Source organism: Ipomoea nil, unplaced genomic scaffold, assembly GCF_001879475.1.
Source record: "Ipomoea nil cultivar Tokyo-kokei standard unplaced genomic scaffold, Asagao_1.1 scaffold1407, whole genome shotgun sequence".
Classification (NCBI taxonomy): domain Eukaryota; kingdom Viridiplantae; phylum Streptophyta; class Magnoliopsida; order Solanales; family Convolvulaceae; genus Ipomoea; species Ipomoea nil.
Genome location: NW_017617835.1, coordinates 2155731 through 2226294, shown reverse-complemented (window position 1 = coordinate 2226294; position 70564 = coordinate 2155731). Strand labels below are relative to the sequence as shown.

The following is a 70564-nucleotide window of genomic DNA, read 5'->3' as shown; positions in this document are numbered from 1 at the left end:
GCTGTCCAAAGGCGAGGCGGCTCGGATTGCTGAAATACTCCGGGGTCGGGCAGAATTCGACACGAGCCGGCAACTGGGAAACGTGATTGAGAGGCATCGGGGCAAGTGGATCGGGATGCACTACGACTCCCTGATGGCCCCGATCGCCATTCCCTTCACCCCCCTCCTGAACGCCTTCTTGGCCTATTACCGGGTCGTCCCGGCCCAGATCTGCCCGAACGCACATCGGATCCTGGCCTGCTTCCCACAGATATGCGCTCGGCACGAGGCCGAGTGCACGATGGAGTTGTTTAACTTCATCTACCAGATCAAGGTTCTTCCGGGCCGCTACGGGGGTGGGTTCCTGATGCTGCAATCCCGGGCCGACATGTGTGCAATCAAGGGGCTGCCCGGGAACAACAAGGGGTGGAAAAACAGGATTTTCTCCCTTAAGTACGAGCCCTGGATCTTCTCGGTCGATCGCGTCTGGAGCACACATTTTCGGAAACAAGTGGTGCCGGACGAGACTCAGGCGCTCAAGGAAACGGTTGCTCGGATCTCGAGCGAGATTCATGAGTACACCATCTTCCGGACGGCTGACAGTCTGGAAGCAGCCCAGCTCCCGCCCCCGACCTATGAGCTAAGGGAGAAGTACCTGCCCGTGCCGATGGGCGTAACGGTCGCCAAGCCCTCGAGTCAAAGGAAGAAAGGTTTAACCCGAGCCGTTTATCCCGACCTGAACTCTATATTACGCTCGCACTAACTGGGGTTTTCTTCTTTGTTTGTTTGCAGCAATGGCCGAGTTCGGTGATGAGGATGCCCCCCTTCCCCCGCCCGCCAAGATCTCTCTTGGCGGCAAGAAGAAGGCGAAGACCAAACCATCCGGGGAGAAGGAGATCCCCTCCGGCCGACCACTGAGCGCCTCGACCGTGACGACGGGCGAGGGCTTCATCGTCGAGCCCTCCGACGTTCTGATCACTCGGGTGGAGGTCGCCCGGGGAAAGGAGAAGGTCCCCGAGCGGGGAGTGACCGAGGTAGGCGGCATGAAGCGCCGCCGTGATCAGCACAGCTCGAGCCCTTCGGTCGGGCGAGAAAGGGACTCCTCGTCCATACTGGCCCGGATCGGCAACGCCGCGCCGGTCAAGGAGGATCTGGGGACGATGACCCCGACCCAAGTGGTTGAACGGATCGGCCACGACCTGGCCGAGGTAAGCTCTTCTTAACCAACAGCTTTTTTGTTGAAGCGTTGCTGATCGGGCTAACCCCGAGTGTCTTTTATCTTCGCAGATTTCCCGGGCCGCTCAGCTCCTGCAAGGTCGGGCTATATTGGCCGAGGAAGCTGATCACCACAAGAAGACGGCCGCCCGTCGCTTGAAGGAGATCAAGGAGCTCCATGCCGAACTGGAGAAAACCCAGAAGGCTTTGAAGAAGAGCGACGAGGACCGGGTTCTCGCCGAGAAGGTCGCCAGCCGGGCGGTAGGAGAGGCCAAGGAGCTAAAGGCCCAGCTCGAGAGCCCGAGCGAGCTGGTGCGGGCAGCCTTCAAGGACAAGGAGCTGGGCACGGCCTTCCTAACAGCAGCCCGAGGAGACGAGGTCGGGAACGAGTTGATCGTATCGTTCGGGAAATGGGCCTTTACGGCCGGGAAGCAGAAAATGCTTGAACGCACCCGCAAGCGGTTGGAGGAGGCCCTCGACGCCGATGATCTCCAACTGGTCTTGTCGGCCTTACCCCCGGACGTGGCAGATCCCGGTCCCTCACCCTTTACCCCGACCCCGAAAGCCAAGGCAACCGAGCCCGGGGCATCGTCGGCGGCCCCTTCGAGCGGGAAGGAAGCAGCTGCTGGGGCTCGGGAGGCGAAGAAGTAGGCTAGGCTTGTCTCCCCCTTTTTTGTAATGACGATTGATCGGGAGCCCGGTCCCGAATTGTACCGGGCGCCTTTTGTGGATTAATAATATCTATTTTTGCTCAAACTTGCGTCGTTCGTCTTTTATCTTCTTGCTTTTCATTCTTTACACACTGATCATAATCACTCGACCACGCAGCCTTGTGGCCCGATCTTGCACTGGTTCGACTCACTCGACGCCCAATCTTACGACCTTATGGCCTGGTCGGGCGTTCGATGTTTCGACTTCAAAACTGGCCAACCGATCAGGTTTACCCGATCTCCGGGCCGTTGTCGAGAAATTTTCAAGCCTCTACGGTCGGAATGTAACCGAGTGACGGGCCTTGTACCATACTTCCTTATCCCAGCCCCCACACTATTGTGCGCTCGAGGCACGAGTGGGTGCGATAGTGGACAGAAGTTGGACGGATCGGGGAATAATGCCGAGAGCTCCTGGCTTCCCCGATCGGTGGCGTGACTTGAGCGTCCGCCTATGTGGAGCGCGTTTTGACCGGTCGACAGACTTCGCCCGATCGATTGAATGTTGAACTGATCTGGTTGTGATAAGGGTGGGAGAAAATAACCGATCGTGCCGCCGCATACAAACGGTCGAGCAATCATTGATCGTATATACATTAAACTTTCCCGCTCGCAGGCGGTTGAACTAATTTTACAACCATAAATTTACATAGAAATGACGACTGGGACTAACTCGCAGGTCAAGCCCCCACTTCGTCTAAAAATACAAAAAAATAGGCTAATGCCTAAAGAGAACGAGGTGCTCGGAATTCCAAGTCCCCTCGATTAGCCGACCAGTCGTTGTCTCTAGTCGGTATGTACCCGGCCGTATGACAGCGTTGATGATGTACGGCCCTTCCCAGTTCTGAGCTAGCTTTCCCCCTTCTAAAGGTTGACTGGCCTCCCTTCGTCGTAAGACATAATCTCCAACTTGAAAATAGCGAGGGTTGACCCGAACGTCCTTCGTGCTCTTGACGCGCTTCTGGTACTCGGCCATACGCCGAGCGGCTAGCTCTCTTTTTTCTTCGACCGCATCGAGATCTACAGCCATGGCGTGTTCATTGTCCTCCGCGTTGTAGGTTCTCTCTCGATCGGTCGGGATCCAAGCCTCGATCGGGAGTCGGGCTTCAGCTCCATAAACCAGGGCGAAAGGGGTCTCCAAAGTAGCCTCCCTCGGGGTCGTCCGATAAGTCCATAAGACATATGGCAACTCATCGGCCCAACTACGACCGGCCGAGTGTAACTTCTTTTTCAGCCCCTCCAAGATCGTCCGGTTAGCGTTCTCCACTTGTCCATTTCCCTGCGGGTAAGCGACCGACGACCGGACGTGAGTCGTCCCGATCGTGGCCAAGAAATTCTGAAAGTACTGGCTTACGAATTGGCGACCGTTATCGCTGATGAGATGTACGGGTACACCAAAACGGGAAACGACATTGCGCCAAAGGAACCGAGCACACTGCTGAGATGTGATCGTGGCTAAGGGCTCGGCTTCTATCCACTTAGAGAAGTAATCAACGGCGACGATCACGAACCTTCTCCGACCGGACAGCTGAGGAAAGGGGCCCAAGATATCTACCCCCCACCTAGCGAAAGGAACTGCGGTCGTGACTGGCTGGTAGAAGGTTGCCGGTCGCCCAGGCATCCGGGCGTACAGTTGGCACGTCTCACATTCCCGAGCTAACTTTTCACAGTCTAGCTGGAGGGACGGCCAATAGTACCCGATCAGCATGATACGACGGGCCAGGGATCGACCTCCCTGGTGTGAGGAGCAGATTCCCGAGTGCAGCTCCTTCATTACTAACTCGGCCTCGAATGCGGTCAAGCAACGCATAAGGGGGCCTCCATACGATCGCCGATAGAGACGACCGTTCACGACTTGGAACCTCGGGGCTCTTAGCTTGGCTTTTCGAGCACGTTGCGGGTCGTCTGGGAGTCGACCGTGCTCGAGGTATTCCTTCAGATCGGTGATCCAGCTATCTTCCACCGGTTGGATTGGATTGACCGGCAGGCGATGGATACTGTGTTTGGGGATCACCAAGATCCGAGCTATCTTCGACATGTGTTCCGGGGCATCTTGGGCCAATTTGGACAAGATATCCGCATCGGCGTTATCCAATCGGGGTATATGTCGGACGGTGTACCCCCGGAACTGTGCAAGCTTCTCCATGGCGAGGTCTCTGTATAGTTGTAGACGTTCTCCGTTAACCTCATAATCTCCGAGAACTTGCCCGACCACGAGCGCAGAATCTGTTTGGGCTCGGATGTATTCAGCCCCCAAGTCCCGAGCGCACTGCAAGCCATTAACGAATGCTTCGTACTCGGCTTCGTTGTTGGTCGGGTGGAACTGGTACATAAGAGCAAAATAGACTTTGAATCCTTCTGGGCTCGTGACTACCACTCCTCCTCCTGCTCCTTTTTTGCTACTTGACCCGTCAGTAGCTAGCGACCACCACTCGGCCTCGGGATCCTCAACCTCGGGGGTCGGGTATCCCGGGCGGTACACTCGACCAAGAAATCTGCCAGAGCCTGACCTTTGATTGCTGGTCTCGGTCGGTATTCGATCGCGTACTGGGTCAGCATTAACGCCCACTTAACTAGGCGGCCTGATGATGAAGCGGTTCGGAGGACTGGTCCGATCGGTCAAAACGCGGATCGCTCGACCTTGGAAATAGGGAGCTAACTTCTTCGCGGCTATATACAAGGCATAGACGACCTTCTCTAACCGGGAGTACCGGAGCTCGGGACCATGTAGCGCGTGGCTTACATAGTACACCGGTCGCTGGACCCCTTCCGGATCGGTTCGGCACAATACTGCGCTTACTGCACGATCGGAGACGGCGAGGTACACGTCTAGCTCTTCTCCGAGCTCGGGCTTTGAGAGCACAATAGGTGACATGAGGTACTCCTTCAACTCGTCAAAAGCTGCTCGGCATTCTTCGTCCCAGACGAACCCATTAACTTTTCGCAATACCTTGAAGAAGGGTAGAGCGCGCTCGGCTAACTTGGAGAGGAACCGGCTAAGGGCTGCCAACCGACCGGTCAATTGCTGGACCTCCCGAACGGTAGAAGGTGGTTGCATGTCCAGAATCGCTTTAACTTTGGCCGGGTTGGGCTCAATTCCTCTCTTGGTCATCATGTAGCCGAGGAACTTGCCGGTCTGAACCGCGAATGTGCACTTGGTCGGATTCAGCCGCAACTGGTACTTCCTCATGATCTGGAAGCACTCCCGGAGGTCTCGAGTGTGGTCGGATCGGTCCCGACTCTTGACCAGCATATCATCAATATAAGCCTCCATCGTCCGGCCCAATAGATCGGCGAAGAGCATATTGACCATCCTTTGGTAGGTCGCTCCTGCATTCCGGAGGCCGAACGGCATCACTCGGTAGCAATACAGCCCGTCCGGGGTTACGAAGGCTGTCTTGCTCTCGTCTTCATGGTGCATCATTATTTGGTGATATCCCTTGAAGGCATCCATGAAGCTCATCAACTCGGCCCCGGCCGTCTCGTCGACCATCTGGTGAATGCTTGGTAGAGGATAAGGGTCGAGCGGACAGGCCTTGTTGAGGTCGGTGAAATCAATGCACATCCTCCAAGCTGGGGGCTTCGGAACAAGAACAATGTTTGCCACCCACTCGGGGTAAATAACCGGGCGGATGTGCTCGATCGCCGCCATTTTCTTGACCTCCTCTCTGACAAACTCGCGGCGATCGGAAGATAGGTGTCGTGTCTTCTGCACGACCGGCTTCGCTGCGGGATCGACGGCTAGCTTATGGCAAATGACCGATCGATCGATCCCGGGCATGTCCTCGGGTCCCCACGCAAAAATATCAGCATACTCCCTGAGTATGCTCAGAACCTCTGCTCGGAGCTCGGGGGTGAGGGCCCGGCCAATTTTAATCTTCCTATCCGGGCGGTCCTCGGACAGGGGAACTTCTTCTATCTCCTCGGAAGGTTCGGGTTGCTCCTTCCGTTCTTTAGCCTCTTCCTTGGCTATAGTATTCACCCGGGAAGACGGACCGGAATCGCGTCTGTTGACCGCTCGGGTGTAGCACTTCCGGGCGGACTGGACATCGCCACGGACCACGCCGACCCCATTGGGGGTGGGGAATTTCATGCAGAGATGGGGCATGGAAATTATCCCACCGATCTTCATGATGGCGGGTCGGCCTAGGATGATGTTGTGGACGCAATGGAGGTTGACCACAACGAATTCAAGCTCTGTCTTGATCGACTTCGGGGGGGTGCCGATCTCGACCGGGAGAGTGATTTTGCCTTCGGGGTAAATGAGGGCCCCGGTAAATCCCGACAGTGGTACACCGACCGGAGTCAGCTCCTTCCTGTCGAGGCCAAGCTTCTCGAACACGTCCAAGTATAGGACGTTCACACTGCTGCCCGTGTCCACCATAACCCTTTGGACATCCGTCCCCTTGACATCGATCGTGACCACCAGCGCCTCCATGCCGTGGTCGCTGCTGCCAGGTTGGTCCTCAAGGGTGAAGGTTATGGGCTCCATCTTCTGCCTCTTCCCGGTCTCTCGGGAATCCACGATCGCAACCGGGCAATTCGTCCTCGGCTGGGAAGCGTCTTCTAGGCCACCAAATATGACATGGATGGTGGGCTTGCCGACCGGGCGACTGCTGGTCGGGGGATCAGGGTCCCGTCGGTCCTCATGACGATCGTCCATTCGATCGTCTCTTCGGTCCTGACCCGACCGATCGGAGCGGTGACGAGATCGCCTGTGATCCCTCCGATCGGTATTCCTCTTGCTTTCCTCTCTCTTCCCCACGCACTTGTCCAATTTTCCCAAATTGAGCAAATCTTCCAACAATTGGCGCAAGTGGGTACACTCCTCGGTATCATGCCCGGCGCATCGATGGTAAGCACAGTGCTTACTCTTATCAGGGCCGTCTCGATCGGGATGGGGGAGTTTGATGAGGTTGCAGGACTGGGCATATTGCATGGCCTCCGCTGCGGATCGGTTCAAGGCCGTAAACTCGCCATGCCTGGTGCGGGGTCGGGGATTGTCATCTCCCGATCGATGTTCCGCCCGGCCGGCCGGTTTACGGGAGGAAGAGCCGACCTCCTGCGAGCGCTTGACGGCATTCGCCTCACCTGCGTTAGCATAATCAGTGACCCTTCGGAGGGCCTCCTCATATGTGGTCGGGGGGTGGAGGATAAAATCCTGGTACAGATACCCCGCCCGGAGGGAGATGTGAAGCATGTGAGTGGCGGTCGCATCATCCATGGGCTTGACCTCCCCGACCGCTGCTTTCCACTTGACGAGGAAGTCGGTCAAGCTTTCCCCTTCCAACTGCTTGGCCTTCTCGAGGTACATGTAAGACTTCCTCACCACCTTGGAAGTGATGAACTTCCGCACGAAGTTAACGGCCAGGGTTTCGAACTTGTCGATCGACCCGGGTGGTAGGGTTCGAAACCACTCCGTTGCCCGACCGGTCAGGGTCGAATAAAAAGCCCTGCACATCACGGCGTCCGAAACGCCCTTCAGCATCATGTTGCTGAAAAAATCGTTGACGTGAGCCTCAGGATCTGTCCGACCGTCGTAGCTCTTTTCTCCCGAGACCTTTAAGTCGAGCGGGTAAGGCTGAGCCATTACCGCTGCTGTGAAAGGCGTCTGGTGGAGGGTCGATCGGTCGGTCGGGGGTGCTGCAGGATATGCACTCCTTAGCTGCGCAACTTCCGCCTGGAGGTTGTAAAGCAATCCTCGGGTTTCGTTGAGCTCGGCAGTCTGAGCGGCTTGGGCTGTATCCCGAGCGCGTCGCCGACGATGTGACCTCGACCCGCTGTGCCCGGATGAAGCCTCCTGGCTGACGTCTTGCATGTGCACATCCTCCGGTTGAGGCGGTTGAGGATTTGGATCTTGGGGTCCCAATCTTTGCCTCAATTCCGGCCGGAGGCGGTCGAAAGCTACTGCTCGGGTAACTTCCTCGGGGTCCTCCGCTCGGGCGGGGACTGCTCCTGCTTGCTGGGCCTGCCGTGGCGCTTCCATCGCATCAGCACCCCCTGACCCCAACCGCGAACGAGCCGAGCGTCGAGCCCGGGAAGTGGGCTGATGCTGCGGCTCTTCTTGAGCGGCCGGGTGTACTGGAGGGGCGGCGGCTGGAGCCGTGTACGCAGGCGTATAGGGGGGATAGCCGACCGGTGGTGTGTAGTACATCGGCTGGCCTGGCCAATACCCGTACGGTTGAGGAGGGACCGGGTATGGATATTGGCCCGGGTACATCGTCTGCTGGGGGTATTGCTGAACAGGCGGTTGGTACCCCGGTTGGATGTAGCTGACCGACTGTTGGGCGGCCGGGTAAGTGTTTGAGAGATGAGGCGGTGAGAGGTTGAGATTGAGCGTCTGACCTTGCTGCTGATAGGTGACTTGGTGGTCGGATGAGCTCGCCGCATCCGCCTGGTCGTCAGCGTAGTTGTTTTGTGCCCACGGATACATGGTGGAGAAGAAGGACCGGGTGCTCGTCAAGACGTAGCTTTCTTGCACGGGTCCCCACAGACGGCGCCAAAATGATACTGCTAATTAGGTGTAAGCAATATAAATAACACAAGACCAAGTAAAGCAAGTAAGTCTTTATTGATCAAGGTAGAGGCCCTAAGTACAATCTACTTGGTTGCTCTGAGTACCGACTGAGTGCGGTCGGGATTCTCTAGTAACAACCTATCGATCGTCCAAAAGTCCCCTACACTGTAGCTACTGTGGGTATTTATAGCCGCGACGCCGGAGACAAGGTTCCAGCCGTTCGGCATGCTCTCCACGTAGCCTCCACGTGTCCTCCTCCCGGGTGCCCTGTCTGTCGTCGTAAAGAACCGCCACGTGTCTTTAGTCAGCTCTCTCGCCGAAGGACTACCGCTCGGGGTTGACACCATCGCTCGGGCAACTCCCGGTCGGTTCCCGACCGGGTTCTTCTCAAGGAGCCCGACCTGTTACCTGCAAAGACAGAGAGACAAGGACAAAAGGCTCCTCGGTTGTGGTGAAGCTATGTCGGTCGGGATATTCCCTACCAAGGGTGATGTTAGTGGCACCGTTTCTTCAGCATAACTCAACTAGTGGATATTCAATTTTGTAATTGTGAATTTAGAAAATGACAAAAATAAAAATCAAATACTTGTAATTTTATCATTTTTTTTTCTAATAAAATTAGTTCTTTAGATTAATCTTATCATTTTCATTATTGAATTTTACTGTTATCCATTTCACATGGGCAAGTAGGCAACTTGCTCTATTTTTGACTTTTTTCAACCTATTTTGTTGCCACATCAAACAAGGAATCAACTTATTGAGAAAATTATATTATTATTTAAAAAAAAAAATTAGTGTGATTAGGTGACATTAAAAGATAATCCTTATAATGTGATCCTTTGAGATGAAGCGTCAGCGGCATCAAGGAGGAGATTCTTCAAATTATCCAAAGGAGTTCCTCAAAACATTAAAAAAAAATAAAAAATTGATGTTTACCCCATTTAGAATACAATATCATTATAATATGTTAAAGACGTAGAGACTCCCTTGTCGGAGTCGATATTACTTTTAGTGGCATTTACCACCGCTTATGAACCTCTATCTCGATATTTCTAAAACTTTTAAGTTTAATTTTACTACTAATATTATAATACTTTTAAAAAAAAATGTTACTTTTTTTTTTTTGAAAACGAAAATGCTACTTTTTAAAACAATTAAATGTTGTATATTCCAAATGAGTGTAATACTTTAAAAAAAAATGTTACCTTTTTTTTTTTGTTTTTTTGAAAACGAAAATGCTACTCTTTTGAACAATTAAATGTTGTATATTCCAAATGAGTGATGGTATGTTATATGATTATTTAGTACCATATTTTGAATATGTGTCAAATAAGAAAATTATCATAAATTTCAAAATATTAAAAAAAAAATGCATAAGAGTTATCATCTTGTAATTTGTTATAAATATTAAATATCGTATTTGATTAATAAAAATACACATACTTTTCAATCCCTCCACTACTTTTAGAAATAAAGATTAGAGTAATAAATGAGGGGTCAAATGGATGGAGTGGGAATATTGTATATAAAGGTAGGATTATGAGTTTGATTCTTGTTAATATTCTCTGAATTGAACTTATCACATATAGTCTTCTATTACAGTTCACTTCTCATGTGTTGTTTGCATGTAATTACATAAGACTATAGGATTGTAGGAACGGGTTTACGCAAAGCACATACCAAATAATGTCTTATTTGAAGGCTTCCACTTTTTCAGTGGACCTCCTTATTCCTAGATAATGTCTTCTTTGATTTTACTTGAGGGATCTTGGTATTTTACAAAAACTAAGCCAATCTGATTTCGATTGCCTTCATAATTAGCTTGAGTTGCATTATGAAATTGTGTCATGTTATACGTTGGTTGGGTATTAGACTCCCAACAAATACCAATTCGATAACCTGTGGTGCTTGAGAAGATAAATGATTAAAATCAAATTCAATTATATCACCTAAAGGTTTCTGTATTGCAACAAATTACGAAGATTTTTTTAAAATTTAATTGTTGTGCTTGATAATACTCTAAATGTATTTTTTAAAAATATATAAATTTTATATACTAATACTAAATTTAACAGTATAAAAAAATTAAATTATGAATAACTTCAGTTAAATCTCATTAACTATATTAAAAATATAGAATGGGACAAAAGAATAGTAACTTCCTAGTTTATTTGTTAGTTTGCACCACATGTACTCGTATTTTTTAAAAAAATTCACAAATAGTATTTTTTTTTTTTTTAAAAAAAACTTTATATTCTTGATTCGCACATGTTTTGGATAGAATTTTGTGCGTGCGATCTTTAATTTTTGTGATTCATAGTTTCATACACTGCAAAGATCTCACAACGGACTTCTGCTCCAATTATGATTTCGTGCTGTCAGCTGACAGTGACAATATGACAATAATCGCCCCAATTTTCTTCTCTCAACTTCATGTTCATTGACATTTTCTCTCTCTGTCTCTTTATATAGGAAAAATCATTATTTTGGCAATAATATACAATTTAGCTTTTACGTAAGAAGATTTATACTTATAATTACGAATTTCTTATTCAAAAAAAGTAATTAAGAATCTTTTATTTAAAGATTCTTGCCACTAAACCTTTTATTTTTTCCATTAATTAAATGTTTCTAATAAACGTTACCATGTATACCAAACTTTTTGGACATTTTGATAATAAGTATGGACATTTTGAACTTTATACTTATAATTACGAATAATATAATAATAAGTATGGATATTTTGAACTTTATACTACTTAGTCCATTTCAATTTCCATGTATACCAAACATCAGAATTAAAATTTTCGTTAATTCTATTATTGTAAACCGAACACGTGAATTTAAATTACCACTCTATTCCACATTATTCATCTCTCATGAAATTGCAATTTCTTTCCCACCTAATTAGTAAATGACCACAATAAGTTAAATCAACTTAGGTTACTCATAATTAATCGACTCAAATCAATAAAGTCAATATGTAACTCCCGAAAAAATCAAATTTAGAACTTGTCGACCAAACTAAATGTTTGACCCGGGAAGTCCAAATTACTGAACATTCTTTAAATTAAAGTCGGTGATTAACTAGTATGGTTTATAGTATATTATAGTAATTTTTTTTTCTTAATATTTCATCTATGACTGGGCACACCTAGTTGGATTGAATGATCAAAACAAACAGCCTGGATTCTCAATTTTCTGTTTGTCTCTATATAATTTGTACCAACGTAACCAACCAATTACCAACCCTTGATGTAATACCATAATTAATTAAGATATTTTAAGATCAATGGAGAATTCATAGTACCTGTCAGCCTCAAATATCAGCCATCCTAACATGAATATTAACAAGAAAATAATATTATTTTGCATTAATTTGTTGTATTAAATTTTATATTAATTTATAGAATTTTTTACGAGTGCTATCATTTTTCAAGCCTATTGAGAGCATTACCAACAAAGTTTTTTGATTTTTTTTTCTATCTCAACTTGGAGTCTTGATAGTTGGGATGAGGTTTTTGATATATATATATATATATATATATATATATATATAGAGAGGGGCTAATGTTACAAGTGAGACAACATCTTTTTGTGAGACTATGAGACACAACATAAATGCACACAGTCTATTACATGAATGCACAAAGTTTATCACATACACGCTTTTATGGTCACTGCAAGTAAGTTTCTATCATCATCTAACAAATATATGAACGTGTATTATCTGTCAACTACCCTGTAGTGTAATAGCATCTCGGTTACTATTTCAAATGGGTAGTAATAGGTTCGAATTTTGGTGGTGAGACTTAAATTTTTTAGGCAAAAATTATTTGAGAAAGTATAGAACATATACTACATTGTAAAGAATCACGAGTGTATATATATATATATATATATTAGTGCTCAAATGCGACATTAGCTTTAGGTGTGGCGGTGCAGCCATATCAGCATCGTCCATTTTGCTTAATCTAACGGCAGTGGCTAATTTCTGAAGATTTAAAGATTTAAGCGTGTCATGATAAGTGGAGGGTGTTATGGTAATTGTAGTGGTCATTTATATCGGTCGCTTGTCAGAATACACCAACATTGTTAACAAAAGACACCAATAGTGTTAGAAAAAAGCACCACAATGAAATGCACAAATACACCAAAAAACACACAACGCACCCAAATAATACACCATATAACTCACCACCCCAAATGATGTATTTTTGAACACTGTTTGATGCTTTTATTCATACCTAATTGTGCGTTCTGGTGATGCGTATCTAATTTGTGCATATTTTTTTGGTGTGCATTTTCTAACATGAATGGTGTATATTTGTATAACTATTAGTGCGCCCGCACTGACCGGCGCACCTGAATTTGACACCAACATGAATCCTCAAATACACCAAAAGTTAATAATGCACCAATAACGAACATAAAACACATAACACTATGATTTGATCTATTCTGGTGCCCAATGACGACTTTAACCTTGCCGTTCGCGTAGTGTGAGAACGTGCGCAAAAATATCGAAAAAGCCTTGATGAATGTGATTCGTTAAATTTATCTAATTTAATGACCTACAATTAACCGCACCGCCGCACTTGAACCTTTCTCTCTCTTTCTCTCTCTCTCTATATATATATAATCCTGTAAAAAATAGTCAAAGAAATGTGTATCATTACGTTAGCCGGCATTGAAAATAAGGAGTAGTTATCCAAAACATGTGAGCCAGCTACTCACGGCGTTGACTTTTTATAATCTTTGCAGCCAGAAAGAGAGAAAACACTACGTAGTACATGTGATAATGAGATAATCTATCAAACTCAAAAACCGATAATGAAAATTAAAAAAAAAAAAAAAAACTTAAAAAAAAAGAGAAAAAATTTTAAAAATGATAATTTTAAAAATATAAAAGATAAAATGTTTAATTAAAATATAACAGTATATTTATAAATATTTTAAATAAATATTAACAACTAGTTTCGTGATTAAAAATAAATTAATAAATAGAACAGTACACCAATTTATTAATAAATATTAAATATCAATTAGAAACACCTCAAAACATGTATGTAAACGTTTAATGATTCAATTATACATATTTTAAGTTTATTGATCTAATTGCATAACTCTTATAAGTTTAATGATATATTTGACAATGTACTATTCCCTTACAGCTGTTACAGGGCGTTTGGTTGAAGTGAGTTTAAATTCCTTTCCCACATAATTTCCACCTAATTCCAAATACCACAAAAATTCCTTGTTTGGTTGAAAGGAACTGTAATTCCATGGAATTGCAATTTCCCCATTTTCGTGGAATTAAAATCTCATGTCCCTCCTTGAGATTTTAATTCCTGGAATTTTATGAAGAAAAAAAGATAGTGATGAGTCAAAATTATCCCTTCCCTTTTTAACATAAAATTAATGCCTGACAATAACAATGGACATTTTGGACTTTATACTACTTATTCACTTTCAATTCCCATGTATACCAAACATTGGAATTGAAATTCTCAGTAATTCTATTCCTGTAAACCAAACACTAAAATTTAAATTCTCACTTTATTCCCAATAATTCATCTCACATGGAATTGCAATTCCTTTCCCACGTAATTCCCCTTCCCTAACCAAACGCCCTGTTATATTATTTCTGTAAATACGTACTCATTAATAGTTTAAACAAATTGTTTAATTTGATATAAAAACATGCAAAATTATTTTTAGTTCTAATCTTTGCATCAATGTTAAGAATATTTTCACATATTTGGTTAATTAATAACAAATTCAATTAATGCACCTAAAGGGTGTATTGCTAATAAATATAAATACTACATGTATAGTCCATGCTTATAACATAAACACTAATACAATTAGTTATTTGTCGAAAATGAATGTCGTAAAAAAGGGTGTCTATACACAGAGGCTAAGTTGAAGCTACATAAATTTCTTTACTAAACTTACAGGGCGTTTGGTTGGAGGAATTTTAAATTTCCTTCCCACTTAATTCCTACCTAATTCTAAAGGCCATTAAATTCCGTAGTTTGATTTGAGGGAATTGCAATTCCATGGAATTGCAATTCCCCCATTTTCATGGAATTAAAATCCCATGTCCCCCTGGTATTTTAATTCCTGGGAAGAAAAGATAGTGATGAGTCAAAATTACCCCTTCCTTTTTTAACCTAAAATTAATGTCTAACAACAATAATGGACATTTTTGACTTTAGACTACTTATTCCCTTTCAATTCCCATGTATACCAAACATTGGAATTGAAATTCTCAATAATTCTATTCCTGTCAACCAAACACTGGAATTTAAATTCCCACTTTATTCCTAGTAATTCAACTCCCATGGAATTACAATTCCTTTCCCATATAATTCCCCCTCTCCAACCAAACGCCCTGTTAGTGGTTTAAACTTTTAGTTAAATTATAGCATATTTTTCAATTATTATAATTGACAAATTAAACCAATTAACTTTGCTAAATAAAGATGTAAAATAGGACAAAAAGTAATTATCATAGTTGCGTGTCATCAAGTACCACACTAGTACAATTACATGCAATATCGTCAAATAAATGAAAGGGAGAGATTTATTATTATTATTATTTTTTTTTTTGGGGGGGGGGGGGGGATTAGTTTTTAGTCGTTTGTAAAGATTATTTATTACTTTCTTTTAAAAGTCATTATTGATTACTCTTTTTCTTTCTTTTTTTTTTTTAATTAGTTGATCTTGAACAATGACACCAAAACTAGTTATTCATACATTAATTTTGATGTTATCACGAGTGAGTTGTAGTGTTCCAGACGAATTCATTATATACTTGACTTAGTAATTACAAGATTCAATGTACACTCAGTTACCAATGTGAATTATCTATTATTCTATTAACCTATTTTATTTGAGATAGTCAACTATGAAAAATTTAGATTGGTTTATCTCTTTGTGTTCCTTTTGTCGGATAGGGTCACAATACGGACTTCACCCAGTGACCCAGAGCGCATTTTCAAATAGTCGTTGCGATTTTTTATGTAAATCAAAATATACATACTTTTAATTTATTTAAGGAATAAGGTTCAAATTGGCCACTGAACGTAACCTGAAAGTGCAATTAGGCCACTGAACGAAAAAATGTGTAATTAGGCCACTGAACACTCAAAAAATGTGCAATTTCACCTGATAGCAGGTTAACCTCAATTTTAGCAGGTTATCTGCTTACGTGGCAGCTGAGTTGGCATTTTTAATAAATTTTAATTAATTTTTAATAAATTTTAATAATAACTTTTTATTTAAAATTTTTTTAAAAAAATAAAAATGACTTTATTTTATTTTTTATTTAATTTTTTCCAATTTTTTTTAGTTGTTTGTAAAGATTATTTATTACTTTCTTTTAAAAGTCATTATTGATTACTCTTTTTTTTTTTTTTTTTTTTTTTTTAATTAGTTGATCTTGAACAATGACACCAAAACAAGTTATTCATACATTAATTTTGATGTTATCACGAGTGAGTTGTAGTGTTCCAGACGAATTCATTATATACTTGACTTAGTAATTACAAGATTCAATGTACACTTGGTTACCAATGTGAATTATCTATTATTCTATTAACCTATTTTATTTGAGATAGTCAACTATGAAAAACTTAGATTGGTTTATCTCTTTGTGTTCCTTTTGTCGGATAGGGTCACAATACGGACTTCACCCAGTGACCCAGAGCGCATTTTCAAATAGTCGTTGCGATTTTTTATGTAAATCAAAATATACATACTTTTAATTTATTTAAGGAATAAGGTTCAAATTGGCCACTGAACGTAACCTGAAAGTGCAATTAGGTCACTGAACGAAAAAAATGTGTAATTAGGCCACTGAACACTCAAAAAATGTGCAATTTCACTTGATAGCAGGTTACCCTCATTTTTAGCAGGTTATCTGCTTACGTGGCAGCTGAGTTGGCATTTTTAATAAATTTTAATTAATTTTTAATAAATTTTAATAATAACTTTTTATTTAATTTTTTTTTAAAAAAAAAAATAAAAACGACTTTATTTTATTTTTTATTTAATTTTTTCCAATTTTTTTTTATAAAATTTATTATTAAAAATGTCAACTAAGCTGCCACGTAAGCAGGTAACCTGCTAAAATTGATGGTAACCTGCTATCCGGTAAAATTGCATACGTTTGGAAAGTTCAGTGGCCTAATTGCACATTTTTTTAGTGTTCAATGGCCTAATTGCACTTTTTTTTCGTTCAGTGGCCTAATTGCATTTTCAGGTTACGTTCAGTGGCCAATTTGAACCTTATTCCTTTATTTAATGATTAATTTTAAAAGTAATTTATTTTCACAATTTTAAATTAAATTAATACAAGGCATGTATGGAGCGTAATACTTCTCAAAAGTTTAATTTATATTTTCGTGAAGACACATAATAATGCATTGGTTTGGTTTGAAGTCGAATATTGAATTTGCGATCGATTTGAACGGTTTAGAATTATTTAGCTTAAAATGACGTCATTTTGAGTGAAATAAATATTTAAAAAAACAGAACAATAGTTAATAGTCAATCACCTAGACGACCGCTTAGGTTGCTGGCCGTGTAAATCACTTATTTTTGTGATTTTCTAGGCGGTCGGTTGTCGCTTAGTGTCTAGGCATTTTTATAACATTAACTTTAATTAAGTCTTATTAAATGAATTAATACATAAAATTTGACGGAAATAGTAATTCTTGTAAGATGATGTCCCTTGTCACGAATCATTTAGAAAGTTGTTTAAAAAATAAATAAAATTAACACACCCATCAAGCAATTTTGATAAGGTGGTTACCGGGTCCCCGAGTGGTGAGTCATGAGTGTTGGAGACCCGGACCCGGCTTTTCCAATCAATTCGGGAAATTAAAGTAAAAAACCCTAGTCTTATATCTCAGATTCCAAGCGAGTAAAAACCCTAGCCGCAGCAGGGAGGGAGAAGAATTCAATCAAAACCTTCGAAGATGACTCAAAAAGGCAATCTTTTCAAAGGGCAACAGAAGAAGAAGTCTATCCCTCCTAATCGCCATGGCAAAGTCCCTAAAACTCGCAAAGGTATGCGTTTCTTTACATACATATACCCTCTATGTAAATTCATATGGTCCTAACGAGATGTTATTTTCGAACTTGAATTGAAGGTAAGAGAGTTGTGAAATCATCAAAAAACACAGACGTGGATCATGTAAGTTTTTATTCTCTTGGTTTCCTTTTCAGTTACCCGGCTTTCTTTATGTGAACAATATGGGGCAAATTCACAAGTATTGATTTCTGTTATTTTCTTGGCTTTTTGTATATGCATTTGATCGGTTTTGGGGGAATTGCAGTTTAATGTGGTTTATATTTACTGAAAAATGTGGTTAATTTGCTGATATTTGTTAATTTTCAGTGCATATAACTTTCATAATCTTTCTTGAGCTAGATTGTTAGAATGAATTTACATCCCCTAAAGTGGAAGTTTATGGCAACAAATTAACTAAATTTCTAGCTAATAAAATTTTCAAAAGATGGTTTTTCAAGCAAAAAGAAGATGGGGGTGTCTTGTAAATGGCGGTTAGCTGTTTGGATTAGTGGGTTTGACTAGTTGATAGCATTAGCTTATTGTAGAAAAGTGTTTGGTAAATTAGCTGTTAGCTCATTACATACAAAATGACTTTCTCAAAAAGCTGATCAAAAAAGCTACTTTGAGCAACTTTTTGAATTTTAGCATTTTGGAGCAATAAGTTACAAAAAGCTCATTAATCAAACATTTCATATTGATTGTTTAACCAAGTCAAACAACTAATAGTGATCAAATAAGCCAAAATTGGCTGATACTATTTTACCAAACATGGCCGATATGAGAGAATTGGCAGGATCTGTATGGAACAGTGAAGAAAGAAAAAGAAAAGGATTCCCTAATGTTATCCCATCCTTTTTTGTATGAAATCACCCTCACTTGTGATCTAATTTCGAGGGATCTGCTGGTCTGAAATGCTGTTTACTTGACCTACTTACTGATTAGGGAAAAAAGGATCAAACTTAAAAGAATGTTCCATAGAATATATTTTTATACTTTTGGATTTGCTTCAATTAACTGTATGATGCCTTTTTTTGTTGTTCAGGAGCTAACGAAGTTCATAAATAACTGCAATGAAGTAAAAGCTGCTACAAGTGCTACCAAGGATGGTGGCTATTTAAGTATAGTTAAGCCACAGCCCGAGTCCTCTAATGCAACAAAGTAATTCTCGTTGGCCAGTGGTTTAAAAGGAGCGAATAGGTGCTATTTATTGTTTGCATGTAAAAGCCAAAATTTTGACCATTTTCTTAGTGTAAAAGCTTTGTTGTAGAAGCATGTTTTGTTTCCATTTCTATGAAAATCTTCAGTTGTGTTTATCCTTCCTGGTCTGCTCTTCATTCAAGTGATGAAATTCCTGTCTGCTCTGCTGAATATTCAACATCTTTTGCCTATTCACTATGCATATATACACTGTAGCATTTGGAATCTTGTACATATTTCTAGAGATCAATCTTGATCCCTCAATTTTGATACTTTTCTTGACCCGCACCCAATAGGCATAGGCACCCCTCACAAGGAGTTGAACTTGAACTTGAACTTTCTGGTTATCAAGTCAATTATTTGACTAACTCGGCAGCTGAGATTGTCCTAATAAAATAATTCTTACGTTCCTAGTAATATTGTAAGAGGATGTCACTTGTGACTTGTCACTAATCATATAAGATGATGCAAAATTGTTTTCATACAAATTCTCCCTTAATATTGTAAGAGAATGTCACTTGTCAAGAATCATTTAACATGGGACTACTTAATTGTGTATTTTGAAAAGAGTTTCTAAATACACGGTCAATTATTTATAAATGCACTGTCTAGTGTAAGGCAGAGTAATAAAGTAGATAAGTGCCTGGCAATTTGACATGTAGAACTGAATTATAACATGCTAGTAGATACTATAAATAATAATGCATGTGATACATTTTATAATTTGACAAATATTAAAAGTTTTGTTAATTTGCAAAGTGTATCCAATATCTTACCATTTTTAGTATTTGGTATTATTATAAATTGGTATGGTGTTATACTTGACTTAACTTTAACCTTTTGTTAAAGTTGAGAGTCTAATATAAAATTGATTCATTACAATACTTTAATTAAAGTGGAGACTATTATTACTATCTTAACTTTTATAAAATGGATGGTACGAAAATTAAAATAGCACAAGCATACTTAAACAAAAATGCTAAACAGTCTTCACAATTGTCACTCTTTGATGTAACAAATTAAAAAGCCATATCACAAACAAGCAATAATTATCCAAACACGCAATTGCCACATCACAAACATACAATTGTCATATCAGGGGTGGTTATTTGTGAGTAATAAATATATACGTATGTACTATGGTCCTTTGAGATTATATATTTATTTGTTTTATCATCATTATTTTTATTGTAAGTAATACAATACAATATCACATTATTAAAGTAAAATAATTTTTCTATTTTGTATATATTAAAATTAAAATTCAATGGAAGACATTTAAATATAATCTCTCACACACACACACATACATTATAATGTTAGACACACCTTTTAAAATGTTTTTCCAATATCTTCTCTTGATTCTTTAATATTTAATTGGAGATATGTGAGACCAACCAATTCATGACACCAAATGAATATTGAGCATCTCTAATAGTTGTAGATTTTGAGGAGTCTTTGCAAGTGTGACTAGCAAATAGAAGATAATAGGGAAGGGAAAAAGGAAAAAAAAAAAAAAAAAAAAGCAAAACAAAATCTGGAAAAAAAATCTTCACCGCCCGGCGCCCAGCAGGCACGTGGAGTACACGCACCTGGCTGAGCGTTAGTTTTGCGTCTCATGTGACGTGGTCTTTGCTTTTTTTTTTTTTTTTTTTTTTTTTGGTGGGTCCTACCACGGGACAAAAAAAAAAGTCTTTAACTAATGAAAAACCACCAAAAAATTCTCCCCTCATTTGTTGAAAAATCATGTTCAAATTTTTAGACATGCAAAAATCTCTCAAAAAGACAAAAACCAGTATTATGATTGCCCTAAATCACATCATAAAAAGAAAATATTATGAAAAAAAAATGAAAATTGTGACGCATTATTAGAAGCAAACGGTGATGACAAAGTGTTGGGTTGAACGTCAAGCATTGCTGAAATTGAAGTTGGCGCATACCCACAAGTCATAAATACTTACGTCTGAAAGTGCATGCAAACCGCGTGCTACAGAGAGACGACACACAAAATTCCAAACGCCTTTCAACTCCATTACTCTTCCTTTCTCACCTCACCCCATCACACCATTCTTAACACTTAGCTTCTTCTTCTTCGTCTTCTTCACTATCGCCATCATATCAGGTCTCCCTCTATCCTCTCTTTTTTACCTTTCCGACCGCTTCAAGACTTCAAGTCTTTAACTTTAGCTTAAATTCTGTTCTGATTTCAGTGATTGCCTTGAATTGCTCTTGGGTTTTGTTATTTGAAGGTATGCTCATCGCGTAGATCTGCGCCTGATGATAAATTCTCCTTCTTTTTCCTTTTTTCTGTTTGTTTTTGTAGTCAAGAATGGAATGTTTTCTGGTTTTATGATCTGGGTTTCTCGGGGTTTGTCAATCTGCAAATCTGGTTAATTATGTTTTGCGGATTCATAAGTAATTAATGTCGGCGAAAACAAGGAAGGTAAGGTTACTTTTGTTGTCTCTTTTGGGTTTTTTGTTCTTACTATATTTGGTATTTCTATAATTGATGTGCCTACTTGTTCTTTAAACAAAACCCTCATCCTCTATACTTCTTCTTTAGCTGAAAATGGAGTCTATCTATATATATATATATATACACACACACAGTAATGATACAGTTGCATTTCTGATTTTCTAGCTGTGAAGGTTGATTGAGCTGAGGAGATATATACATTATTGTTTCTATTAGTTTATTATGGAGGATGAAAATGGTCTTGATCTGAGCTTGGCCTTACCTTGTGGTGGATGTTCATGGAAATCTAAGACTGGGAGGCCATCAAATGTTAAGGCAGAAGAAGGTGATCAAAGAGATTGGATGAAAGATGATGGGAGCTTCTTTAGCAACCTTTCCAGTAAATCTGAAAAGGCAGGCCATAAACGTAAAAGCTGCTTATTTGGGAAGTCAGAAAGGGATGCTCTTTATGCTGCAGATTTGCTTGAGAATACAAGAACATCAAACGTTTCGATTAATGAAGCTGAGGAGGGTTCAACGTCGTATCATGATGATAGCTCCAAACAATGTGATTCGGGTTATGAAGATTTAACTGGGAAAAGGAGGTTTATTGTTTCTTCAGATAAGGAAGCTAATAACACTCAGTTTTCTGTTCCATTCTTAGGCCAACCAGTAAACATCTTAAACATGCCTTACTTTGCACCTTTAAAAGATTCTTCTAATCCTAGTATAGTGCCAATGATGGCTGCTGGATATTCTCCTGTGATGTTGCCCTCATTGGACAACAATAATTCTTTCGCTCCGATTCCTCATTTTCACCAATCTTATACCAGAGCCAGAGCTCCTCTGAGCATAAATAAGGACAATGAGAGCCTGAAGATATCCCAAGGTTTTGTTCCACTCTTTGTCTCATATAGGGATTAAGAATATGAGTCTGTCTCATACCAGGAATTAACAATTAAAGCGAGTTTCTTTTTCTGTTGTGCAGATGTAGCTTCTCAATCTTCCCAATACAATGGGAAGGCAATAGAGCAAGTGAAAAGCAATCATGTCACGAAAGAAGGTTGTTCGTTTAATGGGGAAGAAAACTCGAAAGGAAGCAACATAATCTTCCCTGGAAAACGCCCGTCTCAGGAGGCTCAAACAGATGGATCATCGGCTTCTGAATTCCCACCAATAAGGCTGGGGGTTGCTGCAGATCTGAAATTTGGAGGGTGTGGTTCCTCTCCAGACCTGCCCTGGGTTTCCACAACTGCTCCCAATGGTAAAACAATATCAGGTGTCACATACTGGTTTAGTCCTACTCAAATCAAGATTGTCTGTGCTTGCCATGGCTTACACTTGTCCCCTGATGACTTTGTGCTTCATGCCAGTGCCCAGAAAACCTCCCAAGAGGCTTCGGCTTCGTTCCCGGGCAGCAATTCTGCAGCCTCAGACCAGAACTGAGGGAAATCAACACATTTTTCTTCATATTACTATGTAAAACTCTGCATTTCTGTGCCCAGATTCTTTATCTCCTATAATCTAGCTAGTGCCAGTATCTGCAATTGTATATGTAACTTGTTTTTTTTTAATCATATCTATTTGCAAAATAAACCCTGATGCATTGAATTGTGTAGCAAAAAGAAAATAATTGTGCAATATATTTGGTCTCTTAGAAGCATGTTGTGTATTGGACTTTGCTTTTATTAATATACATATGTCATTGCTGTTGTCTCATGAGAAGAAGCATGACAACTTGAACTCTAGCATAATATCATGTATAATCATATTTTAATAATTTAATTAACACTACCTAATTTACCCATACTTCAACACAAAATTAAAAGTTGGCAGTTGGTAAATTAACTAAGAAATAATATGTTTTCACATTCCTAAGGCAATATGGATTTGATCTTGAAGTTAGATTTGCAAGGATAGGGAGAAAATAACCATTAATTGTAATTGTGATGTTATAGAAGTGAAAGAATATTTGAGGGTATTTCATTGTTTTTATCTGAACAATAGCTACAATGACCAGTAAAGAGGTTGATGGGCCATGGGATCCCGGGGCTCGTTTTATTGGGAAAGTCTTGGACCAAAGGGGTGGCAGATCCAGAAGAATGATGGCCCAAGAAGTTGAAGGGGGTGTGAAAGGAAGCAAAATATTAACAAAGGTCAAGCATGTGACCTCCCGTATAACAACATAAGCACCAACCACCCAAGATATAAGGTAGGATATTTTATTTACTCGTGTGGAGATCGTTAACATTCCGGTAGTGGGGGACACATGTGTGACTAAGAATGAAGACTAGACAATGATATACACATGTCAACCATTAGAAAGGTCATCAACACTATATAAGGCGCCATTGTCTCCCCTTAAAAGTATCCCTTGGTCCTTACAATCGTTCCTAATCAAGTGGTATGGGTTCCTAACTTCCAACATGAAGACTACTCTCTCTAGCTACAATGTCACTCATTCATATTCAATTCCTCCACTAGATCTATAATATTCATTATTTATTCTTTGGGTCATCATTTTGGACCAGTATCTCCGGTTTTATACGTACTCTTTTTGTACAAAACCATCAAAGGCCATAATAGAGTAATATCAGGGTCCCTTTGAAATAGTTATTCCCCTTGTAAGGAGAATATATCATTTCTTGGAATACTATTTTCGGGAATAAAAATGACTTATTCAACAATGAAATACTCTGTAAGCTTATTTGTACGAATACTATTCCATTCCTAGCCTATTTTGTGAACCAAACATGTTATACTCGTAAGAAAGCTAATAAATAGAGTTACTAATTACGCAAGATTTTTCTAATAGATTTATCTCTCTTATATGGTTTACGAGTTTTTCTTGTCCAAAAAAAAAAAAAAAAAAAAAGTTACTGATGAGTTAATACTCAAAACGGTCTTCTATTATTTCATAATTTTTAAATTAGTCCTCAACTATCGATTATTCTTAAATGATTCCTCAATTATGTAAAATTTTATTTATTTTAGTCATCCGTTACTTATATTGAGGACTAAAAATTTTAACATAGTCAAAGAATCATAATAAGTACGTAAATTGGTAATCAAAAATAAATTTGAGAATTATAACATAATCAAGAGACTATTAAAGGTATTATGTTGTTGTTGTTGTTTTTTTTTTTTTGTTTTTTTTTTTTTTTTGAAAATGGGTATTATGTTGTTACTAATTTAATTTGTCAACTATGGGTGGGGAGTGATTGAATAGAAACTTTAGAAATTAAAGGATGTGCCGTAAAGATATAGCAAAAGTATGATCTGTGATGGCATCTTGGCGGGCTGGCGGCTTTCTTCCATTGACTAACCTAAAATCTTGACATGTGCTTCCCCCGGTAAACACTGCCGGACCGGATTTTATTCCGTCCGGCGTTACTTGTCCTCAACCCTTTGCATTTATTCTTTTATTTAATTTTGTTTTAGGGATAATTTCACTTTCATCCCTTAATAAAATATTTCTATTTGTCTCAAAGTATCTGTTTACTTGAATTAATGAGCTTTAATTCGATCGATTATTTCAATTTATGAGTGTTTGATTAAATAACTTTTTGTAACAGTTTATTGCTCCAAAATACTAAAATTCAAAAATCAATTCAAAGCAGTTTTTCGATCATCTTTTTTAGAAAGTCATTTTGTATACATGTAATCAACTATATATCAGCTAAAAATTAATTTGCCAAACATCTTTTTACAATCAGCTAATCCTATAAACTAGTCAAACTCACTAATTCAAACAGCTAAAAACAATAAGTTAACAGCTATTTATCAAACACCACAATGATAGATATAATTGTATGGTAAAAGTGATATATAATAACAGGGTGATAATAATGTAGGAATAGTTTTGTCTAATAATAATGCCATAAAATATTTGTCGAATTTTAATCCAAATCCTCCTTCAAGGATTTAATACTATATATATATATATATATAAACATGGATGTAAAAATTGATTGTCCCACGCCCAACTAGAAATTTTACATTTGTTTTCACGTGAACAACATATGAGGCATTTATCAAATTCAAATCTATTTAATCACTAGGCACTTTAAATTTAACAGTTGATCGAGTATACTTTTATTGTGACTAATATATTTATTATTAGTCTGTAGTAAATGGGCCAATGGTGACTTTTACATAGAGTTGAATTTAAAATTTTTGTGATTATTATCAAGCTAATAATGTTCGACCAATTCGATTATGTTACCCCTAATTAATATTTTAGTTCTCTTTGACAACTAGTTGGCACCAAAAATTAGTACAAAAAAGTAAACCACTATATCCGAAAGGGTTGGTTGATAAGTTGGTAGAGCATAATTCTCGTACAAAAAGAATTATGAGTTTAATTTTTATTAATATCTTTCTTATGTGTGATTTGTGGCCTATTACACATAAACATGAGTGAGATTATATTTATTCAATACACGACTTTATGTAGTAGTTGTGAGTTACCTTCATCATTAAAAAAAAAAAAAAAAGAGTAAAGAAGAAAGTAAATATGCGTATTTACATACGCATTAGAATCCAAGTCCACCACGTATGTGTGTCATTTGAGTTTTCGACCTAATTGTTAATTTAATACTAATTTATTATATTAATCGACGTACTATGTTTATGTATAATGTGTTATTGGTCCCCATTAGATCATGCATTAACAAAATGAATCACGCGTTGGCTATATTCGAAGTTAGTAGACAAAACCATAATCAAGTTAACTAATTGCTCCTTGTATATTCTTCAATATAAACATTTCAAATTTCAATGATAGCTACATTATTGATAAGAATATTATGCAATGTGCTCGTCTAAACCGTCCACATTCTAATCAGTCCAAATTATTAATTTTGTTTATTATATGTCAACCTACACCACTAAAAAACTCATATTCTATTAAAAAGTGATTAAAAATTAGAGTTTGTGATTAGAAATGACCTTTAGATCACTTTTGGTATTAAAAACATCTTTTGATAATATCAACTGGTTACATAAGTGGCCAATAATATCGACTACCTAGTAAGATTATTGAAAAATATGGACAACTAACACAACAATAATAATTAGTGATTCATGTGTTTCTAACTATCGGGTTAATGAACTTTTCTAATTAATGTTTAATGGTCAGAAAATATATGTATATCCTACAAAAACTACATTGAGCATAATTCCTGTATAATAACTCACAATTTACACAGGAAAGTTAAAAATTTAATTCTCGTATAATAACTCACAATTTACACAGGAAAGTTAAAATTTTAGTTTGACCTGTTAGAAATAACCTATTCCTAACATTGATTCTTATAATAAATGTTGTAATTCCATAAGGTACTAATGATTAGTGACGTGTAAATGCGGAATTACTGGGTGAAATTCCCCTCCTCTCATTCTGTTACGGAGTATAATTTAAGTTTATAATGGTTAAAAGAAAGATGTATGTTGGAAAAGGTGATGGATTTCCTCAAAAGAGGTTTTACATACCTAAACGAATTTAAAAGAGGTTTCACATTGTTTTCTATTCTTAAAAGGAGGTTTCCATTCCTCTTGAAAGAGAGTTTATCATCACATCTATAAATACTAAAGAAAACTCTATGATCATCAAGTTTTCCAGTCTCCAATGGAGGTGATTAAAACATACATGTCAGAGATGTGAAGCATTCTTGATTTATTTGATTTAGAGATTACATCTTCAATGGAATAAGTAAGTTTTATCAATAATCATGAATATTATTTAGTTAATTGATTTGATTTACCTGCAATTTATTGTTAATTGTGCTTTCGCATTCAAATTATAGCGGATAGAGGTTTAATTAACATCACCTATACCAAAAATTGGTTATTTTCCATATGCAATGAAAATCCATATGCATTTCATGTAGGCTGGGACTTCTCCCTACTCCTTGACTCTGTATAGTTGTTAATTTCAAATTGATGTTGCAACAACATTTGACTTTTCATAAACCGCCCTATGCTACAAAGAAAAATTATTTTCTTTTAGTGGTGATGTGTTAATGGATAATTATCAATTGAAGCAATTCATATATTCTTTTTTTTTTAAAGGAAATTGTAAGGAACTTTGAGAAATTTCCACTTCAAACTTTAGAAGTAGTTATTACCTGTCCAAATAAATTCTGTAATTCCCATAGCAATCACATGTCAAACTTTGACACTCTTTTTAAATTCATATAATAAATAAAAAAAAATTAAAATGTCAAAAAATATCAAAATTGTGACACTCTTTTCTTATAATAGTAGGTTATATGTCTTTTTTACGGGGTAAAATTGTCTATAGTATAACATTACTTTTTATTAAAACTTGATGTAGTTTTGTCCGACTAGCTCATGATACAATGAATCAATTCACACATATTATGTAATGCATAAATCAAATTTTAAATTTTTTTTTTATTTTTATTGTGTCAACCGGAGACATGCATATATATGGATTGGTTCAAGTAAAAATATGTATTTCCGAGTTTCTATAAAAAGTACGACAATACACTGATGAACAAAATTACAAAGTGCATTTGGTATTACGTAAAAAACACTTAATAGGCTGCACTTATACATATCATCAGATGCACTTTGTAGTTTTGTGTGGTACACTTTTAGCGTTTAAAACACTTATCATGTATCATATCATCATTCGGTACAAAAATTTAATATAAATTCTAGTTTTCTTGTGTAGAATAATGATATAGTTGGAAAGATAAGTTGATGAACTAAGATCCCAACCCACAGTTACTATTATTGGCAAGTTGTTAGTATCATATGTATGCACACAATTATTTGATCAGCCTTCCCACCTTTGCATCACTACATACATAAATCCAAATTTATAATTCGGAATACCTAAAAACAACTTACACTATTAAATATACAGAGATTCTGGCACAGAAGAGATCAGCAGAGAGAGAAAAAAGCCCATAAAGACACCAAGAAAACAGACAAACCAGAAAGAGCATAACAGAAAAAGTCAGAAACCAAACCACTGTCAAACCTGAGATTAAAAATCTTGTGGGTTTCTTGAAACTCTCCAAAATTTCACTGTTTCCTAGGAGAAAGATGAACATGAAGATGATTATTCTGGTACAGTTGATGGTGTTCTTGAGTGTTAAAGCCCAGGAGAAGGCATCTGCAGAAGAAGAAGATACAGTGAACAATTTTGAGCCCAGTTTGGCTGTTGTGATTGGCATACTGTCTGTTATATTTTCTTTAACTTTCTCTCTTCTTCTCTATGCAAAATTCTGCCACAGGCCAGCATCTTCATCTGTTCATCACAGCAGCAACCTGAGGATTCAAGATGGGCTTGTGAGATCAAGGTCTAGGTTCTCAGGGATTGATAAAACAGTGGTGGAATCTCTGCCCTTTTTCAGATTCTCCTCGCTCAAGGGGTCGAGGGAAGGGCTTGAATGCTCGGTCTGCCTTGCTAGATTCGAAGACGTGGAGATTCTGAGGCTGTTGCCAAAGTGCAAACATGCTTTTCACATTGCCTGCATTGATCAGTGGCTTGATAATCACTCAACCTGCCCTCTCTGCAGGCATAAGATTCGCCCCGAAGATCTTTCGACTCTGCAATACTCAAACAGTCTGAGGTTTCTGGGGAGTTTGAGTTTGAATTCCCAGTCTGAATTGAGGAGAGAGGACTCCAATCTTGAGCTTTATATTCACAGAGAAGAGAATATTAATAATTCCCAGTCCGGGTCTTCAAGATTTAGCATTCTCAGCAGCTTCAGGAAACCTGGTTCTCTGCATAGTTTGAATCATAGGATTAACATTGTATCCGAGGTTGTCCTCAAGAACAGGTGGAGCAATGTCAGCTCCTCAGACCTCATGTTCTTGAGCTCTGAAATGATCCATGATTTAGCCACCACCAGATTCTCATCCCTGGACAGAAACTCTGATCCTTCCATGGCTGCCAGGGTGATTGAGGAACAAGAAAATCCCAACAAGGGGGCAATGAACATCAAGGAAGAAATCGAACGAAAAAGACAGTTCGAAATTAAGATCAAGCAGAACTATGATTCTTCATTCCTTCCATCATCTTCAGAACCAAGAATCCATCCAAACGCTTCCCAGAACCAGAAGAGATCCATGTCAGAGATAGTAACCCATCCAAGATTCAGAGACTTTAACTTCAAGAACAATGGGAGCACAGAGTTCCCAGATTCTGCAGAGAATCATAAAAATGTTAAGGAGGAAAGGAGGAGAAAGGCTTGGCTTCCAATTGCAAGAAGAACAGTTGAATGGTTTGCCAACAGAGAAACAAGATCCTCAAACACAAGACAGTCTTTAAATGTATAAACAATAATCTTACTATATTATACTATAATGTTTGCACCCAGATCTTGTAGTTTAGTTTAGCAGTTTAAACATGTAGCAGATCAGAATGTTTCATGTTCAATTCTCATTCTGTATATTGTATTGTTCCAATTTTGTTTTTCCCTTTTTAGGATTATATATTTCAATCTTGAAGTATATATTGGTATTGCTCCAAGATTGTTTTTAGTATCCATTTGCTAAGTATAGTAAATAATATCCAGTTACTAGCTATATATAGTAAATAAGAATTAGAGTATTCTGGTAAGTTAAAGAAAGTCAGGCAAAGTGCTGCATTCTAGCCTGGTTTTGTGGAAAGTTTGATTCTTAGAAGAATCAAGTTGTGTATAAATAATTCTGGGTAAGGAGAATCTTTTTGGACTTACAATGATATAATAATTACATAGAAAAAAATTGTTCTTTTAGTGAAATTTTTATATCAATAATAATTATGGGGTTATATAACTATACCACAGAGTCTAATACGTTAGTGTCGTCCCAATCGACTAGCTAGATAGAGGCAATGCTTGACACGATGTCTTGTGGCTGTCTGCCCCTCTCTACGTATAAAGACGTGTCACGTCAAGCCCACTTGCCATTAGTCATCATATTATTGGTTAGAATCTTTATTCACAACTATACATTATACTTAGCATTTGTATCTTGTCTTTCCTGAATGATTTAACTTACTCTAGATCAATTTATCGACTCAATATAGGAATATAAATACACTTATATATTAAGATGATGATAAGTGATAATTTTCTTCATTTTTGTGAATTAATAGCATTAAATAATTCAAAAAGTTAGTTCATGTAGCATTATATTATTCAATGACATGATAAATCTACTGCTACATCAAATAACGTAACGTGTAGGCACTTAAATTGGATCAAAATTTTCTATTTTTTCTCTATAAATTTTCCGTGGAAAACTTGTCTTCCAACTAGAAAATTGGTCAAATTTGAAGGGTGCTGGACTGCAACTTTATCTGACTTCAATGTTTGGTAACAAATGGAAGTATTTCAAAGCTAAAAGAAAAAAATTACATAATTTGTTCCATTTTATTTCTATATATATTTAATAAAGGTGTATATTTTTAGGTAATAATGAAAATTTCACTTAAGTGTACCTAGTGCGATGAGTTTGGCTAAGAGAAATAATGTTCCACTTACTCAGTCAATTATTTTGGAGCAATTTTTTTTATATTTTATTATGTTTAAGTAAGAGGTATAGTTTCATTAAGTATTGAACCGAGATGGTGCATGCAAGCACGGTAGGAGTCTCCATAGAATAGAATAAGGTCGTGCCCAAGGTAAAAATTAAAAAAAAAATAACAATTTATATCAATTTTAAATAAGGGATTATTTTTACCATGTTTAAATATATATTTAACAAAGAAAGTATAAAATAAATACTACATTGTACAAGAGTTAATAGTACTAAAAAAAAAATTAAGAGTATTTGAAAAATTTGTTCAACATGAAAGAGATCGTTGTCATCATTCATAGAATCCACAAAATCGTCATTATATTGCCTGTTTTTCTACGCAACTATTTTGCACAAGGAATACGTCTTTCATTGCATTACTTAATATATACATGTCTTATTTGGCATAGCAATGTGGGATTATAGTGGATTACAAAGCCCATCTAGTAATAACATTTGAGTTAATTCCATTTTTTGTCCTAGATTTATAGCTGACAGTCAAAAGAGCACACAATTGGAACCACATCAACCAAACATCATTAATAAAGATGTTGGATTTAAGATTACACAAAGTATTAATAGCTTTTACAAAGTCTCTTTACATAGCAAATGAATTCTGATAAAAGAATATACCCTTCCCTTCACTCTCAGTTGCTGCAAATTTTATCATTCTTCAATAACCAATGCCTAAACACTAAGAGGCCAGAATCACACTAAACTGGATTCTATTCACCAATTACATTCTAAACACTTATCCATATACATCTTCATGTATTTACACAGCTGCAGTAATTTTTTTTATTTTTTTTTTAAAAAAGAAAGATATGTGTGTTTTTATGGCTCATTTGGTAGAATTGACGAGAGTTGAGATGATCTGGGAACCGATAGCGTTTTATGTGGTGCTGGGGAAATCAACTTCCCGATATAGTGGAAAAAAGAAAAAAAGAAAGCAAAACCTCAATTTAAGTGCTACCATTCTTCAAGCCATTCTGGAGTGTTAAGATCTTTCGAGTCGTGGGAAGGGGATTGCAGAGAAGCGATGCTGTCATCAGTACGGTTTACCAGGTATTGGTTTATCCTAGAGACGATCTCCGGGGGAGCAGGAGCCGTTCTGTCTGTTACCCCTTTCCAATCGAAACCTTCAAACCATGGATGGGTTTTGATAGAGTCGACACCGCCTTGAGTTCCAAGTCTCGAGTTCTCATCAACTTCAAGTAACTGCATGGCGTTTTTAGTTAAAATCTGTGTCACACTTCTTTTATTGCAAAAACAAACAAACAAGTACATACTACCTTGGAAATGAGATCAACAACTTCATGGCTAAAAGTTTCTGGAAGCGTTAACTGCCCTTTTGCGATTCGAGCGAAAGTAAGCTCACTCTCTCTCCACGATCCAAATGGCATTTCGCCTTGTAGCATGAAGTATATCAGCGTTCCCAAAGCCCACCTGCAAGGATTAAACCAACAAATTTTAGGCTCTGAAACCACTTCAAATGGGTCACAATAAGGTAAAGTGAAGTAACAAAGAAATAAAAGCAGCATTGCACCAGTCAGCCGCAAAACCATGGCCTTTCCCTTGGACTATTTCCGGAGCTAAAGAGTCGGCCATCCCACATATTGTAAACGCTCTCTGACTCTCGTCAGATAATTTCTTTGCAAATCTGAAGTCCACAAGCTGTTTAGAAATCGAAAGAGAATTACTATTAATTACAATAACTGATGGATCTCAGTGCTGCATTATGCTTATTTCCCAGGAGTCACCCTTGTGATTATTGTAAGTCAAGCACGCTTAACCACCACAGAGTTCTTTGGCTATCTGGTTGTCATATCCTACTTAAAACCAATTGGTGATAAGTAGGTGAACATTAACCATTTAACCACATCCCTCCATGGTAAGCCACAGTGTCACGTCTCGAATCGAGCAGGGGCTGAACTCGGCCGACGCCCGACACTTTCAAGTATTGCCTTTTTTTTTTTTTGGTTCCCGTCCATAGTTAACGACCAAGATTCTAATGTATCCAAAGTTCAATGAAGCTATACAAGAATACGATATAACTTACCCGTATGTGTCCAGTCTGGTCTAACATTAGTACCTCAGGCGACACGCCTCTATACAGAATCCCATGCTGAAATGGATTAGAAAAGGGCGTGAAATCTCGAAACCATCTTGGCCTAACAGGCGTGAACTTAAAGACAAAGTACCTTATGCAAGTCCTCTAAGGCGGTAACAACTGACGCAGCGCAAAACCGTGCAGATGCCTCATCGAGGGGAATGTGAAGGATCGAAACCAAAGAGCAAGCGAGACGTGTATCTAAAAGTATGCCGGCATGAGTTTGATCTGCGCAAGTGCAAATAACTCGAGGCACACAAGATGTTGAGGCCAGACGCTTCAGTAACTCCTTTTCTTTTAAAACTTGTTCTTCTTTCCCGAGCTTTTTAACCATCAGCTTTGAAAATCTCTTCAGGCTAAGCAACTTATCTGCAGAAATGAGGAAAAAACAAAAAACAGTTCTAGGTTTCTGTAAAATGCTGAGAATCCTGTCTTACATTTGATTTCCACTAAATTTTCCTATGATGTTATTGTTTGGTTCATCAAGAAAGACTACCAAGGTAAAAGTGTCAAGGACTGCAAATTATATCGTGACCCTTGATCCAAAACGACGTCTTTTTGTCAAAATTTCTGTTTTTTTTTTTTTTTTTTTTTTTTTTTTTTTTTCCATTTATATGTTCAAAACCAACCTGAGTCTTTCAAACGAACAAGGCCAATCTCACTGCAGTCTGTGGAATAAAGGCATGTCTTCCACTCCTAGGTAAAATAATCGGTAAATGCAGTCATATCGGAGTCGCCTACACAAGATTTTTGGAATTCTAAATTGAAAAGGGGAATGGCAACCCTACCAAATCAACGAGTTCCAAATTTGCAAGAACTGAAGCGTCGAAGCTTTTGTTAGATTCTTCAGAGATATTTGACGGGTAGTTGTTGGCCCTATAATTAATTAAATCAAAGGGAGAACTTCTCGTTAGTGATGTCGAATGAAATTATAGTGACAGAAAATATAAAAGATATTCAATTGTTGCTCCCGTTGATTTTTTTTTTTTGTCAGACCACGAGGTGTCCTAAGCATGCCCTTAACTGTAGGAGACACCTTTAAGCCCGTACCATACTCAGACTAATCCCCGTTCGCACCGGTCCAGCCTAATTAAGGACAAAGTGCTGGCCAGATTGGTTTTTCCACACAAGAGGGGGTTTGAACTCCCGACCTCTCTTGAGGGACGAGAGTGCACGGCCACTCACGCCAACCAAGCTGGTTCCGTTGAATATTATTTCACACAGAAGATATAACATACTTGAGATCGTCCTGTGAGAGCTTTGTCAAAGGGCCCATGACGGAATCGAACTTTTCCTTTGTTAAGATAGAGCACACAACATCGCCCACAGCAATGGCACTCAAGGAGCCAACACGTTCACCGAGAAGTGTCCACTCTCCAAAATAGCTTCCTTCGGTCTTTTGCAACGAAACGCCCTTGCTGTTTCCCGCCAAATCCTGCCTCTGGTTTTCGCAAATGAGACTCGATGCGTTTTCGCTTTTTACCGTGTTAATGTCAAATGTAATCTTCACTTCCCCTTTCTGGATGATGTACAGGCCAAGGAGATCTTCACCCTGAAATATATGCGAAAAAACAAAATTAAGAGAAATATACGAAGGAGCTTTTGCATTTAGAACTTAGAAGAAGAGGGAAATAACGAATACCTTATTTACTATAGTTTGCCCATCTGAGAAAGTAATTTCTGAAAGAGAATCTGCCATATGATTTAGCTGTAAAATCGTCAATCTTGAAAGGAAATCTACAGAACGAAGCAGTTTCAATGACGACAAATTAGAAAACTCTGACGTAAGAATCCCTCTAAAATCTTCTCTTTTAAGTGCCCAAAGAGTTCCACTTGTCACAGCACGAACAGAAGCCTGGAGAGGTTTGTTGTACCTGTGGTTGAATATATCATACGTAAAAGATAGTTAAAGAAGAATGAAAATCAACCATTCTAACCTGACCAAATGAAACCTTTACTTATACAAATTGACACAGTAAATAGAACCACTAGAGGAGATAAGACATTAAACTTAACCCGGTAGAGGGATACCAATATGAAAAGCATTAAAAGATCGATACGCTTACATCAGTGCCAACTCTCCAAAGGACGATAGCTTCTCAGCTGTGTATCGCTGTAGAACCCTTGGAACTTCAGTTTTCTCGTCCTAAAATTAATATTACCAGGTTAGCAGTAAAATTTACCCAGGATTAAAACCTATATATGTCCTGTAATGTCGCTTTTAACTAGATTGTTGTTATCAGTACTAGAAATGTCAAAAACAAATAATCACCTGTGTAGCCAAGACGTCAAATTCTCCACTTCCAACAACGTAAAAAGAATCACATTCTCCACCCTGCAACATATGGGTTTATAAGGCCATGGGTTAGACCAGCTAATTGATAGGATCAATCTTTTAGTGAGGTTTGGCCCATGTGCATTACAACACAATTGAGCGACCTCAACCCATCTTAGATTCTAAAATAGTATCAGAGCATGTTCGGTCCACTTTACCTGCTTCACTACAATGTCTCCGGCTTGAACTTCCACTCTTTTCATACAATCGAGTAAGACATGACGCTGAGAATCTGTAAGTTTTCTAAACAGAAAATGGTCGTGCAAAACCTGCTCAATTTGTGCCTGTCATATAGAACTTACAAATTTAATGACTGTTGGAGGAGAGAAAAAAAAAAAAAAAAAAAAATCAAGAGCAACGGTTTTAGAAAGAATTGTTTACTTCTTCTTCCCAAGTCTTCCTGTGGCCTGGAGAAGGAGGCATCCAGATCCGCCCATTCTCGAGGGAATTTTCAAGGGCACGGAGCCGTGCCCGTGATATATCTTGCCTAGCTCGTTGGTTCCTTGAGTTCCAGCTCATGACTGCTGGAGATTCTGATCCCGATGCCTCTACAACCTGAGGCAAAGGGTGTCTTAAAACTGCTTCATAACTTTTGGACTGAACACCAGCAGCCTGACATATTATTAAGTCAGTATTTTTTGAGTCATTAAAAAGGACCGATAAAATCAAAGACTAAGAACTCACTTACATCAGTTAATCCATTAATATGCACAACTATCACAGTAATGTCATCTGTACGAGTTTCATACTGTAACCAGAGGCGATATGATTCAGCAACTATGGCAGCACAAGCATCCCGTGGATCCTTATACATTGAAACCTAACATTTCATTCCATGCATTCCAGGTCAAAAGAAAGTATCTCAAAAAGTATGGATGGTTTTGTGTATCGGGAGACCATAGATATGAAGAGAACTTTTAATTATTATGAAAATTACAAGGACAAGAAGACAAATCATTACCATATCAACAACAGTTTGGCTGGAGAGAAACTCGAATACACCATCACTGGCAATCACAAAGAAAGGATGACTTTGAGTGAGCTCGAGGACCATAATTTCAGGGTTTGCGACAACACCAATAGTTTCAGCAATAGAATCGCCTATACTTCTTGTAAAAGCCGTACCAGGATACATCCCATTTTGTACCCATAGTCTAGGAGGATCACCATCATCGCCTTCTTCCGTGTCCCAACATTGCTCATCCGGGTTCTTCAGTCCTTCAATCTGATCCAACGTGAGAACCCTCGCTCCACAAAGCTTAACCCTTTCGAGTTCATCGGGCCGATATGGTGTCTGATCAACTGATAGATCAACTGCCACAATGCTATTTTCCCTTTCCTCAGCTATGACAGCTCTCGAATCGCCACAATTGGCAACATAAATCGTTTTTCCTCGCACCAGTATAGTAACCGCGGTGGTCCCACTCATGCTATCATCCAAACTATCACTGTGCATTTGCGAGTTTGTCATCAAGAACGCATCATGGCATGCCTCAACAGCGTCTACATGAAACTTATTATTCCGTAGCAAATTCTCACACAATCTCTTCTTCACAAACTGTGAGCATTGAGCTCCAAATTCTCCATGGCCATCAAAAACCCCGAATAAATGGTCATCCGGGCTCGTCCCAAACGGAGTGTGGATGCAAAAACTATCTTGATTAGCCTTATCAAGAGCATCAGGATAGTATCCTCTTTGAGACAAAAACGAGTATCTTAGTTCATAGTTCCCCGATGGAACTCTCACGCTTCGAGTGCCATCAGCTGGTAAAAATTGAGCAGAGACCCGAGACAACCTAGCTATACCAATCTCAGGATCCCTGCCCACACTAAACTGGTTTAACCGCTCCCTAATCTCTGCATCCTCCCCATCTGAGGAACCAGGTGAGAACACTGTGTTCTCAACTACTACTTTAACATTTTCAGGGTGTTTTACTTCCAAATCTCTTGGAGCACATATCTGCCCAATGCATGCCTTGGAATAAGCACAACCCATCACAAAAAACACCAAATTGACCCAATCCCAGACCGTGAAGCAATCAAATTATACATCAGCATTCAACTCCTAATGCCAGCAACCAACGATTTCTTATGAAAACCCAAAATTCTCCTTCAGAAACATCTATAAATTCAAGAAATCAAGTGCATAACAATTAAAATTCTAACCCAGAGAAAAAAAAAAGCAAGTATACAATTCGCATAATTGCATCTGTATGACTGAAAAACAGTTGCGTATGTGTAAAAGCAGCAAAAAATGGGAACTTTAATCGTATATATCTATAATGAATACATGAATCTTTGTAAAATGGAAATGGAGTTGAAAGAAGCAGACCCAGTTCGCAGAGGCTTTTGAGTAGGCTGTAGAGAGTGAATGCAGGAAGGTAGCAAGTGTTTGATGATTGGAAAAGAGGGGCAGAGTGAGCTAAGCAGAAAGACAGACAGAGAGAGAGAGAGAGAGAGAGTTTAAGGTGGAAACTTACGGCATGTGCGGGAGGACTCTCGTACTCCGTAGCTCCTAGCTGCTTCTTGATGGGTGGATATGAACTGCGCACGCGCCTCTTTTCATCACGCGCTGTTTCTGTGGACTGTAGAGGATGATGACAATGGTGACCCAACTAGCCAAAATGCCGTTTATATATGTTTATTTTTAATATTCTAAAGGTTTGTTTTTAATATATTATAAATTCATTATTAAAAATAATTTTTAGTATACAAAAAATAATATTTAGATTAATAGTCTATCTTATGTGAATCATATGCATAATATAATATTTGTCTAGGGTAAGTATTGTTTTCTTTTTCATTTAAACTATAAAATTTAAATTTAAGATAAATGGTTGAAGAAAAAATGATGAGTATTATTAATTTTGTCAAAATTTAGAGGGATAAATCGCAGTGACTCAGAGATCAGTTCAATAGATAGGAAGATTATGTGTTCACATTGAATATAACTCTTTTATTTACAATCTCTCACCCTATAACTAACCGAGTTGCATGTATGATTACTTCATAATTTATTTTGTTGGATATAAATATAGGCTTTAAATAATTGAGCTAATTTTATGGTATTGCTTGTTGTCATTTGATGGAATAAACACCAGCCTGGGATTAAAATCCCCAAATTATACCATGAATAAGGAGTCCACATTGCATTGTAGATAATAGTTTAAAATGGAATTAATTTCACTTTTGGTCCCACGACTTTTGATGTTCTATCACTTTTGGTGCACAACTTTAAAATTTTTTAATTTTGGTGCCTAACTTTGTTATTTTTATCAATTTTGGTCCTTTCGGCCAAATTGACTGTGAAATGTTGTTGGATTTTATATTGTTAGGGGTAAAATCTTCATCCCAAGGAAACATCTTCAATATCTAAACAAGATCACCGTAAAATCATATCTATAGGTGTTTGATGATGAGAATAATGGGGAAGATGGGCAGAAACCAGACAGATATATGGGATTTATAGTTTCGACCATTGGCAAACTCTTCTTTTCCTCTTAATATGATTTTTCTTTTGTTTAAATATTGAAGATCTTTCCATGGGATGACGATTTTGCCCCTAAAATATAAAATTTGGAAATATTTTACCGTCAATTTGGCTAGAAGGACCTAAACTGATAAAAATAACAAAGTTAGGCACCAAAATTGAAAAAATTCAAAGTTGTGCACCAAAAGTGATAAGAACTCAAAAGTCGTGGGACCAAAAGTGAAATTAATTCGTTTAAAATGATATTAATTAAAATTATATGTCTACATTTAACATATTATGTACATACAATTAACATATTATATGTCTGTATTTAATATATTATATGCATTCAAATTAGTTACAAGTACATAATTTATTAATTGAATGCACATAAAATATTAATGGTGGCACTTACTTCGTAATTGTTAGATCATAATAATACATGTTAGACATTGATTCATGGTATGATAATTGATCAAAATCATCACCTCACGGTCCTCACGCAAAAAGAAAATAGTCATGTCCAAAATATATATGTGAAATGGCTATGTTGTCAAAATACATGAAATAACCCGTAGAAAAAAATGTTGGGAAATTCACTTTTTATTTTATCTTTCAATTATTTTTCAGTATTGTAAATTTAGTCTGTTTATTTCGATTTTTACAATTTTGGTCCTTTAATTATTAAATAAGTTATAAATTCAATTATTTAACTATTTGTCGTAATGTCAAACTCTTTATATTTAGGGTTTTATATATGATGACATATTTGTAATTTCTAATATATACTTTATTTTCTCATAATATCATTCAAACAAAAATAATGTGATGTCTCAACTCTCAAATAGTCGAGATGTTGAATTTACAACTTATTTAACAATTAAAGTTTTAAGTTTATAAAAATTATAGGAGAGACAATAACGAAACAAAAAATTACAATTTTAACACATAATATATATTAAATGAATGATGTATGGCAATATGGCATGTCTCTTTTTCTTTAATTCTATATATCTATTATATTTAATTACTTTGTTCTTATAATAATAACAATAACAACAACAACAACAACAACAACAACAACAACAACAATAATAATAATAATAATATTATTATTATTATTATTATTATTATTATTATTATTATTATTATTATTATTATTATTATTGCTTAAAATTTATGAAGCTAGGGAAGCCAAAATTTGGGCAACCCATAACACACACGTACACCTTTTGGAAAGAATGAAATAACATCATTTTAATTTTGTCTTAATCATCATTAAGTACAAAAAAATGGAAAAAATGAATTGGGAATGTGTAATTTCTCAATACAATGAAGTGGATCCAAGATTCCAAGGAACCAAACATGTGTCGGTGTTGGGAGAATAGGATGAAGGAGAATCATGATGAGATCGATTGATGCATCATATCATATCCCATCATGCATCACATAATTAAAAAGATGAAGATGATGTACTTCAAAATATCACATGGGCATGCTTTTGCAGACTTTACCCTCTGCAGAATATATATATATATATATATATATATATATATATATATATATATATATATATGTTTAATTTTAAATGTAAACCAATGCTATAATATGAACTTGTGTGTACTATTTATGCACCGTTGATTTTGTTCGATCTTGTGACTTATAATGATTTTGATCTAATAAATATACATGTACCAATGCACCACATGCATCACTGCACAATTGTACAACTGCAATACTCCCTCAATCTTGATCGTCTATTCTCACATTTCAAGGGTGCGTGGCGGTTCACAGGTTCACATGATAGCAATGGTTCACACCTGAAACAAACCATTGTCATTGTTGATTTCGCTCGATCTTGTGATTTATAATGATTTTGACCTAGTAAATATATAACACTACACTACTGCACAACTGCACTGGATTCACCATTGTACTATCCCCTGCGTCACTCACCATTAAGTACATATAAATGCATCACAAATTAAAGTGTTTGAAAATGAATAATTAGGTGTGGTGTATTTTTGGTGTGTGGTGCATTTATATATACCTATTGGTACAATTCGCACTGACCACATGAGAAACTTTGTCCGCATTTAATTTATATATATATATATATATATATATATATATATATATATATATATATATATATATATATATGATTGCATGAGTTCAAAACTTTGCTAGCATTCAGTAGTACATTATATTATTGCGATCAAGAAAGATATGAGAATCATCGATCAACTGAGATATGATGTTACGAGTCAATATATCTGCTGTCTAATAAAGTAATAATTTCAATGGTAGACCTCAAGGGTACCCCATGCATGCATGCATAATGCCTGGGTACTGGGTTCAATGCTTTCATCATCATTAATAAACAAAATTTTCACAGTATTATTTAAAAAAAAATATTATTATTTTTCAGTTTTGTATAAAGTAAGCTCATGACAAATAAATTCATAACATAGTTAAATCTACATTAGTAAAAACCTGATATGATATTAGATATGCTTGAAAGAATGATTAGATTGAGTGGTACAATTGTGATAATCAATGGCTCCAACTACTCTCTAAATGATTGTTATATGAATTGTACTTGGAGAACGGTCAATCATAACTCTATAAAAAATTCAACTAAAAGGATAATTAAGGATTTAGCACTTTGCCTAGATGGAATGGCATAATGATTGTAGCAGTTCAATCTCACGTACCCTCACGATTTTAATTACTTTAATCTTACCACAATTATAAATGAAACAAGTGTAAAATGAGCCTATATCAAATAAATACACATGCATTGTTATAGCAACTTAATTTTAAATTAAATGAATAGGAAACCGATTCAATGTAGTACGTTATATATATATGTGTTTGTGTGTGTGTTTTAATAGAACTAGATAATATAACTTTATATGGAGAAGTTATTAGTATTAGTATTTAAGGTAGCTTAGTTGGTAATACATATTTTATAATTCTAAAAGATCAAGGGTTAAAACTTGTTGACTAATTGTAATTTTTTTCAATTTTTATATTAATTATGTGATTTATAATAATGTGTTATGCGTGATAATAATTATTTAAATTGATGAATTACTTGATACAAAATATGTTTTGTAATTCAATTATTAAAAATATTATCTTAGAAGAAAATCTATTTGTTGTGAACTATCTAGTCAATGTAGTCTCGAAGTTTTAATTGTGCTACTTTATCGTATTCAAATTCATCTACAAATACATAGAGTTGATCTAATTAAAATAAAATATTTATAAATATAATATTAATATAGAAGATCTACAATTTATTTGAACGTACTATTTGATATTTTATCTCAAATATTTGTTATTGTGTTTTTTTTTTTTTTTAAATTAAGTTTTCACCTCCACTTAAGTGACTTAAACGATATTTCTGAATCTGCCGTCTAATCTCACTATCACAATAATTATAATCATTTAAAGCTCAAACCAGTTTGGTTAGCGTGAATGACCGTGCACTCTTGTCTCTTAAAAGAAGTTGGGAGCTCAAACCCTTCTTGTACGAAAAAATTAATATGACTAGCACTTTGTTCCTTAATTGCTGCGAACGGGGATTACTATGGTCGGAAAAAACAATCTCCTTAATTGGTATCGAGGGGACTGTGATACTAAAAAGATCAGAACCCATACAAACAAAAGGAGGGAATAAAAAGCAGTGGAAGACTGGAAGTGATAAGATGAGAAAAGGGAGTTGGTTGGTTAGTTGTACTTTTGATGGATAGATGGGATACAATGCATCTTGCTAAGTGACACAAGCTAAGCTAGCAAGCGATACCCACCCACCAAACTGGCATGGAAGCATTATGTCCTGCTTTTCCTTAAGTTTCATAACCCACTATAATGGACTTCCCTGTCGCCCTGTCTTTTTTTTTTTTTTTTTTCTTTTTTAACAAAAACATCTCCCAAAGTTCTATCACCTTATCCAAAAAAATTATCAAATCGGTTCTACACTGCAGCCATACTAATCAAAATCTCTCTCTCTCACATACATATAGTTGATGGAGTAAATATATAAGTGAGATAAATACAACATTATTGTGTGAGAAGTATATATATAAATTGCTTAGAAATGTGATTATAAGCGGGATAAGTGTTTAACAACTTTTTGCTATATATTTTTAATATTACAACAAGTGTTTTTATAGTACAAGTATAGTGGATATAGGTAGTGGTTGAACGGACACAACATTTATTTGATCAATGCTTTTAATTTATCAAGTGACACATGAAATTGGAATTTGGCGTTAGACATGAGTTTCGAGTTTAGGTCATGGATTGATCCGAAACATAGTTGATGGACTAATAAAGTGCTAGTAACATAATGCATGCAATCGTTATGCTGTCCAACGGTGTGCACCATGAACATTTATTTGATCAATGCTTTTAATTTATCAAGTGACACATGAAATTGGAATTTGGCGTTAGACATGAGTTTCGAGTTTAGGTCATGGATTGATCCGAAACATAGTTGATGGACTAATAAAGTGCTAGTAACATAATGCATGCAATCGTTATGCTGTCCAACGGTGTGCACCATGCATGGTGCACACGGTTGCGAACGACGCTGTTTTACTATGGTGGAGTAATGGTGCTGTTAGTGGCACCGTTTAACTTCACCAATCAATTTTTTTTTAAACTCCATCAATCTGAATATATAGTTCATTCCTTCTGAATACACAGACGTAACGAACTGTCATAAGCCAAAACAGAGTACCAGTTATTAGGAGTCTATATTATTAGTTGCTCTCGTTGAACGGTCGTTTAATCGCAAAATTGTTTCTGTTCAGTTTGATTTAGGGGGATAGTATAATCGTCTTCATAAGACGTTTCTGTCTCTTGGGATTAATCATAGGCGTTCGTGTGCTTATACCCACGAGCATAATGGTCAGGTAGAACATAGGTACCGTCATATTGTGGAAACTGGTCTTGCGTTGCTGGCTCAAGCGTCTGTTCCCTCTCGTTATTGGGACTACGCGTTTGAGACAACGGTTTACCTTATTAACAAGATGCCCACGCGTGTGTTGAATGATGACAGTCCTCATTTTCGGCTTCATCGTTCTAATCCCTCTTATTCGTTTTTGCGTGTTTTTGGGTGTCTCTGTTATCTGCTTTTCTGAATGGTAATCTTGCAGAGACAGTCTATATGAAGCAACCTCCGTGGTATGAAGACAAGTCGACTCCGGATCATGTGTGTTTGCTACAACGGTCGTTGTATGGCCTTAAACAAGCTCATCGTGCCTGGTTCACTCGTCTACATTCCTTTTTGGTTTCGGTTGGTTTTACTCCGTCTAAGACTGACGTTTCACTGTTTATCTATACTCGTGATTCTGTGCAGCTTTATTTGATTGTCTATGTAGACGATATTCTGGTAATAGGCTCAGACTTCTCTCGGGTGGTTGGTCTTCTGGTACAGTTGGCTTCTGAGTTCAAGATTCGTGACATTGGTACTCCTTCACTCTTTTTGGGAATTGAGACTGTTCCCTGGCGTGATGGTTTATTGTTGTCTCAGCAGCGGTATATGCAGGATATATTGAAGCGTGCTGGAATGGTCGATTGTAAGCCCCTTGTCACGCCGGTCTCTCTGGTCGCGTCATTGGTTACTTCCACCACTCCCTATGCTGATCCCACGCAGTATAGGAGTCTTACCGGTACCTTGCAGTACTTGACAGTCACGCGTCCGGATCTCTCATTTGCTGTGAATCGGCTTTGTCAGCATATGCATTCCCCTACCACTGAGCACTGGAGTCTGCTCAAGCGGGTCTTACGATATGTAAAGGGCACTTTACATTTTGGCTTGCATATCCGTCGGTCTGTTTCCACTGAGTTGCATGCCTTTTCTGATTCGGATTGGGCTGGTGATCCGGTTGATCGAAAATCTACGAGTAGTTTTGCCATTTTTCTGGGTGGTAATCTTGTGTCGTGGACTTGCCGTAAGCAGAAAACTATGGTGCGATCATCCACTGAGGCTGAGTATAAGGCGCTTGCAGATGTGTCTGTAGAGGTAACTTGGTTGGTTTCATTGATGCGCGAGCTTGGAGTTTGTTTGACTGTGCCTCCGTCTCTGTGGTGTGACAATTTAGGAGCAACATATTTGTGTGCCAACCCGGTATTTCATGCGCGCACGAAGCATGTGGAGATTGACTACCACTTTGTTCGTGACAAGGTTGTCCGGAAGGAGCTTCTCGTCAAATTCATCTCTACTAAGGATCAGATTGCAGATGTTTTTACTAAGGCTCTTCCTGGTCTACGTTTCTCGTTTCTTCGTGGCGAGCTCAACGTTGTCTCGCGTCTACCTTGTGCTTGAGGGGGAGTATTAGGAGTCTATATTATTAGTTCTTCATTTGTATTAGGAGTCGTCTTGTATAGTCTTATATTATCTTGTATGTCTATCATTATCAATATACACAGAACATATTATCCTCATTCCAGTAACTGGTGTGGGTATATAGTTCACTAATTCTGAATAAATTCATTGAAATATTAAGACGCAGTTTATTAGAATTTATGGCTATTCTTGGTCATGTTGCTGGTTTTTATTTTTATTATTATTATTATTTTTTCAATAAATACGGAGTAACCAAATATTTTGATTACAATAATGCAACATGTGAAAACTCAGTATATTAAATGGTAATTCCTTGAAAAAAAACATTTTGATTACTCCACATTTTATACCAGCAACCTACAAGTCTCAAAGTACAAGAAAAGGGGGTAACAAATTGCTTTAAATTGGAATGCAAAACCTGAATTACCTGGTTTTAACACCCACTTAACACCAAAATTAACGGATGACCATTTTGCCTTAAAATTTAATAGTCGGAGGACCATTTTGGGGGCAAATTGTGCTGTGCAAACTGTTCTCTGTTCATAATTACTGAACTATATGTTCATAATTATAAAACTATATATTCATAATTTTTGAATTTCATATTCATAATTATTGAACTCTATGTTCACAATTACAGAACTCTATGTTTATAATTTCTAATGCTCATATTTCCAGTTGTTAAACTCTGTATTCACAAATCACAGAACCATGTTCATAATTTGATAAGTATACAGTTTAGAAATTATGAATCTATAGTACAAATATTATTAATCTTCAGTATATAAATTATGAATCTAATGTATTTAAATTATGAATCTACAGTTTAGAAATTATAGATCTACACTATAGATTTTATGAATCTACAATATAGAAATTATGAATTTATAGTATAGAAATTATGAATTGAAACTGTGTGCACCTTGTGCATGGTGCATACGGTTGCACAACATAACATTCTCCGTTTTGAGTGCAATTAAAAATAAAAAAAATCAATTTGAGAAAATGCTATAGTCGAAGGACAATTTTGGAAATTAACTCTTGATGTAATTAGGAATGGTTTCACGGGCCAAAGGCAAAAATTGGGCCACCAGTCTCACATTGAGGTTGAGTTCAATCTTATTGGACCAAACCCTTTAATGGGATTTTGGTCCGATTTAGGCCCAACAATGTAGAAATGGGCCTCCTCGAACCATCGCAATTACCAAATCTTTTCACCTGTCTCTTCTCTCTTCTCCACACTCTTCACTCCCTCCCATCTTTACACTCTCCACTCATGCAGATTTGGATCTTTCAGTAAGGAATCATCGTCTCAGATTAATCCTCTGTATATATAATATATAGAGACTAGAGAGAGAAAGCGATGGTGAGGATAATACCAATGGCGTCATCGATTCGCCCTTCGCTCTCTTCGCTCAGGTTCTCCGGGAGCTCCCGCTTTGGCGTCTCCCTCTTCTCTCACAATCCTTGCCGGAGACTCACTTCTTTGCATCTCGGCACTGGTATTTTCGTTCTCTCCATTCTCAATTCAATTTCCATCTATCGAAAATCTTTGTTTTTTCTTTGAATTTTAATTGATTTTCCCCGTTTCCGAAGACTAAATTCTCTGTTTCCCCCTAAAATTTTCACCGTACGCTAGTATATCTGTATATGATTGGAATTGTTGTTTTGATAAATCATTTCTATTTTCGAAGACTGTATACACACGTACATATATGTTTAACAACATTCACGGTAGAATTGTTTTTTTTTTTTTTTTTTGTTTGTTTGTTTTTGTTTAAAATTAAAAATAAAATAAAAAGAGATTAGGCTGCTTTTTTAATGTATGAATAGGGGTCCTTTATTTTTATTCTTATTTATTTATTTTTGTTGATTACATGAGCATTTAAAATGAATTGCAATTGATAAAGGAAATTTCTTCATTTGGGGTTTAAGTATTGAGTAACTGTGTTTAAAAAATGGATTATTCATGCATTTTCTGCAAATGCATGATTTAGCATCCATTTGGCCAGAGTTTCCTTGCAACATGTGTTTGTGTGTGTATTTTAAATTGGTGGTTAAATTTTCAATATTGTTCCCCCTCCCCCCTCACAAGTGAAATTTAGGGTGGGAAGGTGGCATGTTAGGAAGATTCATTAGAAGATTACATATAAGAATATTGATGTGAGCTTCGCCCGTCTTAGTGATGGAAAGTTCAAACCCACTACTTGGGGCAACTAAGATTTTAAGATTGCTCAAGGCCAGCTTTCCATTTCTGGATTTTCAGATTTTGCTTGACTATTCTGTTTATCATGGTAGAGCTAGTTTGAGACTTGAGTTTCTATTCTGTTATTTTATTGTGACAAGTGAATAGACTTAAGAAAACTCAGAAGTTCACCTCATTTACTGGAATTTTTTGAGTTTGGCAAAATGTTGGTTTGTTTGGTTTGTTTTGCACTTACTTTGTAGTATTGGTGATCCTCCAGCTGTTCCACAGTTGCAATCTTTTGGCCTTAAAGCTACTTACTTGCTACGAGAAAGGGGAAGCAGAATGGCAGTGACTGCAGCTGGAAACATTGCAAATGCAAACACTACTACTACCCATGAAAATGTCTTAGAGTGGGTAAAACAAGACAAGAGAAGAATGCTTCACGTTGTTTACCGGGTTGGAGACTTAGACAGGACAATAAAGTATACATCATATGCATCATTATTTCGCTTTTCTTTTGTGAACTTGCAAGTGATACTTGTCTTGATATTCTAATTGGACTGCAGGTTCTATACTGAATGCCTAGGGATGAAACTTTTGAGAAAACGTGACATACCTGAGGAAAGATATACAAATGCCTTTCTTGGATATGGACCAGAAGATTCTCACTTTGTTATTGAGCTTACATACAGTAAGGAATCCTCTATCTTCGTGATTTACTCCCTTTATAATATTTTGGAGCATCTACACCAGATGCTTGAATTTGAATTAATTTCATTCCTTAAATCCTTATACGAGCCTTGTCTTTTATCACCTTCTTGTGGTTGTTTAATGGTGCTGCCAGATTATGGGGTTGACAAATATGATATTGGATCTGGTTTCGGCCATTTTGGGATTGCTGTTGAGGATGTAAGTTTGCATTCTATATTATTTGCAAAATAAATATTACATAAACATGGGAATCTTGATTTTTGTGCCTTTTTTTTTGGGCGGGGGACCCAATTTAATTTCTAAGTTCCTTACTTGTACATGCCCTAGCACTATTTAGACTCACTCAACAATGTGTTTGTGCATATTTTCTGTTGCTGAAGACCATTCCTTCCATGATTCTGTCTTGATTCAATCATTTTCTGCACCTTTTGGAATACTTTATCTTCTTCCATCATGAGCATTCATTTTATCCTGGATATATTTATTTAACTTCCTTTGCTATGAGCATTCATTTTAATCTCAACATGTTTATTAACTGATGATTGGCTTGGGTAGGTTGCAAAGACTGTGGATCTCGTAAAGGCTAAGGGTGGCAAAGTAACCAGGGAACCTGGTCCTGTCAAAGGTGGCAGTACGGTTATTGCTTTTGTTGAGGACCCTGATGGTTACAAATTTGAACTTTTGGAGAGAGGTCCTACACCTGAGCCACTGTGTCAAGTAATGCTTCGAGTTGGAGATCTTGATCGTGCCATTAAATTTTATGAGAAGGTAGAGACATATGAGAATATGTCCCTTCTCTACCTCTTAGTTTCATGATCTATCATATTTATAATGCTTTCTCAGTTGCAGGCTTATTTGGACCTCTAAAATTTTCCTGTATAAATTCTAATTGTATAGCATTCATATTTTAGGCTTTTGGTATGGAACTTCTGCGCACACGTGATAATCCTGAATACAAGGTATGTCCAAATTGAATATTGACAGGAAAAATTGATAGTGCCGAGGGTATATGAGTCGAAGTCAGAAATTTCTTTTGTAATGCCTTGCCTTCCTTTATTCTTTATTTTCATTCTTGCCATTGTGTCCTTTAGTATATTGTCTTTGATTCTTTGTTTTTGGTAGATAACTGTGCTTGAGAGAGAGAGAGAGTTGGGAGTGTAGTTTGCACTTTTGCTTTCCCTACAGACTAATGATAATTCTCCTTAATATCTAAAACCATTTCTAAAAGATTTAACAGATCCTGTTTATATTGTTCATAACAGTAATGATGCCCAAGAATGTTGAAAATTAAGTATACTGCACTTCATCCTGCTTTTCTTATTTCATTTCCAACCAAATTTTTTAGTATGATGTCCTTTTAAGTCAATTCAATTGGTTGTTCAAGAATAGTATCATTTCCATGTTTGGTCCTCAACTATAAAAGGAAAAAAGAAATTCATGACTTGAACTTTAGTCAACTTGTTAGATTTTTAGTCAGATTTGGATGTGATAATCAAACAGGACCAGTTTTGGGGGCTATCTTTGTCAATGCTTTCCTTCCCTCACCATTGGCACCAACAAGCTCACTAGGAAAAAAGAAAAAACCCCATCAAACTCCCCTGTATATAAGCCTCTAATTTCACTTCTCTCTCCTTCCCAATGTATTCATTGCACCACCATTCTCCAATGTGCCACCACCTCGGCACCTCCATATTAGCTCCTATATCTAGCTTTTGTCAATTTCCTAAACAAAAGTTACTTCACACTGTTTTTTGTTTTTGTTTAAAAGAACTTGATAAGAGAAATAGCAAACTTGTTAAAACTTAAAAGCGCTCGCTTTTGCGCTTAGGCAAGCGACGAGGTATCGCTCTGCCTAGGCAAGGCGCAACTATTTGAGAAAGCGTGCGCCTGAGAGCGCTTTCCGGCGAGGTGACGAAGCTGTGAAGCGGCGAAAAGCGACGCTTAACCATACAGAGTGCAAGTCAATGTTCAAAAAAAATTTAACGAAACAAAATTCTAGCTAACCGTAACCCCCTAAGTAGCGAAAAAACCTTTTGCCTCACCCCCATATCTCCGTCCTTTGCTCACCCGCTCACCCCCTTCGTCCATCACTGCTTTCTTCCTCGACCAGCATCACCGTCCTCTGCTCACCCGCTCACTCCCTTCGTCCATAACTGCTTTCTTCCTTGACCAGCTTCATCGTTGCCTCGCTGTCGCCTGTTAGCCGAACTCAGAATTGCGAAGTAAATCGCAGCTGCTTCTCACTCTTTTTTTTATTTTTTTTCTATGTTGAAGAAGATGACTGACTTCTAAGGTTAAAATGTTAAATAGGAATAGAGTTGGAGTCTTGGTTGGACACCTGGCAGCAGTAGTTTGCACTTCACAGTTCACTATACACATTATTTATTTATTTTATTTTATTTTGAAAACACTGTACACGTTTTGATTTTTTTCCCATATTTTTATTAAATTAAAATTTGAAATTGTTATAATTAAAATCGTAAATTTCCATTTACATTTAATTCAATCAAGTTTTATTATATTATCGAATTATAAGTTTATGAGATTATCAATTTATTACTATTTATATTATCTTTGCATTACTATTTGACTATATATTTATTTTTTTTATAAAGCGTCGCTTTATGTGAAATCACATAAAGCGACGCTTCGCTTTAAAGTGAAGCCCGGGCTCATCGCTTCGGTGCACTTTTTTGCTTTAATAAGTTTGAGAAATAGAGGAAAACAGAAATGAAATGCTACTAAACTACCCTGAAGGTTTAAGAAACCAGGACAGAGGAGATGGAGGTGGACGACAGATATATAAATAGAGAAGAAGATGGGAAGAAAATAATTATTGGTTGGTAGAGAAGAAGATACAAAAAGGAGAGGCTTGTTATGAATTGACTAGAAAGCCCTTGAGCCCTTGCCACACTACTGGCTTGTGACCATTTTCTGTCCATATCTAACCAAAAGCCTAAAGACAGGACTAATGCCGTCCAAGTCATCAAAGATCAATAACTGCATCTAGTTTTTCTAATTTTTCTTTCATTGCAATTGATAATTTGGACATCCAGCATATTTCTAAAACAGTTTTTGCTAAATTCCATTTATAATTCCAGCTTGCACTCATAATGGCAATTTATAGACAGATAAGACTTCATTTTTTCCATAATAAGGCATAAATTTCTTTGGTAGTCAAGATTGTCATATCTGAGACTTTTACTGTTGTCATCTGTGCAGTATACAATAGCAATGATGGGCTATGGTCCTGAAGATAAGAGTGCAGTCATGGAGTTGACTTACAATTATGGTGTTGCAGAATATGACAAGGGAAATGCCTATGCACAGGTAACACTTCAATGAAGTCTAGTACCTGTTAGATAAATCTTTTTGCCACAAGATGATATCATATCTTAAATATCACAAGCTAACTTCATGATTCGTCTCTTAACAGATGGCAATAGGCACTGATGATGTTTACAAAACAGCAGAAGCAATAAAACTCTGTGGTGGAAAGATTACCAGGGAACCAGGACCACTGCCTGGTATCAACACTAAAATAGTAGCTTGTGTTGATCCTGATGGTTGGAAAACGGTATGTTCTTCCCTTATGACTACTTGTTAGTTGTTACCCGCCACTCAAAATTTCTACAATTATTTATTTATTCCCCCCCCCCACCCCCCCCCCACCCCCCCTATTTTTGTTAAAATCTTTCAAAGTTCTTTAAGATCTGCAAATTGTGTTGGTATTGAAGATAGGGGACCTTACATGTTGGGATTGAATTCATGTGAATCTCTGAACATATTTAATGTTCTTCCAAAATCCCCTGAAAACCAGAAATAATTTTTGATTGATCAGTTGATATAATCCTTGATAAAGAAGGCATTCACGACTTGGCTCATTGGTTACTCTGGCCTTGCAGGTTTTTGTTGATAATGTAGATTTTGTGAAGGAATTGGAGTAAGTAGATGTCATAAATGAAGACCTTCATGCCATGAGCATTGAATTCTGATTTTGTGGATAGACCGAGCATAGAAACCTGCAACTTTCTTCAACATTGTAGATGCATTAGTTTTTGTATTACTTGAAACTATATTGTTGCCAGTCAAAAGTATTATGTACTCAACAACTCAAGTTGGAAAGTAGAATGGCAATGGCTCTTGCTGACATTTCCCATATTGTATTATACCCGCAGTTGATTGTTTAGTGAAGCTTCCACGATTCCAGGCCCTATGGCCTATTCTACTTAGATGCTAAATTGTACAACTGTGATCTTTAAGCAGTTTGGTCTGTAAATAGACAATTATATGTGACTAACCATTTTGATTGGTTTAAGTACTGTGGGCCAACCGACCAGCAGGTTGGTCGGCCACCTAGTCTTGATATCGTAAGTAGTCATATTCTCTTATAAAAGAAGTTGAAGGCTTAGAATCTCTTCAGGGGTTGGTCATGTAGCACTGAGCTACAGTCCCTGGCAAGTATGGCTTTCTAGGAAAAATACTTCAATCAAATTTGAACACAAGTGAGAGTAAAAGCATGCCAAATCATAAAGAGTAGAAAATGGGAGTATGAAATGAGAGTACATATAGAACTACTTACTTTTTAGAAACTTTATTATATTTTTTTTTTTGTGAGACCATGAGGTGTCCCGAACAGGTCTTAATTGTAGGAGGCATTTTTTAAGTCCGTATTATACTCAAACTAATCCTCGTTCGCATTGGGCCGGACCAATTAAAGGGTAAAATGTTGGCTGTATTGACTTTTTTATACGAGAGGGGGTTCGAACTCGTGATCTCTCTTAAGGGACGATGGTGCACGGTCACACATGCCAACCAGGTTAACTTTATTATAGGAATAAGGGTGTCATCGAACTACACACTAGAATGCATTTAGGTCATTGAACCCAAAAAAACATGGAATTGGGTCTCTAAACTAACCAATTTCATGCAATTAGTCCAAATTTATAGATTTTTCAGATTTCTAATAGGCCACCTCAAATTTAAAATATTTTTTAAAAATAATTATTTAAAATTAAATTAAATTAAAAAAAAGGTTGCGCCGGAGACGAAGAAGCCATATTCGTCTCTGGCCGGAGACGAAGAGTCTCTTTCTTCGGCCAGCCTTCTTCGTCTCTGGCCGGAGACGGCGAAGAAGGTTTCTTCTTCTTCAGCCATGGAGACGAATCAATGGCCGGAGATGAAGAAACTTCTTCGCCTCCTTCGTCTCTGGCGGCTACGTTTTTATTTTTATTTTTAAATAATTAATTTAAAATAATTATTTTGAAAAAAATATTTTAAATTTGGGTGAACTGTTTGAAACCTGAAAAACTTAGCAAATTGGACTAATTACATGAAATTGGTTAGTTTAAGGAATTAATTGCATGTTTTTTGAATTTAATGATCTAATTTCATTTTAGTGTGTAGTTAGATGGTCTATTTGACCCTTATTCCCTTTATTATATTATTTAAACTTTGATAATACATTTTTGAAATCTCTATTAATATTGGATGAACCTATTTATTCACATGCACTTAAGTTCTAGGAACTTTAATTTTTGTCCTCCTTCCATTTACAATTTTACATCATAAACAAATTTATCAAATGAGATTAAAGTAACAAGCCAATAATGAACTGTATATGTAACAAAATATGACTTTCCACATACATATAACCACCTCAGTGTTGGGATTTAAATTGTAGACTATATACACTATTACAGAGGTAGCAATTTGCATCAATCCTTCTACTTCTTAAACTAATACTGATTTAATTTACATTAATATATTATATTATCAAATATCTATTACACCAAAAGTTATAATTGATAGTAATGACAAATTTGTTTTCTTATATTTACTAATTTTTAGAATCAATTACTTACTATTATGCCAAAAACTATATATAGTTGAAAGACAATAGCAAATTTATAACTTTATTTTCTTATATTTGCTTAACAACCAGTGCCACGTTTCAAATGCACAGTAACGGCAAAATGTTGGATTTAGTCCTCCAAACCCCCATCTAACATACATATATATATTTTTTCGACATCTTCTACTCAGATGCCTCCTTTCGAAAGTAAAATAACGATGTATTTAGCTCATATCAAGTGATTGAGAAAAGAAAGAAAAAATGATCTCTTTCAAAATTGATCACTTTTTTTTTTTTTTTTTTTTTTTTTTGGGGCATATTGGCATCATATTGGGAGTGAGTGTAGTTTTTCACACTTTCACTATATACACATATATATATGTATATAGATGTCGCATGTTCAAATGAGAACAATGTTGTATGCAAAAAAAGCAAAATAATATTAGCTGTCGATATAGATTATAGATGATCAATGTCAAAATTTCAGAGTACATCCATTATAACGTTAAGTTTAAAGACTTGTGCCATATCATCTACACCTCCATGGATAGTAAATTATGCTCTTCTAATACATAGTAAGCTTTGGTTTGAATATAATATCATATATATTCATCTACCCACTATATTTTTGGACTCTTCTAACTCAAATTCCTGTGTTTTATTCCAAAATCAAAATCAAAGTTTGCTTTATACCTTGTGCGTATCAAATTGCATCTTTTGTGCAATCCATACCGTTACCTTAATTCCCATTTCTTACTTTAATTGGATGTAGACACTTATACGTACCAAAAACGAATATGATTTTATTCCTTTGTATCCTATTTTAATCCTTCTTTTATACGCTTTACAAGAACAAAAATACCATTTACTTGAAAGTGATTCGTTATTAACCATTTGAGAAGATCTCACAAGCTAAGGAGAAATTATAGAGACCCTTATATGAATATTATTAATGTTATTCGTGAGTTAATTAAGAAAGACTGGAATTGCAGCTAGCCTGCATTATATTCATCTAGAAACAAACTTTCCTAGCTACTAACTAGATGTGTTCTGGTATAAGGGAAGAAATAACAAGGACAAGAGAAAAAGATCACAAAAAAATAAAACCTAAGTCACTCGATCTAATGTAATTTACTATCAAGAAAGATGTAAGAAATGATATTTGATGAGAAGTCAAAAACAAGAAAGGCCAAACAACCATGCATGGCTATCATCATAACTTTAATTTCTTGTTGATTATCAAGATATCAAAACTAGATTTGCATGTCCTACCTCCATGTGAGACAAATCTGAACTGTCCATCTAGTAAATTTAATGGCTAAAAATATATATTTGTCGGGTTAAAGATATATTTACTTTCAATTAGTGTCATGTATGTTTGGTGATATGAATGTGTTAATTATTATTTTCTACTCTTACCCAACATAAAATATTCTACATTAGGAAAAATATGATATTGAAGGAAGAAAAGCATAAGAAATGATTTGTTCTATTTTACATCATGGCTCAATCAAAGGGTCCATCAAGGCAAATTAAACACCAACCATGTAAAAAATTGAAATGATTTTCACCTCATGGGTAAAAAGCATTGAACTCGATCACCCAACAAAAACAATTTCATTTCATTTCATCATCAAGCTTTTTTTTTTTTTTTTTTTTTTTTTTTTTTTTGGTGTTTCCACTTTAATCTTCTTTTAAAAAGTTAATCACCAATGAAACATATAGAATAAATAGAATAGAAAAAATTCCAAATCAATGAGCCAAAACGTATATGCCACTACTAAAAATGAAAACAAAAAAGAGAGAACACAGTTCAGTTTCTCGAGATCATACAGTTATCTAAATACACTTGTCTCAAAGTCTGTAAGTGTAATATATTTTTTGATTGACATTCACCTACAGGGATTAGTTGGATCTAATGCTCGAATCCCTATATCTTAACACCAAAAAAGCATAAATCCAAGTGTTGGATGCAGCTGTCTACTTTATACCCAACCCTAATTAGGAAAATATTCCACTGTACTGATAGTATCAAACCATAAAATGAGAGGAAGGCATTAGCAACATCATTATACCTTCGAATATGGTTTACATTATAATGTGAATCACTGACATAAAGTTCATTTTTAAGTTGTATTTAAAAATCAGGAAAATTACTCTTATTTTTAAAAAAATATTTTCTTTTTCAGTGTTTGATTGATTTTAGAAAACTGGCCTGGTGTGTTTGATTTATTTTCTAGAAAATGAGCAAAATTGTATAATTAACATCGGTTTCATAAAAAATTAGTATTATTTATTATTATTATTATTATTATTATTATTATTTTTTTTTTTTTTTTTTTTTTTTTTTTAAATGAACAATGAGTTTTCATTAAAAAAAAAAAAAAAAAAAGGCGGCCAGAAACCAATTTTTTTATTTTCGTTGGAGACCAGATTTAATCTGGTTTTCGTTGGAAACCATTTTTTTGAATTGGGGTTTCCGTCAGGAACTAAAGACGGGTTTCCGACAGAAATATGCAAGTTCGTCCGATCCGGAGATGGAGAAGGTTGTGGTGGAAAATGACTTCCCCTGAAAAAAGGGAAGTCATTTTCCAAAAAATTGGCTTGGTTTTCCTTTGATTGGAAATTTATTTCCATAGACTTTGGTATTTTTCCCATTTCCAAACATAGCCTTACTATATTTTAGATTCATTTTTAATATATCGAAAGGTTCTTTATTTGTTAGGTATATTACTTAAAAATGAACATTCAATACCTTAAAAATGAAATTTCAGTATACTAAAAATGAATTAATATTTATCGATAGTTGACTTTGCAATGTGGACCATGGACCACAATATAATTTGGCATGATATTTATGTATCCATCCTCCATGAGATGATAAAGAAAACAGTTGGACAAATTCCATCAACTTGCTTAATTAATTATACTTTTTGCAACTTTAGCTTTGATTAATATAATAATGTGTTCTACTTTAATTCTGAACATAAGTGAAAGGAAATCCATACAGTGTGTTACGTTGTAGTACCAGAAAAACAGTACTTTCTTTCATTTCTAGCTTCCATTAATAATCTTCTCACCAATTAATGTCATAATCTGAGCTCCAGGTCTAATTCTTGGCTTCCATTGCATTCAGAATTATTCTGACTACCTGAACCCATTGAATCACTTCTGTCTTTCTTCCTCTTCTTCTCGATCGAGTCCTGTTATTTCAATCAATCAATCAATTATCAGTCTCACGGAAATATGTCTAAATAGCGGTTAGCTGATTGTAGAAAAGTATTTGGTAAATCAGTTATTAGCTTATTACATGCAGAATGACTTTCTCAAAAAGCTAATCGAAAAAGCCGTTTTGAGCAACTTTTTGAAATTTAGCATTTTGAAGCAATAAGTTACATGCTTGTTTGGTAAAAAATTGGCCTATAGGCTAATTTTAGCTTATTTGACCACTATTAATTGTTTGATTTAGTTAAAATATCAATATAAATGTTTGGTTAATTAGCATTTTGCAACTCCAAAAGGTTAAAATTCAAAAAGCTACTCCAAGCAACTTTTTCAATTAGCTTTTTGAAAAAAAAAATTATACTAAACCGCTATCAGCTAACAGCTAATTTACCAACACTTTTTTACAATCAGCTAATTGTTATCAACTATTTATACCCTATAATTAACACAATCAGCTATCAGCTAACAACCATTTTATCAAACAGGGCCATAATCAAACACTCGTATTGATTGTTTAACCAATCCAAACAGCTAATAGTGATCAAATAAGCCAAAATTAACTGATAGGCTAACTATGTTACCAAACCGAGCCAAAAATATGTATCTATACACGCATTCATGTATATAATATTGATACATACCTCTACTTGTAGGTTGAGGAAATGTCTAGTCATGTTTGGTTGTGCATATTGTTGGGGCTCATAGACTGTGCCAGGATGCCAACTGGATGGTTTCATTTTGTCCAAATTCAACAAATTGATTAGAAATGGCACATGCTAAACCCACCAAATTGCAATTCTTCTATAGATAATGGGGATAAAGTTTTTAGTGATTCTTTCATCATATATTAAATGTCTGTGATAAAAACAAAGATAATATTGCTAGCTATATTACATAGGAGCGGGCTGAGGTTTACGTTATTGGGTAGTGACTGCGAATTTCTCTCGTCACCCAACGAAAATTATAGATAATTATATGTACAAGGAAGTTTAATTTAATTTGAAGAAATTAATGTTGGAGAAAATATATGGTACCTTGGGGTTGAGCTAGGTTGGGAATCTCCAAATCTGATATTTGCTCTTTCCAAGTCATTTCCCATCTGAAAATAATCAAACTTTTGGTCATAAAATGAAGTAACAATATAATGTAGATATAAATTCATGTATATATATAGTTCTCCCAAATATTGCCTACTGAACCAATAGCTAAATCTGTGCCGACAATTCATGTGTATACAGAATCAATGTTGTTCATCAACATAAAACATCATGAATAATTCTGTATATATACTCAACCAATTTCTCGTAAATCACTGCTACTAATTAATAATTACACTTGTAAAATTTATGCAAATTCATAACTAAGAATAATTAAGGAGTTATATTATATATTATTCAATTACATACTATACAACAAATAATAATGATTCATCTAGCTAGGGTTGACTAATAATAGGATAATATATACAAGCATGATTCATGAGATTGCTATATAGTTTATATGAAGGCCTCCCATATTCTTGGAAAGATGAAAGAAAATTCAAGATTTTTCCAGAATATATAAAAATTAAAAAAAAAAAAAAAACAATAATAATTCCTTTCATGCAAACTGTAGTAGTGTTGTATGTTAGATAATAGATATATATATACCATGGTTTGAAAGGCAGGAAGACAAGCATAAGATGATGATGAAGACGAGGAATAAGGTGTCTGCAATCTCATGTCCTCCTGTTGTATTTCAAGAACAACAACATAAGTAAACACCCAACTAACAATCGGGATCAAGAAAATCTCAGATATATAGATTCTCAAAGAGAGGGAGAGAGAGAGAGAGAGAGAGACCTGGGAGAGATTAGTGGCGGCGAAAGGGTTATGGTGAAGAGACGGAGGTGGGAGATGATGATAAGCACAACCCATTTGGCTGTGCAATCTAATCTTCTCTAACTGGGCAACCCCAAGACCTCTCTGCGGCTGTTTAGGCTTCTCCGAATTGCTCTTCTTGCTCTTCCGAGACGATGCTGCTCCTGTTCTTTCGTGATTTCCTAGGTTTCTCTCCCCATAATAACTCATCTCTCTTCTGATCTCTTTGCAGAAACTTTAATCTCTTTGCTTCACGTACAGGTGAGGTGCTATGGCAACTGAACAAATATAAGAACTAACACAGAAACACTAGAGGATCGGAGGGAGAATGGTATCAGAGATCGAAGAGATCCCCAAGAGGCCTTGCTTTTTAAGCTGTCAACACTTCTATTCGTGTGTAGATACAGATACTACTAATTATTGCATCGCTGGATCAGATTGTATTTAGATTTGTATATGTGATTCATTTCCTTACATATATATTTCTCTCTCTCTCTCTCTCTCTACCCCCACCCCCCACCCCAAGCATTGATAGGGAGTTCATTTATTTATTTACTAGATAGGATATATATATGATATTATTATAAACTATTCTGTATGTATATTGTAGATCTAATTGTTTAATACATACGCTTTAAATGATGTTCATTGTTTTTACATTTTTTCTAATAGTAATTAATTATTTTTGAAAGCAAATAAAAGAGCACACTGGCTTCTTGAGTGAGCAATAGTATCAAGCCAATGATGATATGATGTGATTAAAGTTATAGTTAATAGCAGAGATAAATCTTTATTTCTTTATATTTTTGTAGCAATTACCATGTTTTGATGACATGATACTCGACTTGACTCTCCAAACCTCTGTCCAATGAAAAGTAATTTATATTTTTCATATTTATCTTTTATATATGTGACACAGAGAGAGACACACACATAGTAGTTGATAGATACATAGCACATTAATTAATTTTGTGAAGTTGCATAAGTTGTTGTTTATATTATTTAATAATTTAATGTTGGTCATGGGTGGAAGACTATGAGTCGATAGCGATTGTGTCACTGATTCATGAACTCTTAAAATATGCAATTATTCCTTTTGGTTTCTTTCCCCTACGCGTTTCTTTCTTTGATCGCCCATTTTTTAAATTCATTTTAATATTATAGAAATTAAAATAATATAATATATACTTTCTTTCTTGCTTACCTTTCTGTCACGAGGGTGACTTTTTGCCAATCAAGTTATCTCACAACTTACGTTTCTTTATAACATAAATGATTTTCTTTAATGTATGGTTATTGTATAATTTATAATTTTATATCAGTTGTTTAGCGGAAGTTTAGAAGGTGAGTCCATTATACTGTCATCCAAACATGATGATGACGGTTAGAAAATAAAGTTGTTTGTTAGTTAATAGTTATAATTTTGACATAGTGATAAACACTCAATTAGTCTGATTGGTTGGTTTGTTAATCTCATCTTTTTCTAAAGCATTTAATTCGCTTATTTGAAAATTTATTATAATGCATTTATTAAATTGAGAAATTACAATTATAATATTTACTCGTCGTATTGAAATAAATTTTTAATTTGTTAGAATAGAATGTTTATTGTTATACAAAAAGTTATGGTTAGTAGAGATGTCACTTGCTTTTATATCAATTGTTAGGACTAAATGCTTTTAAGTTTTAATTATGTCAACAATTATATTTAGTAGCATAAGTTTAACTTTATTTCTCTATACTTGCGTAACTTCCATCACCACATTTCGATGGTAGGATGGTATTGGCCCAACAATATTGTATCCGAACGTTTCTTATATTAAGCAAGAAAGTGTTGACAAACTTTTTATGCGCATGCTACTCCATTGGGTTCATTCAACAAAGTTTGAATCTAATTTTTTTACTTAAGGAAAAAAGTGTTAAGATTAAACGCTTATTTTATGCCAAAAGTTATAACTAATAATGAAAATGTAACTTTATATATATTCTGTCTATTTTTTACAATTACGTAATTAACAGTCATCAGCGCCACATTTCAATAATTAATACTAGACTTACTCCCAAAATCTTCGTCCAATAAAAATTCTTCACTTAAATTATTGATTGGCAATACTTTTTTGTTGTTGAAAAAATAGACTTTTTGTTATTTTTCCTTTATATCTTTTTGTAAGGGGATGTATTTCATATAAAATACAAATCCTCGTGCATGTCTGTTTTTTTTTCTTTATTCTTTTTTCTTTCCTGTCTTTTAATTTTATATTGGGTTTAGGTGTGGGGAAAATTTTTCTTTGTCACGCTTTTCATAACCTAATACTTTGCATTTAAGTATAATAATTAATTATGAATTTTTAAATATAAAACATTATAGAGATCTGTTTTTTTTCTTCTCAATATAATTAATTACATGATCGTGATCGAGTATGTATAGTTTCACCACTTTATAACCCTTTTAAATTCTAACTTCTAATGGGATTAAAATCTGGATTAAGAATTTGGTGGGAAAATCGATCATATTTTGATGTGGCCATGGAAACATAGAAAATTTTATAATATTGTGTTGTTGACAAAAGATTTGTTTATTTTTGGAAAAAGTGTTATAAACATTCAAATATAACCATAATAATTTTTTTTTAGAGTATAATTCGTACGATACACATTGTAAAATAAAGCAGAACATATAATATATAAAATAATAAATATATAATCTCACTATAAGGTCCTGTTAGAATTATATACTTACCACTATACCAAAATTTATAACTAAAAACGAATCTAAAATTGCATTTTTTTTTTTAAAATTTGCATAGTAGGCAATGTCACGTTAAGATGACATGATGTTGAACTTGACGCTCCACATGTTGTTTGGTCATGGTTGGAGAGAGGTAACCCGCATGGGCAGCTCAACTGGTCATAGAGGTGAAATTTTGGAAAAATGACCAAGGATCGAGTCTCACCAACGGTAGTGAGGGGGGTTCCTTGTGCGCAGTGAGCAAATGTCTAGCCTCTGTGGTTCATGTTCAGTTGAGTTACCATGACTTACATCTTCCTAAATGCTTTGTCGGCTTGGGGTTCAACCTTTTGGAAGAATGGTTGGAGAGAGGTAAACCGAATTGGAAAGACCCATATGATTCGACCAATATGGTGTTGACAGGAATCAAACTTGTGACCTTTATTACTTAGACTACAGTTCGGCCCAATTAAGAGGCAAAACCAAATTGGTTTTTCCATACGAGAGGGTGTTCGAACTCCCGACATCTCTTAAGGGGTTCCTTGTGCGCAATGAGCAAAGGTTTAGCCTCTGTGGTTCATGTTCAGTTGAGTTACCATGATTTACATCCTCCTAAATGCTTTGTCGGGTTGGGGTTCAACCTTTTGGAAGAATGGTTGGAGAGAGGTAAACCGAATTGGAAAGACCCATATGATGGGCTCGACCAATATGGTGTTGACAAGAATCAAACTTGTGACCTTTATTACTCAGACTAATGTATCCCCATTGCCCCAGTTCAGCCCAATTAAGAGGCAAAACCAAATTAATTTTTTCATACAAGAGGGTGTTCGAACTCCCGACATCTCTTAAGGGATGAAAGTGAACGGTTACTCACGCCAACCAAACTAGTTATATTACATTTTATTTGAGGTTAAACAAATACTTTAAACTAAATCCACTAAATGTATCCATTCCAACCTTCCATCTATGTGGATTTCCATTTCCATAAACTATTACCAACTTTGTCTATATATGAAGTAAAATTTAAGAAAGGTATATCGTAGATTCGTAGTATACTAGATTGGTAAGCATTTAGAGGATTTTGTCGGATTAAATGGCATTCAATTTTAGATCCGAGAGATATTTATTAATTAGCTTTTCTTAATTGGTTTTGTAACGATCAATTATTTTACAAGACTACCTCATACCATAATTAATCAAAACGTTCAATATTTAGCTTTACACGTAAAGGGATCCATCGATACGCGATTTATTTCCATCATCAAACTAAATCCTATGCAATTAATTAATCCCCTCATTAAAATTAAAATTTAAACAATATATTGAAAAAACATATATAATGTTGAAGGGTAAGAATATTAATTAATAAAAATATGAGTGAGGCTTAAATTATTCACAAAACACATGAAAATGCAATTAGGCTGCTCAACTAAAAAACAATACAATTGACTCCCTCAACAAGTAAATTATTATTTAAATTATAATCTACATTGTAATGTGAAACACTGATAGATGTTTATTTTTAGTATACTGAAACTTCATTTTTAATGTACTATAAATTTATTTTTTAAGTAATATATTAAAAATAAACTTATAGAACACTAAATAAGAATTTATATGTCGTGGATCATGATCCACAATATAATGAATGCCCTCAACAAGTGGCTGGTAATCCAGATAGAGTGTTAATGTGATAGTTAAAAGATTTAAAGTTTTTTTTTTTCTTTAACAATTTCATATTTGAGGATGAAATTAAGCAAGTTTGGAAGTCGAGCTGAGGACCAAAGTGGTAAAATCCTAATAATCAAGGTACCAAAACGAGTATTAACTCATTTAACTCTTATTAAACGAACGAATATTTAGCTGAAGAACAAAATCTGGAACAAAATTAAAAAGAGACCACTTATGGTCAAATTTAAAGTCAATGATAAAAATTTATAAATGTTAATAATCAATGGATCATTATTGAAATTAACCCTTTTTAATTTTTGAATATATTTATATATTGATACAAAAGAATAATTATGAAGAAAAAATAATATTTATTGATATAAGATAATAATTTTTTAATGTAATCGAGAAGTGTGACTCACTTTTTTAAAAGTTAGTTGAAATTTCAGAAATATCGAGAAAATAGTGAGTAAATTATAAATTTGATATTATTGTGAAAGTACTATATATTTTTTGAAAGTGAGAAAGTATTGAATGATTAATGGTAGTCTTATGATATTTTCTAAATAAAATATGGACTAAAAGTTTCATTTTTCATGTAAAAATGTTGTGGACAAAATCATATTAATTTTAATTTGTTAGAACACATGAAACACTTTCTTAATATTTTATTACACCTATGCAATCACTATCCGGGTGTGTATATTAAATTTTGCGACTAATTAACTCAAATTAAGAATGTCAATAAACGTCAAACTTCATACAAAAATTGTGATAAACGGGATGCACAAACAGCTACAAGTAGAAAAACCAAGACCCAACGGCTCTAGGGTTTGGTAGTTATTTTTGGTAAGTTTTCCCGCGACTCTACTGGCCTTGGCCATGGAGGCCGAGCCGGTGGCTCCGACGCCCGCCACGGAGGGGCAGTCGGAGCAAGTTGGGGGAGGAGAGAGAGTTGTTAAGCGATACAAGGCTTCGAAAAGGACTTTTGCGGAAACGGCGGCCGATCATCCCATGCCGGGGGAAGATACTGGTGATGTCGATGATGTGAGTAACTGGTTTGACACCGAGATCGTAGTGGAGTCGGATACAGAGGAGGATGTTCCCGATAGCACAGTGGATATTCCGGTGGTAAGGTTTTCAAAGAAACAACGCGAGGAATGGATCAAGCCTTGGAAGAACGCGTTGCTGGTCAAATTTTTGGGCAAAGCGGTGGCTCTCCCTCTCTTCCAACAGAGGATGTTACGCATCTGGAATCCGGAAGGGAGATCAGAAATTATTGACTTGGGCTCGGGATGGTTCATAGCGCGATTCCAACTCCAGAAAGACTGCATGCATGTTCTGGTTGATGGTCCTTGGAAGTTATTCGACCACTACGTAGTTGCACAGAGATGGCGGCCAAACTTCAGGCCAGAAACTGCAAAGATGGAGAGGATGGCGGTCTGGACCCGTCTTCCTGGACTGCCGGTTGAATTCTTCAGGGAAGAAGCAATCAAGCAAATTTTGATGAATGTAGGAACCCCGTTGAAACTGGATACCACCACGATCGGGGTTCAGAGGGGTCAATTTGCACGGGCTGTGGTTGAGATTGATCTCACTAAACCTCTAGTGGCAGTTGTTAACGTGGAAGATTACCCCCAACGCGTTGAGTTTGAGGGATTAAAAGTGATCTGCTTTGATTGTGGTGAGATTGGGCACCGCTCTTCGGGCTGCCCTAAGAAGCAGAGTAATGACATCCCGGATCCTCCGACGAATGACAAAGAAGATGGGGTTGAACAGGAGGCCATGAACATGGAGCAACAGAATCATCCTGCACCAGTGGAGAAACATGGAGAATGGATGATCGTTAAAAACAAGCATAAATCTAAGAATAGACCCATGAATAGACAGAACCCGAAACAAAACAAAGGTGACAAAAGCCATTACCGGTCTGCCACCAATGCGGGGAAGAAGTCCGCAACTCCCAGAAACAACAACCAGTTCGAGACCCTCCGAGGGGCGGAGGATGTGCCTGAAGCCGGTCACTCTCGAGGCAAAAAGAAAGGGGCGCCGGCTTCTAATAGAGGTAAAACTTCAAACACTGTTTTTTCCCAACCACAAAACTTGTCTTTTACCATGCAGGAAGATAACACGACTAACCTGGTACGGGGCGGCGTAGAGGTTACACCACCACCTTGGACCCAATCCCTGGCGCACGCGAGAGGGGGTTCGGCCAGGGGAGGCAGTAACCGCGGGGGCTTCCAGTCAGGCCCTCGGGGTAGAGGTCGCAGCATTGGACGGGGAAGAGGAGGTTTGTTTTCTGGTCCTGCTTCGAATGTCCAGCTTAACCAGAGGGAGGGTAATCTTGTGGATAACCCTTCGGTGTTTCTCTTCGGTAGTAGCATTGCCTCTACCAGTGAGGAGACTACACCACCTAATCGGCATTTGTTTAATCTCAATAATGCGTTTACGCCCGGGGAAGGCGGTGGCCCAACTTCCCCTCTGGCTCGTGGTAACCCATGAAGATCGTATCCTGGAACGTTAGAGGTGTGGGGAATGGGAGAGTGAGGAGACATGTTAAACATCTCATTCACTCAACCAAACCCGATGCCTTATGCCTCCTAGAGATACGGACTAGTAAGGTTGACGGCATGGTTAATCTTGCCGCCAACCTGGGCTTTACTAATCATTTTCTTGTCAAGCCTCTTGGTTTTGCAGGAGGGCTGCTTCTTTTATGGGATCATGGACGAGTGAATCTGGAGGTTATGAGTCATTCGTCTCAAGCAATCCATACAAAGGCAAAGCAGGGGGTAGGTGACTGCTTTATCACCTTCGCGTATGTAAGACCCAATCTCATGGCGAAATCGAGATTCTGGGATGAGTGCAAGGTCGTTAGCAATACGCTCCAGTCCCCTTGGATTCTGTTAGGGGACCTTAATGACATTGCATCAGCCGAAGAGCAGTGGGGGAGTGAAACAACATGTTCCTCGGCAATGCAAAGATTCGTGGAGGCTCTTGACAGTTGTGGGTTGTTCGAACTTGAAGCCGCTAGGAGTCGGTTCACCTGGTGCAGACATGTGGGCAACCGTGTGGTGCAGATGCGCAGACTGGATAGAATCTTATGGAATATGAGGGCTCAAGCTTTGTTCCCGGAGGCAAAATCAATCGTCTTACCTAGGCTCTACTCGGACCACCATCCAATTCTCTTCATAGACGTAGCTGGTAATCCACCGGACAGAGATGCGCGACCTTTTCGTTTTGAAGCCGCCTGGCTCGGAAGAGATGATTACAGGAAACTCTGGGAGGAAACAGCCAAGGCCTCCGAGGGTGGGTTGGAGAATTTTATTCCATCCATAACTGAAAAAAGCAAAACGTGGAATAGAACCGTGTTTGGCAACATCTTTCAAAGGAAAAAGCAACTAGAAGGGCGGATTCATGGGATTCAACAAGACCCCAATTTTGCTATTTCAGGCGGTCTACAAGCTCTGGATAGGCGTCTTAACAAGGATCTTAATGCTGTGCTAGATCAGGAAGAAACTCTTTGGTTCCAAAAAGCAAGAACTAGTTGGATCAAAGACGGCGACAGGAATACTCGTTTTTACCACAATTCGGTGGTCATCAAGAGGAATAGAAATCGTGTCAGATTTCTGAAAATCAATGGAGCTTGGACTGCAGACCCCACAGTCTTATCCACTCATATCACTGATTTTTTTTCTTCGTTATTTTGCAGATCCCCTTTGATGGGAGATTCGGAGATTGCCCCCGTTCAAGATTCCAGGAAACTTAATGCGGTGCAAGCTCGGCGTCTTATCCTTCCTGTGCCAATGGACGAAGTTAGAAAAGCCGTGTTCGGGATGAAAAGGTTTGGTAGCCCGGGGCCGGACGGCATCCCAGCGGCCTTCTATCAACATTATTGGGAATCAGTGGGACCTTCGCTTACTCAGTTGGTTAATCATGCGTTACATTCTGGGACGGTGCATAAGTCCCTTTTGGTGGCGTTCATGTGTCTCATCCCTAAGAAAGAAGCCCCGGAATCAGCGGCCGACTTCAGACCGATAACCTTACTGAATGTAGCCTTCAAAGTTATCTCCAAAGTTTTAGTCAATAGGATGCGGCCCATTATGTGCAATCTCATAGGTCCACACCAAAACAGCTTTCTGCCGGGCCGTTCCACGCTGGATAATATTATCTTAACTCAAGAGATTATTCACACCATGTATAAGAAGAAGGGGCGCAAGGGTCTTATGGCGGTTAAAGTAGACCTACAAAAAGCCTATGACAGTGTGGATTGGACTTTCTTGGAAGATACCCTCGTGGGCTTTGGTTTCCCCAAACAGTTCATTGATTTGGTGCTTTACTATCTGAGGGAAAGCAACATTTCTGTCCTTTGGAACGGGGGTACCCTCCCCTCCTTTGTGCCGGGGAGAGGTCTCCGTCAGGGAGATCCTCTCGCGCCTTATCTCTTTAACCTTGTCATGGAACGCCTCGCTTACGACATTCAGAGAGAAGTATCACGGGGAAACTGGAAACCAATATCCATCTCTCGGGGAGGTATTGGGATCTCCCACATTTTCTTCGCTGATGATCTTATGCTTTTTGGTGAAGCTACTGAACGCCAAGCAAAAATTATGATTGAGTGTCTGGATAGGCTTAGCAGAGCGTCTGGTTTGAAAGTCAACCTAGCCAAATCCCAGACTTTCTGCTCGCCTAATACAGGGTCCGGTTCCAAACAGAATATTGAAAATGTCATGAAGATTCCAATCACGCCTCACCTCGGCTCCTACCTGGGCATCCCCCTCCTCCAAAAGCGGGTTTCTAAAGACATGTTTGGTGCTATTCTGAGTAAGATGAGACAGAAACTAGCCTCTTGGAAGGCTAGCTCGTTAAGTATGGCGGGTAGAAGAGTCCTGGTTCAATCCTCCCTATCCACTATCCCGACCTATACCATGCAGTCTTTATCCCTACCGGTGAGTACTTGTAATGGCATAGACAAGATTTGCAGGAATTTTCTTTGGGGCCATGCAGAAGATACTAGAAAAATGCATACTGTCAATTGGGCCACCATCTGCAAACCCAAAGATATGGGGGGCCTGGGGATCAGACTTTCAAGAGATTTCAATCTTGCGTTCATGACTAAGTTGGCCTGGCAAATGACTAATTGTGCTGACAAAATTTGGGTGCAAGCTTTGAGAGAGAAGTACATAAAAACTCAGGATTTCTTGACGGTTCCGCCCAAATCCACCGATTCCTGGGGGTGGAAAGGGATCCTTAAGGGACGTGACATCTTGAAAAAAGGCGTTTGTTGGAAAGTGGGCACCGGAGAGTCCATAAACGTCTGGTATGATCGTTGGGTGGGCTCAGCTCCTCTGGCGGACTTACCCGGCATTACTGTCCCACCCTCCCTGCGTAACTTACATGTGAACAACTTGATCAAAGACGACAATACTTGGGACCTCGCGGAAGTGCAAAATTATCTCCCAGACTGCATGATCAACACCATTCGGGCTATTCCTATTGCTTTAACTGGGAACCCCCAAGATGCCTTATCATGGCCTTACTCCGGAACGGGGCTGTTTACTTTAAAATCAGGTTTTAATTTTATTGCAGGTAACGAGGAGCCTGAAGAGGACCTTAGTTGGGTTTGGCGCATCAAATGCACGGAGAAAGTTAAGCTCTTCATTTGGAAAATCACACAGAATGGACTACTCACGAATTCGGAGAGAAGTCGTCGCGGGTTGACAGCCGACGGTGGCTGCCAGCGTTGTGTTGGAATGGACGAGACCTTGGATCACATCTTCAGAAGATGCGATTTCGCGGTGACCTGTTGGGCAAACTGCCAAGCTCCAGCCTCCTTCAACGCTACAGCAGTCACGTCGTTATCCCTCTGGATAAAAAACAACTGTGGCATGGCGAATGACTCCACAATTCAGGGAAGTTGGCACATAATCTTCCCCTACATACTTTGGTCTATGTGGAAGGCCAGGAATGATCTCATTTTTAACAATAATATGATGCAGGTTACAGAGACGGTATTCCGTGCGAAAATGGAGGCAAATGAAGCCGAGCAGTTCCTAGTTAAACATAGAGAACTCATTCTTGGTCGACAACTTTGGATCAGCTGGGAACCCCCACCACACGGGTGGGTAAAACTGAACACGGATGGAGCTAGAAAGGCGACGACTGATCTGGCCTCGGCAGGTGGCCTGTTGCGAGACCATGAGGGTGCCTGGATGATCGGCTTCATAGCCAAAGTCGGCACCACCTCAAGCTTCATAGCAGAATTATGGGGTCTCCGTGAAGGCCTCAAAATGGCAACGAATCGGGATGTGCATCGGCTAATGGTGGAAGTCGACTCGGAAGCGGTTCTTCATGCGGTCTCGGGTGACAACGCCAGCCGTCCCGAAGCCAACACCATCATTGGCGATTGCAAAACCTTCATGAGTATGTTTGAGAGTTGTCGTATCACACACACGCTACGTGAAGGCAACCGGTGTGCGGATGCTCTGGCCAACTTGGGACAAGCTAGCAGCTGGGGGACAACCATCTTCAACCATCCGCCGGAGGAGATCCAATCCATCCTCGACAGTGACGCTCAGGGCGTTGCTATTAGAAAAATTTACTAATCCTTTCTGGGACTCTTGAGTCCCTCTATCTTACCAAAAAAAAAATAAACGTCAAACTTAAAAATTTATGACTACTAAACTAATAATTTAACCAACTTGGATCTATTACATATTTAAACCTTATCTAAATTATTTTCCAAATAGATACCTTACGCTACAAACGTTACGCTGAGCCTGTGTCGTGTTTCACGTGTATCAGCTAACTTCCATTCTGTTTTTCATTAAAAAAAAATTAAAAAAAGAAAGAAAATGAGATATTATTTTTAATTAATATTTATGTATTTACTTATTTATTTATTTCAACGATGAGTTAAGAAATAGATATATAAATTATGTAGTCGTCAAAGGAGATAGAGCTACGTTTTGTTAGTCAAATTTTGAACTAATCCTACAATTATAAAATATAAATAGTGCAAGTAAATTATGCTTTCATCACACAATTCCAAGTTCAATGCTCCTCAACAAAATTATATTATAATAACAGGCATCGAAACTTCGTTATCACCTAATAAATAAAATAATTAAATTATGCATTATTTATTTAAAGCATAATCTTTTGAATAATGGTTAAATACGTCCCTCCGCCCATTAACTCTTCAATTAACTTTTCAATCCAGAAGAAGACGACATAATTTGAAAAAAGACAATGCTACCATGACAACCAACAATTAAAAAATTAATATTAATATTAATATTATTTATTTATTTATTTATTTAAATACATTACACATCACCATTTAAAATATATGTGAA

At 37.2% G+C, this 70564-nt stretch overlaps 7 protein-coding genes across 12 annotated transcripts; 5 read left to right on the top strand and 2 right to left on the bottom strand.

Annotated features, from left to right (window-relative positions):
• The first annotated feature begins 17300 nt into the window (after positions 1-17300).
• Positions 17301-18853, top strand: LOC109186893. Its single transcript, XM_019337078.1, has 3 exons — positions 17301-17496; positions 17580-17623; positions 18543-18853. The coding sequence occupies exons 1-3, from the start codon at positions 17406-17408 to the stop codon at positions 18660-18662; spliced, it is 255 nt and encodes an 84-aa protein (XP_019192623.1). The 5' UTR covers positions 17301-17405; the 3' UTR covers positions 18663-18853.
• A 1834-nt stretch (positions 18854-20687) lies between these two features.
• On the top strand, positions 20688-22824 carry LOC109186892 (ninja-family protein mc410-like). 2 transcript variants are annotated; one of them, XM_019337077.1, is made up of 3 exons: positions 20688-20946; positions 21390-22041; positions 22141-22824. In XM_019337077.1, exons 2-3 carry the CDS (start codon positions 21396-21398, stop codon positions 22596-22598), a joined length of 1104 nt encoding a protein of 367 aa, XP_019192622.1. In that variant the 5' UTR covers positions 20688-20946; positions 21390-21395; the 3' UTR covers positions 22599-22824. The 2 variants fall into 2 exon arrangements, with proteins under 2 accessions (XP_019192622.1, XP_019192621.1); XM_019337076.1 differs by lacking the exon at positions 20688-20946 and adding an exon at positions 20954-21140 and having other exon boundaries at positions 21339-22041; positions 22141-22815.
• A 5138-nt stretch (positions 22825-27962) lies between these two features.
• On the top strand, positions 27963-29642 carry LOC109186890 (E3 ubiquitin-protein ligase ATL42-like). 3 transcript variants are annotated; one of them, XM_019337075.1, is made up of 2 exons: positions 27963-29285; positions 29402-29642. In XM_019337075.1, the coding sequence occupies exons 1-2, from the start codon at positions 28230-28232 to the stop codon at positions 29408-29410; spliced, it is 1065 nt and encodes a 354-aa protein (XP_019192620.1). In that variant the 5' UTR covers positions 27963-28229; the 3' UTR covers positions 29411-29642. The 3 variants fall into 3 exon arrangements, with proteins under 3 accessions (XP_019192620.1, XP_019192618.1, XP_019192619.1); XM_019337073.1 differs by having other exon boundaries at positions 27963-29304; positions 29341-29642; XM_019337074.1 differs by having other exon boundaries at positions 27963-29308; positions 29345-29642.
• A 1585-nt stretch (positions 29643-31227) lies between these two features.
• Positions 31228-37719, bottom strand: LOC109186789 (protein phosphatase 2C and cyclic nucleotide-binding/kinase domain-containing protein-like). Of its 2 annotated transcripts, none has more exons than XM_019336931.1 (16): positions 37618-37719; positions 36099-37259; positions 35826-35957; positions 35519-35749; positions 35296-35421; positions 35075-35137; positions 34869-34948; positions 34445-34676; positions 34041-34354; positions 33591-33678; positions 33432-33498; positions 32894-33171; positions 32752-32817; positions 32239-32366; positions 31985-32138; positions 31228-31910 (listed from the first exon to the last, which is right to left on the bottom strand). In XM_019336931.1, the coding sequence occupies exons 2-16, from the start codon at positions 37131-37133 to the stop codon at positions 31662-31664; spliced, it is 3243 nt and encodes a 1080-aa protein (XP_019192476.1). In that variant the 5' UTR covers positions 37134-37259; positions 37618-37719; the 3' UTR covers positions 31228-31661. The 2 variants fall into 2 exon arrangements, with proteins under 2 accessions (XP_019192476.1, XP_019192475.1); XM_019336930.1 differs by lacking the exon at positions 37618-37719 and adding an exon at positions 37470-37611.
• A 5514-nt stretch (positions 37720-43233) lies between these two features.
• LOC109186229 (uncharacterized mitochondrial protein AtMg00810-like) lies at positions 43234-44952 on the top strand. The gene is made up of 4 exons (XM_019336156.1): positions 43234-43241; positions 43501-43664; positions 43781-43836; positions 43984-44952. The coding sequence occupies exons 1-4, from the start codon at positions 43234-43236 to the stop codon at positions 44950-44952; spliced, it is 1197 nt and encodes a 398-aa protein (XP_019191701.1).
• A 1252-nt stretch (positions 44953-46204) lies between these two features.
• On the top strand, positions 46205-52024 carry LOC109186841 (probable lactoylglutathione lyase, chloroplastic). Of its 2 annotated transcripts, XM_019337007.1 has the most exons (9): positions 46206-46475; positions 47439-47643; positions 47728-47852; positions 48006-48070; positions 48428-48640; positions 48784-48831; positions 51095-51202; positions 51309-51449; positions 51778-52024. In XM_019337007.1, the coding sequence occupies exons 1-9, from the start codon at positions 46337-46339 to the stop codon at positions 51817-51819; spliced, it is 1086 nt and encodes a 361-aa protein (XP_019192552.1). In that variant the 5' UTR covers positions 46206-46336; the 3' UTR covers positions 51820-52024. The 2 variants fall into 2 exon arrangements, with proteins under 2 accessions (XP_019192551.1, XP_019192552.1); XM_019337006.1 differs by having other exon boundaries at positions 46205-46475; positions 47728-48070.
• A 4601-nt stretch (positions 52025-56625) lies between these two features.
• Positions 56626-67768, bottom strand: LOC109186842 (protein SPEAR3-like). Its single transcript, XM_019337008.1, has 6 exons — positions 67757-67768; positions 58793-59052; positions 58601-58678; positions 57986-58050; positions 57593-57674; positions 56626-56929 (listed from the first exon to the last, which is right to left on the bottom strand). Exons 2-6 carry the CDS (start codon positions 59018-59020, stop codon positions 56816-56818), a joined length of 567 nt encoding a protein of 188 aa, XP_019192553.1. The 5' UTR covers positions 59021-59052; positions 67757-67768; the 3' UTR covers positions 56626-56815.
• Between the last annotated feature and the right edge of the window lie 2796 nt (positions 67769-70564).

Bases quoted from the DNA above. Each gene is read 5' to 3' on its own strand.
- LOC109186893 (XM_019337078.1), top strand. From the start codon at position 17,406: ATGACTCAAAAAGGCAATCTTTTCAAAGGGCAACAGAAGAAGAAGTCT. The intron at 17,497-17,579 runs GTATGCGTTTCT...CTTGAATTGAAG, and splicing joins AGTCCCTAAAACTCGCAAAG to GTAAGAGAGTTGTGAAATCA. The intron at 17,624-18,542 runs GTAAGTTTTTAT...TTTGTTGTTCAG, and splicing joins AAAACACAGACGTGGATCAT to GAGCTAACGAAGTTCATAAA.
- LOC109186892 (XM_019337077.1), top strand. From the start codon at position 21,396: ATGGAGGATGAAAATGGTCTTGATCTGAGCTTGGCCTTACCTTGTGGT. The intron at 22,042-22,140 runs GTTTTGTTCCAC...TCTGTTGTGCAG, and splicing joins GAGCCTGAAGATATCCCAAG to ATGTAGCTTCTCAATCTTCC.
- LOC109186890 (XM_019337073.1), top strand. From the start codon at position 28,230: ATGAACATGAAGATGATTATTCTGGTACAGTTGATGGTGTTCTTGAGT. The intron at 29,305-29,340 runs AGAACAATGGGA...CAGATTCTGCAG, and splicing joins ATTCAGAGACTTTAACTTCA to AGAATCATAAAAATGTTAAG.
- LOC109186789 (XM_019336931.1), bottom strand. From the start codon at position 37,133: ATGGGTTGTGCTTATTCCAAGGCATGCATTGGGCAGATATGTGCTCCA. The intron at 34,949-35,074 runs GTGATTATTTGT...TATTAATTTTAG, and splicing joins TTGACGTCTTGGCTACACAG to GACGAGAAAACTGAAGTTCC. The intron at 33,499-33,590 runs GTAGGGTTGCCA...TATTTTACCTAG, and splicing joins ATTTGGAACTCGTTGATTTG to GAGTGGAAGACATGCCTTTA.
- LOC109186229 (XM_019336156.1), top strand. The intron at 43,665-43,780 runs GTGTGTTGAATG...GTAATCTTGCAG, and splicing joins TATTAACAAGATGCCCACGC to AGACAGTCTATATGAAGCAA. The intron at 43,837-43,983 runs GTGTGTTTGCTA...GATTCTGTGCAG, and splicing joins ACAAGTCGACTCCGGATCAT to CTTTATTTGATTGTCTATGT.
- LOC109186841 (XM_019337006.1), top strand. From the start codon at position 46,337: ATGGTGAGGATAATACCAATGGCGTCATCGATTCGCCCTTCGCTCTCT. The intron at 48,071-48,427 runs GTAAGTTTGCAT...TGGCTTGGGTAG, and splicing joins TTGGGATTGCTGTTGAGGAT to GTTGCAAAGACTGTGGATCT. The intron at 48,832-51,094 runs GTATGTCCAAAT...TCATCTGTGCAG, and splicing joins GTGATAATCCTGAATACAAG to TATACAATAGCAATGATGGG.
- LOC109186842 (XM_019337008.1), bottom strand. From the start codon at position 59,020: ATGAGTTATTATGGGGAGAGAAACCTAGGAAATCACGAAAGAACAGGA. The intron at 58,051-58,600 runs GTATATATATAT...GATTATTTTCAG, and splicing joins TTCCTGCCTTTCAAACCATG to ATGGGAAATGACTTGGAAAG. The intron at 56,930-57,592 runs GTATGTATCAAT...TTGAAATAACAG, and splicing joins TCCTCAACCTACAAGTAGAG to GACTCGATCGAGAAGAAGAG.